The sequence below is a fragment of the Cyclopterus lumpus genome, chromosome 11, assembly GCF_009769545.1.
Source record: "Cyclopterus lumpus isolate fCycLum1 chromosome 11, fCycLum1.pri, whole genome shotgun sequence".
NCBI lineage: Eukaryota > Metazoa > Chordata > Actinopteri > Perciformes > Cyclopteridae > Cyclopterus > Cyclopterus lumpus.
The window spans coordinates 11,753,822-11,813,747 of NC_046976.1; the positions used below are offsets into that span (position 1 = coordinate 11,753,822).

The 59,926-nt window shown below is 42.8% G+C and overlaps 7 protein-coding genes across 12 annotated transcripts; 4 read left to right on the top strand and 3 right to left on the bottom strand.

Annotated features, from left to right (window-relative positions):
* Nucleotides 1–7,287: 7,287 nt before the first annotated feature.
* On the bottom strand, nt 7,288–15,076 carry smarcc1b (SWI/SNF related, matrix associated, actin dependent regulator of chromatin, subfamily c, member 1b). 2 transcript variants are annotated; one of them, XM_034544575.1, is made up of 28 exons: nt 14,820–15,076; nt 14,377–14,496; nt 13,851–13,936; nt 13,687–13,768; nt 13,479–13,571; nt 13,245–13,314; nt 13,086–13,155; nt 12,889–12,964; nt 12,420–12,545; nt 12,199–12,281; nt 11,997–12,103; nt 11,849–11,908; nt 11,680–11,708; nt 11,479–11,594; nt 11,280–11,351; nt 11,077–11,190; nt 10,634–10,787; nt 10,410–10,520; nt 10,187–10,246; nt 9,781–10,039; nt 9,609–9,680; nt 9,470–9,516; nt 9,263–9,371; nt 9,042–9,175; nt 8,336–8,470; nt 8,016–8,148; nt 7,750–7,851; nt 7,288–7,637 (listed from the first exon to the last, which is right to left on the bottom strand). In XM_034544575.1, exons 1-28 carry the CDS (start codon nt 14,994–14,996, stop codon nt 7,570–7,572), a joined length of 2,865 nt encoding a protein of 954 aa, XP_034400466.1. In that variant the 5' UTR covers nt 14,997–15,076; the 3' UTR covers nt 7,288–7,569. The 2 variants fall into 2 exon arrangements, with proteins under 2 accessions (XP_034400466.1, XP_034400467.1); XM_034544576.1 differs by lacking the exon at nt 14,820–15,076 and adding an exon at nt 14,693–14,789.
* aste1b (asteroid homolog 1b) lies at nt 14,853–19,163 on the top strand. 3 transcript variants are annotated; one of them, XM_034544578.1, is made up of 7 exons: nt 14,853–14,969; nt 15,544–15,794; nt 16,016–16,282; nt 16,396–17,372; nt 17,457–17,688; nt 17,781–17,961; nt 18,393–19,160. In XM_034544578.1, the coding sequence occupies exons 2-7, from the start codon at nt 15,557–15,559 to the stop codon at nt 18,706–18,708; spliced, it is 2,211 nt and encodes a 736-aa protein (XP_034400469.1). In that variant the 5' UTR covers nt 14,853–14,969; nt 15,544–15,556; the 3' UTR covers nt 18,709–19,160. The 3 variants fall into 3 exon arrangements, with proteins under 3 accessions (XP_034400469.1, XP_034400468.1, XP_034400470.1); XM_034544577.1 differs by lacking the exon at nt 14,853–14,969 and adding an exon at nt 15,276–15,320 and having other exon boundaries at nt 18,393–19,163; XM_034544579.1 differs by lacking the exon at nt 14,853–14,969 and having other exon boundaries at nt 15,543–15,794; nt 16,150–16,282; nt 18,393–18,758.
* A 144-nt stretch (nt 19,164–19,307) lies between these two features.
* klhl7 (kelch-like family member 7) lies at nt 19,308–24,361 on the bottom strand. Its single transcript, XM_034544581.1, has 12 exons — nt 23,836–24,361; nt 23,528–23,630; nt 23,170–23,263; nt 22,827–22,951; nt 22,382–22,557; nt 21,984–22,158; nt 21,405–21,547; nt 21,035–21,275; nt 20,671–20,872; nt 20,123–20,220; nt 19,842–20,025; nt 19,308–19,679 (listed from the first exon to the last, which is right to left on the bottom strand). The coding sequence occupies exons 1-12, from the start codon at nt 23,962–23,964 to the stop codon at nt 19,529–19,531; spliced, it is 1,821 nt and encodes a 606-aa protein (XP_034400472.1). The 5' UTR covers nt 23,965–24,361; the 3' UTR covers nt 19,308–19,528.
* Nucleotides 24,362–24,530: 169 nt separating this feature from the next.
* On the top strand, nt 24,531–26,493 carry si:ch73-345f18.3. Its single transcript, XM_034544582.1, has 4 exons — nt 24,531–24,729; nt 25,122–25,197; nt 25,344–25,565; nt 25,660–26,493. The coding sequence occupies exons 1-4, from the start codon at nt 24,676–24,678 to the stop codon at nt 26,046–26,048; spliced, it is 741 nt and encodes a 246-aa protein (XP_034400473.1). The 5' UTR covers nt 24,531–24,675; the 3' UTR covers nt 26,049–26,493.
* A 922-nt stretch (nt 26,494–27,415) lies between these two features.
* fam126a (family with sequence similarity 126 member A) lies at nt 27,416–45,453 on the top strand. 3 transcript variants are annotated; one of them, XM_034544806.1, is made up of 12 exons: nt 27,416–27,595; nt 33,743–33,824; nt 34,131–34,232; nt 34,560–34,739; nt 35,967–36,047; nt 36,140–36,255; nt 37,622–37,717; nt 38,213–38,329; nt 39,013–39,100; nt 40,453–40,615; nt 41,539–41,882; nt 43,313–45,453. In XM_034544806.1, the coding sequence occupies exons 2-11, from the start codon at nt 33,774–33,776 to the stop codon at nt 41,835–41,837; spliced, it is 1,293 nt and encodes a 430-aa protein (XP_034400697.1). In that variant the 5' UTR covers nt 27,416–27,595; nt 33,743–33,773; the 3' UTR covers nt 41,838–41,882; nt 43,313–45,453. The 3 variants fall into 3 exon arrangements, with proteins under 3 accessions (XP_034400697.1, XP_034400699.1, XP_034400698.1); XM_034544807.1 differs by lacking the exon at nt 27,416–27,595 and adding an exon at nt 30,287–30,412 and having other exon boundaries at nt 43,313–43,425; XM_034544808.1 differs by lacking the exon at nt 41,539–41,882.
* A 749-nt stretch (nt 45,454–46,202) lies between these two features.
* tomm7 (translocase of outer mitochondrial membrane 7 homolog (yeast)) lies at nt 46,203–49,056 on the top strand. The gene is made up of 3 exons (XM_034545545.1): nt 46,203–46,368; nt 47,614–47,662; nt 48,626–49,056. The coding sequence occupies exons 1-3, from the start codon at nt 46,266–46,268 to the stop codon at nt 48,639–48,641; spliced, it is 168 nt and encodes a 55-aa protein (XP_034401436.1). The 5' UTR covers nt 46,203–46,265; the 3' UTR covers nt 48,642–49,056.
* A 160-nt stretch (nt 49,057–49,216) lies between these two features.
* Nucleotides 49,217–51,109, bottom strand: LOC117739248 (interleukin-6-like). The gene is made up of 5 exons (XM_034545543.1): nt 50,984–51,109; nt 50,712–50,899; nt 50,447–50,545; nt 50,215–50,358; nt 49,217–49,988 (listed from the first exon to the last, which is right to left on the bottom strand). The coding sequence occupies exons 1-5, from the start codon at nt 51,075–51,077 to the stop codon at nt 49,728–49,730; spliced, it is 786 nt and encodes a 261-aa protein (XP_034401434.1). The 5' UTR covers nt 51,078–51,109; the 3' UTR covers nt 49,217–49,727.
* Nucleotides 51,110–59,926: the final 8,817 nt, after the last annotated feature.

Below are 59,926 nucleotides of genomic sequence, written 5' to 3' on the forward strand. Positions count from 1 at the left end.
AGCAGCCAGTTAGCTCAGATGTGCACAAAGCCTCAAAACTGGGAGAAACGGCTCGCCTGACCGTGTCAAAAAGTAATAAAACCCAGCAGCTCTAAAGGTGCTGGGTTTTATTACCAATTTCTGGATTGCACTAGAGGTGTAAGTGGATATTGTTACTTTTGGACAAAGCATGGTTCCCTGCCTTTATAAGGGAAAACATGACAAGAACGAAAGAAAGAAGTCCCTGCAGTTGACAGAATTTCACAAAGCCACTTCTTCACACTTTTCCACCAACCTGGTACATCTCTGCACAAACGGCCAAGCCGAACAAAATACTTGGCTGGACGACTTCTCTCCCACAGCCACCCAGAGATCACAGTCCAATGAGATCCCTGCTTTCAGGGTCTGGCACTCCATTCAGGGCTGATACTGAAACCATCTGAACGTGCCTCGAGTCACGAAGACTAGTAGTGGTGGCTGAGGAACCATGAGATTCACCTCACACACACACTCACACACACTGCAGTTGCCATGGTGAGATGTAAAGAGGTGCCATGTTGAAAGGAAGAGTGGAGAGAGGGAGTTGCAGTGGAAACAGAGAATCCAGTGTTTGTGCTCTCGCTCGCTCTTGTTTTTCAATCAATCAGCCAGCCAGGCAGTAAGTGTTATATGCCAACTCCATCTCTGGGAAAACCGAGGTGGAATGAACTCGAAGGGTTGAGAGTTTGTGAACGAGATGGACATGCTCAACCAGTTAAAACCGATTACAATTGATTCAAATTGAATTTAAAGGTTCAATTTGCCAATTTGTTCCCTGTTTAGACTTAGATGCTGCGTTCTGCGGCTGGCAGTCCTTCAGCAATTAATAAGAGCAAAAGGGAACATGAAGAGATTACAAGGGCAAGACGAGCATATTGAACGCACACTCCCCTTCTAAGCAATTTTCGTCTTCAAAATGGTGTGATGTGTGCCTTTGCAGTTCTTCGCCTCTGGCATCAAGCTGAGCATGTCACCGAGGTGACACGCTATACCTGAAGGCACTGTGATTGGCTAGAGTGCAGATTTCCATCAGCCTTTTCATCAAACCAGCAAGGCACAGTTGGAATTATGGATAGGTGTCCTGCACGCTGTTGTTGGATGGAGACACAACTAGTCCTATGTGACGATGCACATCCACACACTGCTCATACGACAACCACCATATTCATTCAGCACTTGGATTAAGGTCCCAGCTAATACACAAGGCACAACTACAACATGTAATCTAAATGATCACCAATTAATGATTGGTCAACCTGCAACATCCGCCCATTATATCCATGCCTATATTATATTATTATTATATATATTATTCTTCCTCACCTTCTCTATGTGTGTGTGAGTGAATAAAAAAGAGTTGGGGAGATGCTGATGATCTGATTTATTGTGACTTATCGTGAGCTTTCTGGGGCTGCAGGGCAGATGGACCTCACAGTATGAACCCACTCAGAGTCCCCGTGTCTGGTTGTTATCCATATTATGTGCCTATCGAGAACAATCTGTTTCTCTATGTTTTTGTGGATAGACTTATTCGTTTTACATAGAGCTAAAATGATTAGTTGATGAATTAATTCCCTGATTGAGAGCTGATTAATCTGCAACCATTGAACACATTTGCTGCTTTTCTTCATCCCCCTTGGGCTTTAAGAATTATGATGGGCATTTCCTCATATTTTATAAGCAAAACAATAAATTGAAACATCTATAAAATAACTGGCAACTTGAATTAAGTCTTTATATGAATTTAAGGCTATATGTTTCATTGTCTGTGTTGTGGTTTTCCTTTCTATGTTCTCTGTATATTCTGTTTAAGGGTCATGGAGAGAAAAACACATATTCTTCGGACACTTCACTCCAAAATTCAACCCAGATGGCAGGAAAAGTGAATATACTTTTAATGAAACACATATGTCGACATATGAAACACGTGGTTTCTGAGGTTTAAAGCATGACAGACAGGACGACTGGCGTATTTCTACCGGTCAATATGTCACAGTTTACGCCTGGTTACACATTGAGGGCGCGAGATGAGATGGGGTGGGGGGGGGGGGGGCGGTACAGTGGGAGCGCGTGCCCACGTGAACCCCGTCGACCCTCCGCGTGCACGAGCCACCCTGTTGCTGGGCAGCGGCAGTTAGCTATCCCTTTTTTCATTTCCCAGAATTGCCACTTTTCCATTATATTTTCTGCGCGTGAGGCGCGCGCGTATATGTGCCAGAAACAGCAGAGACTGCATGGTTGTGTCCGATTGTCCACACTGCCTGCCTCCGTGTCTCAAGGGATGGACAGTAAATGAGAAGGCGAAGGGGGGATAGATGTAGCGGTCCCGGTTGTCTCAGGCTCCCCCTGAATGTCTGGAGGAATTCAATCCCTTCAGCGCCGTGAATAGGCTCCTGTAGCCGGCCCGCGGTGCACCTAATCCCGCCTTTGTCTCAGCACGCACAGCTGCAGTCGGCTACTGAACTGGCTAATGTCTCTCTCTCTCTCTATCTCTCTCTCTCTCTCTCCCTCTCTCTGATCACCTACAGTCCTGTCGTTCTTCTTTATACAGATGTTCCTTTCTAGATTGCAGCCTAACATTTACAACAAGTCAGTTGCCTTTGTATCTAGTTCGTCCACAGGAGGGGGAGGTTTTCTTTTCTCCCTCAGACTCTGAATGGGCATCAGATTGAATGGATCATGGCCACAGCCTGTGGTTCAAGTGACATTAACTGCAGCAGCTCTTCCCATGACAGGAAATTGGGCATAAGATATCAAATCATATTGGATTTGGCGGCCCATAGGAATTAGTTGACAGTCTTTTGAATGCAATTGTAATGCAGCAAAAAAGCCCAAGCAGTGACATTATTATTAACAAACTAATTGATTAGCAATGAATTTTAAATAAGCAGTCAGTGTCCATACAGCATATCATTAAAAACCAGCGCATCAGCAGCGTGTTACTATCAATAGACTCAAAGACTTAGTGATGACACTAAAACAGATGATTTAATAGCGAGCCCATTAACCATCAATGCACACAATTTAAATGGATATTGCATTCCCATCCCGCATACGTGGACAGTTGTCATTTTTCATATCATATGCCAATGCAGGTGTGATTTGAATCACGCACGTGCGCGCTCGCTTGCACAAACGCACGGACAGGGTGGGACTCCGGTAGTGCAGTGGACTTACCGTGAGCAGACAGGGGGATGAGGACCATTGAGATGGTCAGTAGCACCTGCCAGGTGCCCAGACGACTGTCACCGCGCGCCATACTGTTGGCTATCTCGTTGACACACTGATGCAAACTGTGATCCCGTTCCTCGTTACCGGTCAGATTGGGGTTAACGATAATCCTCACAGCGGATCCTCCAAAGTTCAGATCTTGCTCGTTTTCGCCATTTCGCCGTTAACCTCCCTAATGGTTCCCTCACAGCAGCTGTGTGTGTGTGTGTGTGTGTGTGTGTGTTTGTGTGTGTGTGTGTGTGTGTGTGTGTGTGTGTGTGTGTGTGTGTGTGTGTGTGTGTGTGTGTGTGTGTGTGTGTGTGTGTGTGTGTGTGTGTCTCTCTAAACCGTTTAACAGCTTGGGTTCGGTTCCATTGTACTGTGCGGCTGCCCTCTCCTCCACACCTTTAGCGCGCGCGTGTCACTCTGCGCTTTGGTCCGTCGGCAGCACGCGAGGAGCTGTAGTAATAGTGCGCGCGACCGGCGGAGGATCTGCAGACGAGATTTTAATGAGCCGGGGTTGTCGCTGCTCGCCTGTCTGTGTGCGATCCGTTAAGCCGTTCCCTTCTGGCTGCAGAGGCGACGAGCGGCAACGCGCGGCGCGGCGCAGAACGGCGAGGCACGTCTTGCGCGCACAGTGCTTTTGCGTGTCAAAGTGCCAGCACATGCACACACACACACACACCCGAGTAAATGCAAGCAGTGTCCAGCCTCAGCCTTCTGTTGCTGATGTGGGGCTGAATGCGGGATTTCAGCGGCGTCTGTTGTCAACTGAAGTCAATATGCTCCATTTCCACCACCGCTAATGTGCGTGAACATGATGTCTCTCTTTCGCTGGGTGGTGGTTATAGCTTATGTGAGGGGGTTATTTGGGTGCATGTTGCCTTTGGTCAGAGGTGTGTGTGCGTGTGTGTGTGTGTGTGTGTGTGTGTGTGTGTGTGTGTGCGTGCACACATGGTAGATAATCCTCTTACTGTTCTATTGTGATATATGTTTCAGACAATAGCATCTGCTGCTGTATCATTCCCCGTCGCACACACTCTGACTTAAAAGTCCCCCCTTTTCACTTGCCCCCCTATAGTTTAATATGCTGATCATATTCTTCCTCTCCCCTATCCCACAAGACACCATGCACATCACTGTTCACACTGCCTTTGCACCACTTGATTTCACTCTAAATGCCATAATATAATTGGTTCCAAATACATTTATATAATCACTGCTATGTGACACTAATCCATTTTCCTATATCTCTATCTCTTGTACTGTTACAAACAGCTCACAAAACGGCCTGTGGGGGCCTGTCTACCCAGCCTCTTTCTGAATGGGATTATGTCAAATATATTATAGAAATAATTAAGACCAAATGCTGTTCATAGTGGGGGGGGGGGGAAACATGCAGTTTCCCTCATTACTTATAGAACCGAGAGTCCATTGATCTTAGCCCCTGCTGTCTGCGGCGTCCCGCTGTCCCTCATCAATTATCATCCAAAAGAACAACCCAATCTAAACAGAGCCAATATCTCAAATCCCAACTCTCAGCGATGGAAGACTGGGATTTTGTACAAGAAGGACCTGGGAGAGTGACAGTGGGAAAGATGGAGAAAGGGACACAGTTGCAGTCCTGCAACTGTGTGTGTGTGTGTGTGTGTGTGTGTGTGTGTGTGTGTGTGTGTGTGTGTGTGTGTGTGATGGGACTCAGGATGGACAGACATGGGTGAGTGTTGGAGAGAGAAAGAACTGGAGAGTGGTGGAGATGGAGAAACAGAAAAATGTTCACTGATGCACTGCCAAACAGAGCAGAATGAAATTGCTTCCGGCCCCCCCTACACACTCACACACACACACACACGCACACACACACACACACACACACACACGCTGTGATAAATACACAAGCACATAGATCCTATCTTTCAACTCTCATTGTCCGATATCAACTGAATTAATTCCAGTGTTTGTCTTTTTACAGGAAGGATAATACAGTGGGTGACGAATAGTAAGTGTTTTCTTGTGCAGGGGGAACAGATGGATCTCACTGAGAACCAGAATGGAAGAATAGCACAACTTACTCAACGCCAAGCTCTGTGCGTGCATGTTGTGGTCCGGCCACGTTGGTTGAACAGTGAGGGGTGCACAGGATGTCCAAATTCCCTCCGGTGCATTCCCTGTGTGTGTCAGAGAGTGTGTGTCTGTTCCAGCGTCCACTCTAGGGAGAAGAAGAAGCTGCTTATTAAACAATATGAATATATATGAATACAATAGTATACCCATGAAGCCTACATGGTTAACAAAGAGCAGGTAGTGTGTCTATTCAGAGCAGTCTGGAATCCCATCTCTTCAATACGCAGTACACTTTAACTTTCAATATATTTCTCTTTTTAGATGTCAACAAACACCTCTAAACTTACATTGACAAAGAAAAAGATCTTGGTTTCAAGGCAATATTTCAACCTTCTCTTAATTTCTCTTATAGCTGGACTAACAATTGGACCTTGAATCCTGTCCTTTTTTGAACTGCCATGACTTTAAATCAAAATCAGAAGCTTATTCTGTGTGACTCAGCATAAGATTCACATTGTGACATGATTAAAGGGAGGCGTAAGTCTGCTGGATAGATAGAGAATAAACTCAACGTGCTTTGAGAAAGGGAGCAGTACTGCTACTCGGTGATGACAACGCTGTGTTTAACAGCAATGTGCAATTTCCTCCAGCACTGGTGAAGGTATTAAACAACTGACACACCCTGTCATTTGTTGTGTAAATAGTGGGATACACACAAATATATTTTACAGACCAAGGATATGAAGCAGAGCACTGTCTGCTGTATGATTATGTTATGTGATGTGGTAGTTAATCCATATAAGGCATCACTAGAGCATTATAAGAACACTCTGTACTAAAATATATTAGGATGATTAAATAAAACACCAAGTGGGATTGAGTAGAAACGTTTTTATGTTTTATTTATTGTTCAAAATAGATTTACCAGTAAATTGTTGCAAGGAAACCGTTCAAGCAGTTGTGAATGTGACAATATTGTTACAAATCATGAACAGCAGCACTTTTAGTCCACATTGGCTAAAAGATGCCATTTCGAGGGAGAGGATTACTTTTCATCTAGAAAGAGTAAGAATTAAACTGAGAGAGTCATCATTGCTTATCAGTGTTATAAATTACATAATGCAAGCTTTGGGCATTGCACAATAAATATAACTTTAAATATCTCAAAATAACTATATTGATTGCACAGAACAAATATGTATACTATTTTCGTTAAGAAATAGTCTTCTCTCGTACGAGGGCATATTTTGAGCAATGATATCTTGTTTAGAAATGACTAAACCTGACTGAGCCAATTGCTAGCATTTGATTGAGTGATAAATATTGGGGCCAAAACAGAGCTTGAGGTGGTACTGTTCAGGGAGTCGGCAATAATAGAAACACTCATTTACTACTTTAATGTAGTCTAGTTTTACTAGTCAGTTGTGAATTATTATTATTATTTCCTATTGTCCAAAGGAACTAAGAAATACAAAGGTAAAAAAAAACAGTTAAGACGGTAAACTTAAATGAATGTAGGCAATATGTAACACCTGACTTATCACTTGCCTGCAGACTGGTAAGATCTTATAGGAGGGAAAATATTTTTGGACCCACAATGGCTGAAACAAACATCTTTTGTTGTTGTCATTCCCCAGAGAAAATATAGCTTTTACAATATCTTTTAATGAAAGCAGCAAATGTAATAATTCCATCTCATGAAGTTGTGAAAGTGACAATAACAATATGGTTGCTCTTCCTTGGAATACATACTGACCAGCTATATTCAGAGTTAGTCTGCATGTGAATAACCTGCTTAAACACTTTTTTTTAAACAATAGCTATTTTCATAGCCTATGAGATATCCCTAAAAATGTATTTTCCTTCAAATTAAATTATTCATGTTATAGGGATGTGCATTTTGTCCCCCCCAAAAAGGCAAGACCCTCAACGTGACTGTAAACAGATGCATATCCCCACAAGACAGGTAAAACACAAACAGACTCAGACACTCACTCAGTTTCATGTAAAACAACTTTAATGAGCCGAGTTCAATCTTCAGATTTCTCAACTCTGACGTCAGAGCACAAATATTTCACAGATATAAGACTGAGCCGTTACCAAATACACATTAACTGCATCTATGTGCTTGTGTGTCTATAAACATATGACTAGTACTGAAGAGTTACAAAGTTCAAATTCTTGACAGTTGTTTCTGATCATATACGTGTGTTTTCAGTTGAAGGAGGACTGGTGTGTATGTGTGTGTGCGTGTGTGCATCTTGTTTTCTGGTCAGTTCAGCTGTGAGTGGATGCTGGAGGACCCGGCTGAGCTGGTGCTATCCCATCAGGCTGCGAGGACGGGTCTGAGACAGTAACAGAAGACGATAGTGGCATCACACCGACTGAGTCTGATCATGCTTAAAAGTTGCACCAAAAAACCTTCTTGCCGCTATTGCAACAGTAAGTCATACTCACACATGCCATTGGGAGCTCCAGGGTGTCGAGGGGCCATCACCTGGGCGTTTCCTCCACCAGGCATCATCCGGTTGGGCATGGGCTGGCCAGGAGTAGGCAAGGCTAAAGTAGAAGGACAGAGCCCCAGATGTTAAGCGTTGAAACAAACAATAACTTAACGGATGAAAATAACAACCTGGATATATTTTATTGTGTCCTAAGAGGATTAGACTTTTTCAGAGCGGGTGTTTGACCTTTGGTCAGTGTGTGCATGTGTTTGGTCAGACCTGAATGCTGCATTGTGAATCCCGGCTGCCCCTGCTGCTCCCTCTGCTGGCGAACCTTAATCTCTGCCTGTTTCAGCTGTTCAGTGTGGAACGTCTGTCTCTCTGTCAGGAGCTGCTGCCGCTGTTGCTCTAGCTACATGACACACACACGCACACACACACACACACACACACGATACAGGCTGATTTCTAGACGTGTTTTGATGCTTCTGGATACAAAATACCAAATAGATGTGAAAAATGTGACAGAGCTTTAGACATTTTATTTTTTCGGAGTTTAAAATTGGTCTGGGCTACACCAGATATGCATGTTCACTCACAGCCTCTTTCTCACGGTCCATGATGGTCTCCAGCTCCTCAAAGTGCCTCAGTTTGATCTCCAGCTTCTTCATCTGGGTCTCCACCAGCAGAGCCACCAGGGACTTTACCTTCCTCTCTTCTACTGCTGCCAAGTGCTGCAAACACGAGGCAAAGATGGAGAAAGTTAGAAGAAATCTGACGCCGTAAATGAGTAAGGAATTAGGTGGTAAGTGAACGTGACCATTGGACGGTATGAACTGGAAAAAGTAGTGATTTAAAGATAAAATAAGGTAAACGCTGAGGAAGAAGAGAAAAGATAAGAGGTGAGAGTAGTTTAGAATAAATTGGTTGTGACCGAGCGAGACAAGGGAGGGATAGAGAAAATAAATTAAGGGACTGAATATAAAACTACCAAATTAATCATTAGCCACAAGGCTGTGGGAAGATTACTAATTTAACTCTAATATGGCTTTGTGTACAAAGACTGGGCAAGACTTACTGAACAAAAAATGTACTCAAACTTCTATTTGTTTGCCATTTATTTACATTTCGACTTAATTTGACATAATCCCAGTCTCCGATCTGTACTCAATTGTATCTGCAAAGCCAGGTCTTAAAGTGATCTCCAAAATGGTGCACGTCTTAGCTGAAGGATTGGAAACCATAGACAACCATTTCTTAATTTTAAGTCCCTGTGATTGGTCCATTTGGAAGGGAGGGCCTTACCTTGGCCTTTGTGGCAGCTGAGGCCAGAGCAGCTGCTGCTGCCATGGCGACTCTGCCCTCCACCAGATCTTGCTCCATCCCTCTTGCCTCATCCACATCTCCGCGACCTACACTCTCTTCATCATCTCCCCTTCCTGGATCGAAGAGAGAATGTCTTTAATATAGACAGACATGTGACATTTACACAAATACATATACAGACTGTACATTTCTTTGCATACCATCTCTCTCCTCTGCAAGTATATTTTCATCATTTTCCCTTTTAACTAGTTCTCCCTCTACTTTGGCCCGACTGGGTTCCACCGTGAGCCCATCGGCCATTAAAGAGACCTGAAACAGATCCAGATGCGCACACACACTCAAGGTAAGCCACATAAATCACCAGCAGACACAGTTAAACCCTCTCTGAGCTCTCATTGCCATTTCACCTGATTGGAGGCTGAGTTTGTTTCCATTATTTCTGCATCCATTGACTCTGAAAGGCAGCATAAGAGATGCATTGTAGACAGCATGAAGAAATAGATTTATTTGGATGATTATGTGCATATATAGGTATTACAATGTTACCTGTTTTGTCAGGCTGGTTGGACAGTTCAGAGATCTTATCCACCGACTCCTCCTGCACTTTGGAAAACTCCTCTGAAGACAAAAAATGTAAAATCACTTCTGTGTACCATCTCACAGCCATACCATAATGCAGACTACACTCAAATCAACACTCCTCCCTCTGTCTTCTCACCCAGTGCAGCCTTTGCTGCGGATGAAGCCACTCGTGGGTCCACCACGGATGCCAGGAAGGCTACAGTGCTCATGACGGGGTTTTCTGATTGACTGAAAGGCACAGGCTGGTACGCCAGTGGGCCAAGGGAGGCCGAGGAGTCTTCTAGATAAGGGTCTTCTATTGGCAGACGAAGGAAGTGGAGGATACACTCGTCCTGTGTTCTGGAGCCCACATGCTCGGATACTTTGTTCCAGTCGTCTCTGTAGACCTCTAAGGCCTGAAAGACACAAAGAGGAAAGACAGGAGCAGGCAAGTGTGAGAACGAGATGCAAATATTCAGGTAGATGATTGCCATGAATCAAAAATAGACAAATGAGTCATATGTAATGTAATCTATTTTAGAAAGGCAAAAATATTGTCTTACCTCTAATAGCAAAAGTGTCTCTTGCTCTGTCCATTCCCTTCCTGCATTTGCACCTTTAGTCTGAGGCAGAGATCATGAAAATAATTTTTTTAATAATTCTAATAACAGCTTTTTAGACACTTAATTACAGAAATAGTGAAATAAATAAATATGTCAACTACCAAATGTAAAATTAGATATGTGTATGAAACAAGATTGGGGTTTTGGAAGTTTTGTGTGAGACCTTAGGGTGTTTCTTGGTGTAGATGTCGGAGCGCAGACCAAAGTTCTGGCAATCTGAAGGCTTCTCTTTGCTCTTCTCCGGAAAATATAACATGTGCTGCGAGGCCGACACCTGCGAGAGTAAAAGTGGACGGCAGAATTTATCAAGAGGCATTTCAGATGATTCAAATGTGTGTTTCAGATACATCTGTGTAGAGCTGTTATCATGTGCTCTGTGTGTTTTACCTGCAGTGGTTTGTGTTGTAGGGGGGCCAGCCCGGACGGAGTATCAGCCAGTACATTGAAATGAGGGGTGGGTGGTGGTCCCATGGGGAGGGGCCTGCTTTCTGCATCCACCTGGTAGTTAATCAAACCCCACTGCTCCAAAAATGCATGAACCCTGGACACAAAGAATATTTATCTTCTTACTATACATTTTACTGTGTTGCAGCTGCCCCCACAAATGACAAAATGTAAATACCCCGACAGGTCAGCATGTGCTGCCATGCTGCAATTAAAAAAAGCTGCTTTTGAGACGCATTAAGTACACCACATAACACATTTTCCTGAACAACATTAACAGATTGTATTTGTTAACACATTTGTATTATAGTACACCCACATACCGCACTTCATTTAGCAGATGCAGCAGACAATGCATGGTAGCAAACACCCACACCAAGTGTTACCTCATGACAGCACAGACGTCTCCAGTGAGGTTGCGTCTGCAGGACGTTGAACTGAGGTATTCCTGGGGGTTGAGCCGGTATGTGTCGATCATGAAGTTACGGTATGCCAGGAAGCTGCAGTGCACAAGAAATACCACGTTTCTGATCAACTCAATCTCCTGAAAAGACTTGAAAGGTAAAGTCTGAATATCTGCAGGACTCACATTTCTGGTGATTTGGACTTATTCTTTCCATTGAAGAATTCAGGCAATGCCCGTTTCTCTATTGCATGAATGCTAAAATACATGGATAGAGAAGTTTTTAGGGGTTAGGTTTTAAATTGTGACGTACTGAAGAAAGCTAAGTTTGGAGTAATACTCAATGTCAAAACGTGTGTGTGCATCTGTGAGTGTATCCATTTACCTGTTGTAACTGAACCAAGATGTGTAGCTTGGTATGATGATATGATGGGTTTGTTCTGTGATGTTGTCCTCTCCCTCTGACAGGCGAGTAATATCCCCTCTCCCCTCGTCATCATCCTAGACACATACATACACAGAGAGTACATTAAATAACACTTTTCACTTTTAATCACTGCCCCCCCGCATTTAAAATCATATTTACCCTTCCTGGGAAATCATCCTCCTGTTCATCTGAAAAAAGAAAAAGTGAAAGAGCAAAAACTCAATGTACATTCCCAACTGTATTTCTTTATCTGTAATGATTTATACTGGAAGAAACATTTACACATGCTACATTTCTCCTTAAACATTAGCTTCAACACATAACCTACCCAGGTCAGCCATAGTCCCTCCTTTGACAGGAGTATTCTCACTGTCCTTCTTCAGGTTGACTATAAGAACATAATAAATAGTTTAGAGACAAATAGCTACTTTCCTGAATACTTTGATTTGACTAATTTCCTGGTCACAGCCTTTTACCATTCTTAGGTAGTACAACCTCCTCCATGTTAGGAACAGGGGTAGGGTCCTCCATGTCTTTGGTCAAGTCCTCTTCTGGCCCTTCCTCTTGTGGTCCGCGCCTTCTCCTGTGCAAACAGACAAAATGCAATGCTGACACTTCACCCTGAAACACCAAACCAAAAGTATACCATCCAGTTTGGTTGAAACACTTATTTATTACCCCTTCTTTCCTTTCTTTCTGACTTCAGAGGAGGGAGGAGAGGGGGAGCGTCTTCTCTTTTTGGAGGGGATGAATTTGGAGTCCTGTAACAGAGGGTAGAAATAGATAAAAGTAAGTCAAAGTTTAAGGGTTATTATCCGAAAATGAAAGTATCCTTGTTGCCTCAAATAACACCTTTTACTTTCTGATGCCTTCTAGACCACCTACAGCTTCGTACAAACCTGGTTGTCTCTGAGGTGAATGCGCTGGCGGAAAACGATTGGTACATTCCTCTCATCTATACAATAGTCTTCTTCATTCATCCACTCGTTGAAAACATCTGTGTCCAGAACCCAGCCAGCATGGACCTGGAGCACACACACAAAATTAATATTAATGTGGGGCATGCTTGTGTAGGTCATCAAGTGTCCAAAATGAACACATGCCAGATCAGATCTGAACCTGTGTCCCTGCTGACTACCATTCTTTCACAAACTGTGAGCAAACTGAAGAAAAACACTGCTCTGTATACTTACACCTAACAGGCTACCTATGCAGGCGAGCCAAATTGTTGTATTAACCTCAATGTAATCTCATTCGGAGCTTAAATATTGATGTATAGCTTGATATAGTAAATGCAGCAGGAATCCAGTGTGTAACTAAGTAGAGTGGTAAAGCATCAGGTTTCTGTAAGTGTGCTGTTGTACTAACCCGCCATGGCTTTTCTGAATGTGGTTTCTCTTCAACTTCACGTTCAACATCACTTGAGGACAGCCAACTGTCATAACTGTGGAGAAGTGACAATTGACACACTAGGTAAGTATTGTGTGTGTGTGTGCGTGTGTGTGTGTGTGTGTGTGTGTGTGTGTGTGTACATGTGTGTGTGTGTGTGTGTGCGCGTGCATCACCTGTCAGGGTGCATGCCCCAGTGTACCAAGACATGTTTGTCTTTCCGCATGACAGGACGCATCCAATCATCTGAAAACAGATGTGTATGAGAACATGTATTAAGTTAATTACGTACCAAGCATTTAAAAACACACTTAGATGCACAAACTGTAACTGACCTTCCTCTTTAGAAGTAAGTGAGGAGTAGATGTGGTGACTGGCGAGCGTTCGGTCAGCAGTGAGAGTACCCTGTGGAAGGACAAACCCTTAGCACTGGTATTGAACTATATTGTTCGAGCTACACTGAGTTTCATATTCTCGCTTCTCTCTCTCAGTATATGTCAATATGTATAAACATCACTATGTCCAACAGTATGTCTGCTCATCTTTAATTCTCTTCTGCAGCACTTTACCTGGTGTTTGGTGATAATATCCGTAAGTCTGCTAGCCAGCTCCTGATCCAGTGTAGAGTCCACATATACCACAGGCAGTGACATGCAGTTGTTCTGTAGATTCACAAATCACATGCAAGTAGTTCATCAGGTGTGGTTCCCTGGTAGGCCGATGCCTCTATGTGTATGTGTAAGTGTGTGTGTTTATTTACAAGTGTGTCTATGTCACCTGGATCAGGGCTCTTTCAATAGCACCAAACATCTCAACATTTCTTTCATTTCTTGATGGATTCTGCAAGTCAAACCTCCGCCTGTAGAAGGAAGGAAGGGAAGAGTGTTAACATGAAGGACACTACTGTGAAAAATTAAAAGCTTTAGGGGCACACAACTCACCAGCCTTGCTCTGCCTTAAACTTGTAGGCACTGCCAAGAATGTGGCAGAGTCCACCCCCTGGCCGCAGGTCGAGAAAGCACTGTGCCTGCAGAAAAACATGTAAATCAACAGTTTGGTTTATTGTTTATTACCCATCTTGTCAGATGTTCTGTCATCTTACTCTTTCCCCTCTCTATCGGAAGCCACCATTGAAAGACGCTTTGACATTTGTTTTATCCCTCCTCATTCTAATTATGTCCAGACTGAAAATCCATAAAATCCCATAAAGTACAACCTGTAATGAAATTGTGTTTTGCCTAGCTCCAGGAAACTAAGAAATATAAAAAATATGATTGCATGGATGCAGAATGATTGCAGTACTGTATTTAAATCGGCAGATAATTATACACGTCAGGGACCTCTACCCCTGTAAAAAAAACAAGCCTAAATCAACATAAATCATAGAAGTTGGAGGTTGGATATTGTAAATTCAGAACACTCGGCGTGATGTTTAACAATCATAAAGACAGTGAGAGACGGACTCACGGGTAGTTTGGTGAGAGCAGGACTGGTCGCTTGTCTGCCGAAGGCATCCTCCTGGAACTGGAGAAGCTGGAGTGTCACTCCGGCCAGAGCCTGACACGACGGAGCGTCCACCAGCACGTACTAAGGGACATACAGTGAGACATATGAAGAGAATGGTATTGCTTTAAGGCAACCTATAACCCACCGCATGCACCGCATGCTACCCAGTTTAACGTTAACTGTTGTGTTTGTAACGTTACTGGTTCACCTCTAGAATACTTTACACTTGTATTTATTTATTATTTTATTTGAATGCAGCACTCGTTAACTTGCTCACGTAAATCACGCTGGTCAGTGTAAACGTAACGTTATCCAGCATGAGACGTTTGTTTACAGTCTGAGCCATTGGACTTGCTAACAGGGGGCGGCTAGCTTGTTAGCTAGCTTCCTAACCAGCGAACCACCTTTTTGTAGTGCTTCCCGATCCACTGTCGCACCACCTCCAGCTGGGCTAAAGTATCCGGACTCTCCCAGAACCTAGCGGACGGGCTGCTGTCTTTTTTCCGATGTGCGGATGTTCCGGAGCTGGCGTGGCTTGTCCCGGGGATGCCGAGGTTTGTTCCTCCGGACATTGTGGCCATAATTAAACGAGATTAATCTCAAACAGGAGAACAAAACTGGCTAGCGCGCTCGCTAGCTTTTTGCATTCTCGCTTTCTCTCGCGAGACGCAACGTGATTGTCGCAATAAGGGTTTTCTCTGTTTTAGTGTAACTGTTTTTCATTTTCACGTGTTTTATTATTTAATTGTAAGCGGTTTTAATTCAATAGTGTTTTATTTAAAATGTCACGAGGTGTCTTTGTGTGGAATACATGTATTAACTACAAACCACGACTTTTATTTTGAAAAGTATCTTTACCAGGAAATACTTACGCAAGGCATGTAAACAGAAGTGAAGAAACATCGGTCAGCAGCCGCTTGTTTATATTTGACCACTCTAAGTCCAAGCTAGCTATTATACAATTGTTTGAAGACATACTTAAATTACGCTGTTAATGTTATTGCAGTAATTTCCGTTTAGTAATAACTTTCACAATGTGGCAGGAATTACAAAGCTGGCTGTCTCCTCTGCATTAGCTTTACTTTTTATAACTGCACTCATTCATCCTCACACTTCATATTTCCCCAGATCCTGAGATTCTATGGGTGTCCGCGGTCTGACCACCTTTGTGGAGGGGAACAGACACTTACTCCAAGAAGTGAAGTTCAGGGACAGTCGCCTGGTTATTGATGGCTGCAGTCTGTATTTCCGCCTCTACTTTAACCAAAGCTTGGACCAGCAGCATGGAGGGGACTATGACGCTTTCGCTTGCATGCTCACCAAGTTCTTGTCTGCGTTGGCGGCCTGTAACATCCAGCCATATGTGGTACTGGATGGAGGTAAGAAGGCCTTTGAATTGCAACGCCCTATCAAACTTTATTTTAGGAAACTCAACTTCTCACAATTTATGACGTTTGTATTTCTCTGCATGCATTATTACATGCGTATTTAAATGATAACATTTTGTCAGATGGATTAAACAAAAACAGTTTGCTCACATTTGTTACATATGGAGCAACACGTTCATTGTCTGTTCTATCTTTGTCTTTGTGGTTGAAAGGGATTGACCCAAGTGACAAGAAGTTTTCCACTCTGCGTCAACGTCTGCAGTCCAAGATAAAGGACGCAGACAGTCTCTCCCAAGGCCGCAATGGCTCTGTTCTCCCCATCCTCACAAGAGATGTTTTCATTCAGATCCTCATCCAGAGAGGAGTTCCACTGGTCCAGTGTCCAGCTGAGGCTGACTGGGAAATTGCATGTTTGGCTCGCCAGTGGAACTGCCCAGTTCTGACCAATGACAGTGACTTTTATATCTTTGACCTGCCAGGTATGGATAGCAACATAATTTATTTTACTTACCAAGGAGCCAAATCTGCCTTTTAAAGGAACTTGAGGCTGCGCTGTTGTTTTACATATTGTTTATGTGCTTTGTTTTCTTAGGTGGTTACCTGCCTCTCAGTTATTTCCAGTGGACCAACGTTAACGGTAAAGCCTCTCACCACTACATCTTGGCTCGTTGCTACACCACTGACGAGCTGTGTCGCTCGTTTGGCAGCATAAACAAGGAGTTGCTCCCCTTATGTGCCGTCCTGGCTGGTAATGATTATGGCACTCCAAAAGATGCTGACAAAATCATAGACCTGATTGGTGTGAGTGGAATAGGGAGAGGTGGTGGCAGAGGTAGAGCACCCATTTCCCGCATTGAGGGCTTCCTCCTCTGGCTGTCCTGTTTTAAATTTCCGGCGGACGTACTGGAGGAAGTGAGGATACTCATGGGGGAGGAAGGTGGAGGCGTTGGGGGCAAGAGAGGACAGAAAGGTGGGCTCAGTTCACAGCTACGGGAAGGTATGCAGGAGTACCACATCACCACTCCAAGCGCTCTAGCTTACTGGTTCTCTGAAGGTAAGGCAGCTCCTAGAGGGCAGACCTCTTGGCTGCCAGAGTGCCTGTCGCGGGCTGCAGCCCAGGGACTATTGGCTCCCTTGGTGGTAGATGCTCTGGTGATGCACAGGGTCCTGCTCTTTCCGCAGGTGGAGAACAGCAGGTTAGCCAGCAGCCATTGTAGTGCCAGCGCCATACGACAGGCTATATATAGAATATTATTGCAGAGAGGCCAGGATTTCCCAGCACAGGATATGAGGGCACAAGAAAACATCAGCCAGGGTATGAGAGGTGGTAGAGGGCGAAGGGGGCGTGGAGGAGGAGGTGTGGGTCAGGTTATTATTTTACCCACACAGCAGACTGGTAATTCAGGATTTAGCATTGAACAAGCAGGTGGTGCAGCTACAGTATCGGCCCAGGGCTACAGTGCCCCCATGTGTGTGGAGGAGTATGACCGCATGGATCTGAACTTGAAGAAAAACAATGTCGAGGCACATCCGCTCAGAACTCACCTACTTCTCGGTACAATGGACCAGGTATGACTACTAAAAGTTTAGTTTTAGGCAATTCATTATCCGATTTATTTACCTTTCCCAATGTTGTCCCATAATTTCACCCAGGCTCCTGTGGAAGTTCGTCTCGGTGTCATGTTAGAAGTCTTGGGATCGAAGGAGTCTGCGCTGGCTCCTGTTCCTCTCCACTTGAGGCTGGCTGTAGCAGTGACAGCCTTCTGGTTTCGAGAGGCCAAACCACCACCCTCACAGCCCCAGCTCAAGGCTTTGTTGCTGGGCATGGTTTACGGAGAGCTGTCCTGGACCACCCAGCCTGGAGCTACCCACTACCAACATACCGGTTAGTTGTGTTGTATCTTTTGTATTGCTCCACAAGGTCACAAACACTATGTATCTCAATAATGACGATGTTGCTGCTGGGTATCTTCCTAGACTGGGCTGCGGAGCACAATGTGCGGGCAGGGCTGGATTGTCAACGTGTGAAGCCAAGGGAGAGACGGGGCTTGGATGTTGGAGGGGCTCACAGTTTCAGCCAATGGCAAGCCTGCCTCTGGAGTGCACTGTGTCTCAATCAGCTATTGCTGCGGCCGCTGCCTGAACCCCACCTGTCATTGTAAGGCACAGGGCGAGATAATACAACTATGAGAACTACAGAAACAGAATTGTGTTGATACTGATTCAACTTTTGGTTATTTATTTCATTGTGTTTTATGTTCATATATACTTTTGTGTGTGTGTGTGTGTGTGTGTACATAGTTAAATGTTTATGCTTTCCTTTTGTTCTACTTTGTTGTCCTTGTTTTGTTTGCCTATCTCTGTGTATTTACATTGAGAACAAGTGAGTCAAATTCCTTGTTTGTGTATATGCATAAATGGCCACTAAAGCAGATTCTGAATCTAAAGTTCTCACAAATACCATGGTGACATCATCTAATTGCTGTTTTATTTTTCTAATCTAAAATGATCTGCAGATACCATGTTTAAGTGGAAAGAAAATGTTTTTTTAAATCTGTTTGCCTTCTTCTCCATCTCTGTGTGCCTCAGGTTGTACAGCGGTACCTTGGTGCATGGCCTCCTCAAGTATCTGAAAGGAGGCCGAGCTGCTGAATCCCTCCTCGTCGGGGGTTCCATGTCCGGACCACTCTACTCATTCCTGCTGGACACTGTGAGGAATTGCAGCTCTAAGACCCATCCTTCCTCTTCGGCAGCATGGAGGGGGAAGAGAGGCGGAAGCCGGGGAAGGAGAGGAAGAGGAAGAGGGGTAGGAGAAAGAGGAAGAGGGGGAAGAGGGCGGAGGGGGACTGAGGAGATAAACAATAGGTTTGCTCTCCTGATGAGCGAGGAAGAGTCTGACTATTGATGACGAGGCAGAGAAAAATAAAGTGTTTCGATATGAAGCAGTTGCGAGGGGCCAATGAGGAAGGACATTCCAGTGTTTTATCAAACACACTCAGGGAATGCTACGAATAGTAACTTCACAAGTGAAGAACAATACTTCTTAATGTTGACAACTGAGCTTCTGCTCTGGTTGCACTAATTTAAGCTTCATCAATACTATTTACCTGTTTATGAAAACTTCTCAGTTTTCCCGTGGTAAACTCTAGCCATATTTTAATGCATGTTTTCACCTGATATTTTTATTTAGTTAAGTCAACACAAACTTTTAACAGTAAATGTAGAGGTGTCTTATTTTATCATCTCTGTTGTCCTGGAAGTTGTATGGCAGCTTACATTATCTCAATGAGCCACTTATGAAATCGTCTTAAATCGCAGATGCCTTCTTACTTTCGTATAATAAAAGAAATATGAATCAAACTCTGACACATTTTCTTTCATCGCATTCGGCTAGTTTTTACTTGTAACCACATGAACCAGAACATGTTCATTCTTTATGGAGTCAGTATTCTCATTTAATATAAACACAACACAACCAAGTTTCAACTATTCATAAATGCTACACTCCGTAACAGTACTTTATTCTCAAGCGATAAAAACATTACAAAATACTTTAAACTAAGGACTGTACAAAGTTAAAGAACATGACCAGTTGTCAGCCTAAATGCACACGTGAATATTCACATTAGTAGAGGAACTGTCAGGCTTTGCTTACTGTAAATCGGCTCAAATCAGTAGCTGCCGCGACTGTCATCAAATGTCGCTACTTAACATACACTCTTGTCCTATGAGGTTGGGGCAGAGGCAGTGGCTGCAGCGTGTGACTGAGAGTCTATCAGGTCCATGTCTTCGTCTTCGTTGACTCCGCACGTGTCGACCACACAGATCAGGCAGCTTGTGACAGGAAATGCTCGCACCTTGCTGCAAGTCACCCACCTGAACACAGACGAAAACGGGTTGAGAGGCTGCATGCAATTCATTAGTTGTGAGATAATTAGATGAAGGGTTATTACAAGCTATTATTTAATTGAATAGATTCCCAGTGTGCCTATTTATTAAATTTGTTTTATTCTATTAATATTTCATTAATACACCGACCTGTCAGTTTCAATGTGGTACTCCAGGACGTGTCCGAGTCGCCCCACCCCTTGAAATCCCGCCAGCACATAGATGACCTCACTGACCGCTGCACACTTCACCGTTACACCTCGCCACGGCATCGCCGCAGCAGCATGCCACTCATTACTGGCAATGTCATAGTATTCTACAGAGTCAAGTCCACCTAGAGAAAACAAAACACCAGAAAACAATATTGCACTGATGCTACAATGTTGAATATTATTATTAGAGGACTCTTTTAGTAATAACATGTGTTGTACCCAGAGCTCCCTGCCCTCCAACAGCGTAGATTCTGCTGTTGACCACCACCAGCCCATGGTTCTTCCTGGCCTCTTTCATCCCAGACAACTCCCTCCATCTGAGGACAGAAAGGTGGACAGGGACAATGAGGGTATTGAGGGCAAGACAACAACAGCAGCAGTGCAAGGAGATTTACCACTTCAGTATGAATGGACATGTTATTTGTCATTTTCGGGTAAAAACTCCAGTTTTGACCTTTTATGTTGCTTTTTGTGAAGAAATTTGACCTCCTGGTCTGAAAAGCTTGAATGTCAATCTAAAATGAAGGCTATTTACCCTCTTTCCTGAGACATTTAGGCAATGCCAAACAACACTAATATGAATAATAGGCTGTAAATAAATAAGAATGTTCTTCACATTGTCCAAGTAATAAGGCAACAGTGTTCCCCATCATAATCCTTTTCATTATCTCATTCATAAACACTGTAAACAAACCAGTAACTAAAAGGAAATCCCCACATCATCATTTGGGTTGTACAGTTCTAAACTGTACGTTTGTGTGACTCACTTTTGAGTGTTGGGGTCGTAAACCTCACAGTTGTTGAGGACCCTGCCAGACACATTGTTTCCCACCGTGCCTCCACAGACGTATATGAGGTTGTTGGCCTCCACTGAGCCATGACTGCAGCGAGCCATCAGCATGCTGGTTTTCACCTGCCAAGACTCTGTTCTTGTGTCATAGCATTCGAAAAGGTCGAGGGCAGAGCTTCCTGCAGACACACAAGTACAAAACGCCACAATTAAATGCTTTCAGAAGGGGAATGTCTTTTCGCCCATGAAGGATCATCAACATCTACTGTCCCTGACCCTAACCCACTCAGACAACACACGAACATCCCCAACCCCCGAACCCCTTCCACCTCTGCGCTCACCCACTTCCGACCCCCCAGATGTGTAGATCTTCCCCATGGCAGGGCAGGCAGCAAGGCTATCACGAGGCGTGGGAGGACCCAGCTTGGAGTACCAGCTGTCCTTCAGTACATTGTAGCAGTCCATGCGCTTGATGGGGAAGAGCTGTGAGCCACCCAGGATGTAGACCACATTGTCCCAGAAGACGGCTGTGGCATCTCTGCGCTTCTCGAAGGGGCAGCGGATGTCTGTCCAGGCGGAGTCCTGCATAGAAAGCCAGATTTAAACTCTGGCTAATATATTCATTTTAATAGACTTTACAGAAGTTTCACACTTTAATATTAAATGAGAGTATATATATCTAGACAACATTTACTGACTTAAGCCCAGTACCTTGGGGTTGAAGTAGCGGCAGGACTGAGGCTGGGACCCTCCGAACAGAGCGATGCGGTAGTCGTGCTTCTTGCGTCGCGGTCGGCTGCTCTCACCAAGATCCTCCCGATCCTCCAGGGACAGCAGGTGGTAGCGCATCCCACCTGGTACAAAAGCACAGGCTGTTGGATTTGTGTTGTGTGTGCGTGCTCATGTCAACTCAGAAGACCTAAGCACTATGCCTTTGCATCAGTTTAAACTTGCTCCCGTGAATCTGAAACAACATAATGAGACGATGTACGTCACATTTATATACAAATAGAGACATAAATTCAGGGTTGGGGATTTCAAAACCTTGAATTTAAACCTCAATATAAAAATAAAGTTTTAATCTTTCACTACTATAATAGCATATGATGTGGGCAGTTTGGATCCAGAGTAATGTAATATTTTACACATAGCAGACAATGTCAACCGTTTCCCCCAATGTTTTGGTGTCCCTTCACATGATTACAACACATGACTGCGTGTGTTTACTACGTCCGTTTGTAAATTATGAGTTGTCGGTTGGTGTGCGCGTGCGTTTCTCCTCCTACTCACTGATGACCATCTTGAGACACTGTGGGTTGTCCTGAATGAGGGGCTCAGCCTGCACCGTCTTGGAGAGGAAGGTTTTGGAGACCAGAGGAAAGCGAACGCACCCCAACACCTCCACCATGTGGTGCTGTCTGTTACACACATCGTACTTCAGCCAGCGCACTGCTGCGTCATAAATCTGAACACAAACGCAACAACAAAACAGATGGTAGGTGTTTTTTTGTCCTGATGGGAGAAACACTTGGGAATCTAAGTATTTCATATCACTTGCACAGAATACTTCACCAATACTTTGTAAGGGCTTATTACAATAAAAACAGACATGTTTTTCTTTAGCATATACTTAAAATTATAGCATAAAAGAAATGAAACATATGGTCAATTAATGTGTTTGTGTGTACCTGGGCCTCGGCACGGACAGTGAGTTTGTCCTGGTGCAATAGGTGTGTGAGCTGTGAAACATTTAGTTGCAGGAACTCATCCAGTTTGTAGACTTCAGTGAAGTGCAGCTCGACGAAGTCCTCTGCTGCCGCCTTCAGCTCGGGACAGTCCATACAGTCTGCCAGGGAGGAAATACCTGCAGGATTACAGGACAAGGATTAGTCAATCTAACGAGTTACATGTTGTGACCCAAACCAAAAACCTAATATTTGACTAAACAAAAAAAGCTCTTAATTGTACATACAAGTACCAGCTAAACTTAGTTGGAAATGTTTGGCCTTCGGTAGTAGCAGTTTAATAATTGATGCTGGTAACTCAATAAATTAAGGACCAATAGGCTTTGCAGTGTTTGGGGTAAAAAGCAAATGATATATGACTTTACCTTGATTGTATTTGGGTTCTTACCAAGGCAGTTTGTTGCATCAATTTGTCCTTTGAGGAACTCCACACACATCTTCTTCACAGGCTCAATCTGGTACTGGTTGGCTGCATCCAGCAACGACTGGACGTTACTGCTGTTCACCGAAATCCTGACACACAGATACACGCACACATTCAAACACGCTTTATCATTAAAAGGTGTTTCTGATGAAATTTGGGTGAAAGTAAGTTAAAAGAGTTTGTGTCTATTCTGCTGTTAAGTTTAGCAGCTTTTGTAAGCAAGGACACCACAGTTCCATATTTCCTTTTTTTTTTAGGTGCACTGTATGCCTCAAAACGACGCTTTACTTTCAGCCAAGATTCTTACCGAGCTGTGTAGATAAATTCAATCAACAGCTCAATGATCTCAGGCTCGGCACTCCTGAGCTCCACCTCGTGAGACATCGACTCCATCATTCTGGCTGGAGGTGAGGAAAAAGATAGGTAGAGTTCATAGAAAATAGAAAAATATCATGATATTCCTCTTGTGCTCGGCAACAGTTTGTGAAGCACGTACTGGATAATGTATACTGTGACATCCAAAAAACCTAATGTTCTATATCAGAGATCCCACCACCCATATAGCAGCAGAGGCAATGTTTTCACTACTGTGGTCTACCTGGATTCAATGTACAAAATATTAAGCATGTCTGTCCTGTCAATGGTGCTTTTGTGTCCACACTTACTGGTGAACATGAGGCTGAAGAAGTGGCTGGCAGCAGCCAACACTACTCTGTGGGCAGGAAAGGTTTTCCCCTGAACCACCAGTGTAACATCACAGAGAGTACCCTGAAGAAAAACACACACAAGTATCAGGACATGGACACACACTTACAGGAAATGCCTCATCTCAAGCCCTGTTACCAACATACACGCTTGTCCTCTTTTGTATTTTCGCTTTCTCTCTCTCTCACACTCACTCACACACACACACACACACACACACACACACACACACACACACACACACACACACACACACACACGCACACACCTGTTTCCTCAGGTTGTTCATGACTCCCATGATGCTCGACAGCTGTCTGAACTCCTCTTTGATGGCACACTTCCTCTCGCTCTTCTTCTTGGTGCTTGCCACCTTCTCTGGAGAGGCCACCCCCGTCATATCAGCCTGATTAATGGAATCTGTTGGGTTCAATGTAAACACTTCCAGCACCTCTGCCAGATGTGTGCAGCTGCAGCCTCTTTGTTGTCGCTCAGCCACTGACAGTTTGCTTGCTAGTAGCAAGCAGCTTATTGTGATTTAATTAACTAAAATGCCGCCAGTTTTACGGCAGCTTCTCCTTGACAACTCGCTGGGAGAAAATACAAAATAAAATCATAAAATTAACTTTCTATAGTGATAAAACGGTTCAGCGTAGTGGATTTTGCAAGCTATTGTCTTTAGCTCCAGTTTTCCTCTTCTTCTACGGTCTTTCCTTTGGTTGAAGATACTCGCCTGCGCCCTCTACCGACAGATGCGATAAATATAAAATTAACCTGCGCGACCGCAGAACTGATTTATAAAACTGTTTGTAGATCTGTAGTGAATCGTTTTGGTATTTAAAAAAACGCTTGAGTTATTTGCATCTCGTTGAATAGCAACTTTTAGATTGTGTATAGTCACTGAAAGACAAATACACTGATACAGCTAATGGCAACAGCAGAGTTGTGTTTACCTCGCTGCGTTACATTCCACAGTAATCCAAAAAACATAACCAGGAAGAAACGTTTTTCAGAAGTCGCGTGACGTTGACGTCATGTTGAATGTGTCGACCACAGATGCATTGTCAGAAATAATTGACCTGAAAGTAAATTCAGGACGAGCTGCAGAAAAATGCTCCGTTTTCTCTGCTGTTGCTGCTTTTCGGAGGGAAATTCCGCCACCGAGGTATGTGTTTGTTGACTTTCATGTAAATGTTATTAATGCATTCTACTCAAGTTCTCACTTGTGAGATTACTGATGAAACCAGTTCTAAATTCATGTGTTTATGACATGAGAGCTCGTGTGTTTATGACATGACGGTTGTCACAGAAAAGTCCCTTTGACGGTTTACGTTTTGTCTCTCGAGACAAGAAAAGTCTAACTCACTATAATTGGGTTGTTCTGTCACAAACGCAAAATGCAGCGGTGAGAACCTTGAATTATAATACAAGTTAGGAAGTTTGTGACACACTTGAAATACATGTTTATGACACTGTTATTACTTGTGTCATGAGCCTTGTTAGTGCTTTGTGTCAAAGTGCCAATAGGAACAATAACAAACTGTTATTATTTTTCAGAGGCAGCCTCTCCTCCACCCCAGACCATCTGACCTGAATGGAGCTGGATCAGCCAGGCAGACCCAGCCAGCACACAGTACATACACTCTCACTGTTCATGTGTCTTTCTATCAGAACTCCACACTTCCAATGCATACAATTATGTATGAATTTGAACCGTATGTGTTATTTTATTTGTGTTCGGGTTTGTGCCTGTTGTGTGATATCTTCCCTCCTCCCCAGATGCACAGACAGAGAAGCGGATTGGCAGTCTGGTAATGAGGCGAATGTGTGTGCCAGAGTTAGACCAGAGGTTTTCTGACATGGCTGAGACCTTTAAAGAACAGCACGAGGGCTATGAGGTTATGGTCCGACATATCAGCAACCTGCGTCAGAGCTGCAGGTGTCCCCACAAAAATACTCTGTTTTTAGCTGAATGTGTGGTTACGATCAGAGATGAGCATGGTGAGAGCTCCTTGCAGGCAAAGTGATGGTTTCCTTACTTCAGATTCCAGTTTCCTTGGTTTGTCTGTTTCAATCTTCATCTCTCTCTCCACAGAGACCAGGTATAGGATCTCCCTTAAGATGAAGGGCTACGACTTTACCCTTAATGTGGTTCCTGTGGGTGAAGGTGAGGAGGAACCACTGCCTCCACACCTGCAATTGGCTCAGGATGAAATAAAGGGCATTTCTGAGAGTGCCAAAGCCACCATCTCAAAGTATACCGCACTTCAAGAGTTAACTGGCTGGCTGCTCCGTAACAAGGATCAAATGGCTGAGCAAGTGAAAGGTGCTGCAGTAAATTACCAGGAACAAGGAAGACTGAATGAGAACTTGGAGGAAAACCTGAAGGAAGTGAGGAGGGCGAAGGAGTTGTCGCAGGGATACAGACAACAGGCTAGGGAAGTCCTCACTGAGGCTGCACAGATAGCAGGGGCTTATTTGTAGTTTATGCAGATGTTAGATTCTCAATTTCAATCCACCAATACTTATACAGGAGTAATATCTTCACAGAGGTTATATACAATTATATGTAGACACAGAATTTCATACTGATAATATAAATGCTTATATATTGTTATAATGTTATGCTTTTGTCAGGATACTGAAATTTGTGTCTGGGAATGTGTAGCTGTCTGCTTCTTGGTTATAGATACGAGTCTTGGATCACAATACACCCATATGTCATTTAATAGTCTAATCAAAAAGTGGCTTGGCCTCGCAGGGCTCAGTCCTGTGAGACGGAATTATCCGTCTTCTTAATCGTTCAGCACCAATCAGAAGTTAGGATGATGCACACGAAATCTGTGTATGTAAAGGCCGGACTTCCTGGTTAGAGGGAGAGTTGTTCGGACTTCCCTGGCATTGCAATCTCAGCGCTTATACTTTGCTTGTGATCAAATAAATAAATCTACCAGAACGAGAGTTGCTGGCTGAATTCTTCCAAAGGCAGACACATGTGTCAAGTATACTCTCTGCTTTGCCAGCCATTGCAGCCTCTTGTATTATAATACCCTCAATTATGTCTTTGTTTAAAATGTTTTTAACATACAGCATATACTCACTTGCAAAGGCAGTATTTTCATGGATGGGTGTAATCTTACCAGTTAACAGTAGGGGGCATTGCAGACTTACTTGACTATTCTAGCAGTTGCCTTTATATTCATATTCCTCAGATTTACTATATTTCTCAGAGATTACACTACATTAATAAAGATTCCCTAAATTATAAAATCAGGTATCAAAAGAATTAATCTGTTACTATTTGGGAAAAATGTTATATCTGATTGACACGTTGCCACAAGAAATGATTGCTCTAATGTCTTAGTTTGGAAAAAAGACACAAAAAAACAAGTAAATTGACCACATTTAAATATTTTGTTTAACATTTAATAAAGGCAATCGATATTAATTATGTATTTTGGTGAATTTGATTCCTTGTTTGTGGGACACAATTGTAAAAAACAAATGGTAAATGATAATGTTCATAATTAAAATGTAAATATATATAATATACAATATGTACAAATCAAAGGCACTTACTGACTAATAACCATTCAACTGCAGTTTGTTTGCTGCTCTATAATCAATTATTCTTACAATGCAATCGTAAAACAACAGATTCATTACTTATTAATGTGGTTCTTTAAAAGCATCTCTGGTAATAACTGCTGTCAAAGAGCAGTGACTGACAGTGACAACCTACCTGGGTCGTGGAAATTATTAACAAAGAGTCCAACTTGATTGGATGCTGCGTTTGGGGGGCGTGGCAGTTAGATCACATACTGCTCACTCATTGGCTCAGACGCCTGCAACTCCGTGGAGCCTCGTCTAAGGTTGTCTGAGTGGAGAAAGTAATGAAGATGGAAGGAGCTGATGTTGATGAATTATTGAGGAGATTTATGGAGTAGCGAAGTGATAGCAGTTTACTCGTCTTGTCGGAACGATCGAGGACAGCGGCAGCAGGAAGCAGGAAGTTGACCGATAGCATGCCCGTAAGTAACGGCAACTTCCCCCATTTTACTTGGTGTCGCGCCTTAGCCGAGCTAGCTAACGAGCTAATCTGAAAGCAACCGTGGTGACAGCTCGAAGTCATTGAGCAAGTCGAGACATGGAGTGTGACGGCGGAGGGTTACTTTACATTCTCTGCCTGATGCTGGTGAACAAACACACTCGTCTGGCTGGGAAAGCTAACGTTTGACATTGAGCTAACGTTGCTCTGAGACAGAATGTCACGTTGTTATTTAGTTAAACGCAAGATGTTACCAGTTGTCATTGTGGAAACTAGTTAGCGGGCTAGCAGCGCTCGGGGAAAATAGTCACCACATGAATTTGCGAGACATTATGTAAAAAAAAAACAGCCAGGTTCCCAATGCTATCATAGTAGAGTAATTAACATTCGTCGTAGATGCAGACATGTACCTGACTTAATCACATTTCTTTACAGCTGGTGTGCGTGTGTTCGTGTGTGTGTGCGCGCGCGCGAATTGGATGAAGCAGACATATGTCCCTGGTCCATGATATTATGATTTTTATATGTGTGTCTTTGTGTTTACACCGGTTTGGAAGGTGCACAGCAACTACTGCAGACTTGTGATGATAGATAATGGAAGTGTACTAATAGATGTCATGTGATGCATCTTTCCTCTGTACCACCCAGCCAGTTAAGGGGTTTCCTGTATGATGGGGACCATTGTGAAGCTTTGCAGCAGAGCCCCAAGGCAAACCTGCCAGATGAAAAGAGTTCCTTGAGCACAGGCTGTCAAAAGTTGAAACATGTTTGTTTTACAATCTGTGTCCTTCACAAGAGCTGTGGTTATGGTGGCGTGCCAGATATTGTTTGAATAAGATACTGTGTGCGCCTTAATTCATAGGTTGTCCCTGCTTTCCACGTGTGTGTGTGTGTGTGTGTGTGTGTGTTCGTCTTTGCCCTTGTCATTAGGGAGAGGCTTGTTGTTTAGCTTGTTGTTTAGCAATAGACAAGTTTGTTGATTGTACCCTGTTAAAGTGGTGTCATTAGGATGTGAATGGGTGAGTGTGCATGCGTGAAAAGTGTGCGCAGGCTTGTTGATGTGTGGCATCCATGGCTGCTGGTGTACTAAGCCTCTTAATGCTTTTTGACAGTGAAGGCCTGCAGGTCATGAAGCAAGAAGATCGTACGGGTTCTGTTGTCATCAAGCATCACAGCTAGTCACCCATGCCTGTGGTTTCATGAAATATCCTGGTAATTTGAGAAATGAAAATTTAGCAATTCAAATGGAAGTGGATTTTTATAGCAAAAGTATATATTTGTAGTCAGGGGTCGACTGTAGCTCATGAGTATGAGTGGTTGTCCCCTAACCACAAGGTGCCCGGTTCGATCACCCCTCTCCCCCAGTTGCTCCCAGGGCGCTTCAATGCAGCCCACTGCTCCTTAATAACTAAGGATGTGTTAAATGCAGAGGAGAATTTCCCCACGGGGATAAATAAAAGTGTACATTTCTTCTTCTTTTTAAATGAAGCCTACATTACACTCATGAAAGAATCAGGCTAATTAGCTCAACCAAAAGTAGTATTTAAATGTGCTGAGCATTAATAGATTACCATAGTCTTATCCAATTGTTGCAAGAAAATCTAAGACAAATGAAGAGAAAAAGTAATTTAAAGAGACCATTAATATTGAAAAATCTGTGATGTTAATCATTGGTCTCTTCATGCTCACTTTCCACAAGACGACCAGGAGTTGAGGGGATAAAGATGCATCACTGGCTTAGAAGCAACCGAGAAAAGAGCATAGGCTGCTATAAGAGATTCCTCCTCGTCAGATCTCGGCATCTGTCTCCCTCAGCACCAAAAACCACACACAAACCACAGACTGTGTTGTTATGTCTACTTAGGTACCGGCCGTCCTCTGCTCTATGTGTGTGTGTGGGGAAAAGCAGAATCCCCACCCACCCCCCGGTTCCGTTTAAGCTATAAGCAACCTGCTATTGAAGAAGAACAGAGGGGAGAGCAAGGTGGGAGGCGATGATGCGCAAGCTAAGATAAAGTCCAAATAAAGATTAACGCAACAGACGGCATAAAACAGATGTGATAAGAACTAAAGAGGGATCTCAAAACAAAATGTTGCATACCTAGGAGTAAAACAATGTGTAATGGGCTCTTAACAAGTCTGAACACGCATTCAGGTGGAGCTGTGAGCTCGGCATGTGACCATGCCACCACCTTTACTTGGACTCCCCACAACGCCTCAGAATAGTTCACTTGTAGCTTTTGCTTCCATTCAAGTTAAAGCAAGCTCTGAGTCACTGGTCCAGCTTGTTATACAGTTGACAGCTGACCTAGTTTGTAGATTTTGGGGCGGAGTCATGTTGCTTTAGTTCCTGGTTCTGACACTGGTTAGTGCAGTTAAACCCATTTTTTGTGGATTTGGTGTACAAGAGTTGTGTCAGCTGAAGATACATTAGTTTAAGTTCATTTTTAGCGTATCTGATCTATTTTACTCTTCGCCTCCATGTAGCTTTAATTCATTGAGGATCATGTAGGTTTCATTGTCATTATCAGCCTAACTAGTAGTATCTGTGGCCTGCACCTTGTACCACAGGAAAAAGCAGCTGAGGCAGCTCTGTCACTCTCAAAACCACCCACTTTGCCTTTCTCTCTGCTTCTTTTCTTCCCTCTATTCAAAGAAGGTTCCAAAGCATAGGCCTATGTGTAATAGGAAATGAGGTAATCAGCAGGGAGTGGAGTGTGTGTGTGTGTGTGGGTGGGGTGTCCTCTTAATTCATTCTCACTTGGACTCGGTTCAGTTCTTCACCAGCTTTCCCAGACAGGTATGTTCTAACTTTACTACGGAGCACCGGAAGACGCTGTGTTTTAATTCTGACTGTTTTGTATGAGTTCACATTAGGTACTATGTGTATGGTGCGTTTGCCTCAGGTGATCTGTAACTTTGTCAGGACATGCAAGCACACTTACAACACAGATTAAGAATGTAAACTCAAAGGAGACCTGTGTGTGTTGGAAGGAGGAGTCCAAAATAAGCTCATTTAGACGCGAGCATGTGTGTGTGTGTGTTTTTTTAATGCGTGGGTGTAAATTCAGAGGGAACGAGCTGTCAACTTGAGTTGGCTCACAGGTTTTGTGCACATACACACTTGTGCAATGCTTGACACATTTTCACTGCTTGGCCAATAGTTGGCTGCATCAGGACTTTGCATTGGTGGAAAAGCTCAGTAAGTCACAGCAAGGCTACGAAACACGTGGGTGAGATCTGTTTTTGAGCCTGTTTGGATCGCAGAGAGGTGTCTTCCCTTATCTCCTGTGTAGCTCTGAGCCTGTGAGGATGCCTGGGGCAGCAACGATTGCAATCTAATGAACTCTCTTTTATTGATTCTACTGCCTCACTCCTTTTGAGTTATCAATCTGTTGGGTGGTCAAACATTGCTTTTATCTAGCATTCCCTTTACACATGCAACTCTACCACCCTATTAATGTATCCATTGATCTCATCCCCCTTCACTGCCTCTCTACTTGTTCATTACTTCATTGGCTTGAGTTTGTTGTCCTTAACACTGATTTATTCGTGCATGTTTGTGCTGGTCAGTGAGGTTGAGCTGCATACACCACCTGCTGCATCATTTGTTGTGTGCGCTCTTTGGCCTATTGATTTCTGTCATGATATTTTAGTGCACAATCACTTTAAGTCAGCCAGACCAAGACCAGCCTAATAACATAATTCCACTCTATAGTTTCCTCTTGGGGCAATTAGTTTGCTATTGTCCTCCAACAGTTGCTTATGCCGGTCTGCATTATGACTTTAGACCGTAGACACCTGAAATACAGTTTGTACCGCTGTACTTCCTTTGATGTGAATGTTTCAGAATAAATCATCATCATTTTCATGGGTGTATAATACACTGTATGGTGAGCCTGATAGATGGGTGTTTTTGTCATTGTTACAAATTTAAATATTAGTTTATTCATCAATGTATTGTTGCTTTATCTTTTGGATTCAAATTCAACAATTTGATGATCTTGTAATGTAATTGTGAAGGGTATATAAACTTGTTCATGTTTACATTGTCAAAATCAAATCAACATTTCAGAGTACACTGATTTACAACTACATCCTGTGACTAGTTTTGTACTTGAGCGTCCGCCCCTCTGCTGATGCTTTTGTGTCACTTTAGTTTCTTCTTCGCTTGCTGCTGAGGTAGGAGGTAAATATTTCACATCGGTAGGAGGCATGGCAAGCGGCGTCTGAGTTTAGTTGTCAAGTATCTTTTTCTGGATACAGATGACATACCATAGATGCCAGCGTGGACAGAGTTGACTGGTTAAAAGCGACTTTGTAGGAGGAACCCTTCCACTTAAAGGAATGACTCATCCCAACTCTAATCACAGCCTATTTCTTTATTCAGAGAGCCTGCCATTAAAACGCACATGCTGGCTTTAGATATTATTGCCGTCCTTGTAGTCTTCACCAGAACGGAACAACAGACCGCTGCAAAGGACAAATTTCTCTAAATGGAGGCCATTCTGCTATATAATCCTTTCCCATTGTATGAGCCACTGGCTCCCCTCCCCCTGTCATTTATGTCATTGGTACAGTCCAGAAATAGACACCTGGCTGCCATGGAGGGACCAAGGACCAGAATAATACAAAATAAAGCATTAGAGAGAGAGAGAGATGCGTTGGAGGATGAGAGGAAGAAGGGAAATTATGAAAATCAGATGTGAACGTATTTTTGTTTTATTTCGTGTGGCATGTTACTAGGCTTTTTGATAATCATGGTGATTGAAAATCAGGCCGATAATCTTTTCTCTGGTTTGAATTCACCTTGTGTGTGTGTGTGAGTGAGATCACTTATTACAGTGTAAGGTTCAATTATGCCACCTTTAGCTCAAATCTAAGCATGTATCTGCATGACACGTGTGCACATAGAAGGACTTCTTCCTCCCTCTTTTTTTTTCTCAGACTCTGTTACCAGACATACCAAACATGGACTTTGTTTCTGCATTCAACAGCCAATGTAGCCCCTTGTGCTGGCACTTCCAGAGCACAGGCACGACATAACTGCAGTGAAAACAGTCTGCTAGTGAAAAATAGATAATCCTTCAAAGACGCTGTTGGGAGGCCTCCTCCTCAGCAGAAAGCATGTGTCTTATAGTGACAGTCACTGTTCAGAGTTGGTCAAGGACCTAGAAAAGTACTTCAATTTGTGACTTATCTTGATTATCAATCACCCTCTCTTTTTATTTAATTTTTTATAATCCGTTCATGTTTTGATCTTTTGAAATGTCATAGTGAAAAATGGACAAACCAAATTCCAAATAACGGTATTCAGTTAACAATATGAAACAAGAGAAAAGCAGGAAATGGTTACAATCGAGAAGCTTTTTTTTGCATTTTCTCTTTGCGCGTCCTTCATCCGCTTTCTACCCTTCTTCTGATGCGTCTGCAGCACAGCAGCCGGTGAAACCAGCAGATGCTTTATTAAAACACACAGATGGCAGATTGAGAGCAAATGAAACTCTGTCCACAGAGTACGGAAGAGAAGATAATGTACCATTGGAGGTTCAATGGAAAAGAAGCTACATGCATACAAGTTGAGTGCTTTGAAGAGGAAGGAGAGAAGTTTAAGATGCAGTCTGTGTAACTTAGAGCAATGCATATCATTAAGGATTCATTAATTTAGTAAATGTTAGCTAAATCTTTTTCTGTCTGTCTCTGTTTAAAGACCCAGGAACTGCCTTTTCAACAAGCGTCTAAACACAATGAAGCCAACAGGCTTCTCTGTGTGGGTGGTTGTTCTATTCGAGAGCCTGAGTTGAGAATAGGTTCGGTACTTGCTACAGAGGTGTGTGTCTGGAGAGGAATGAGAGGGAAACAGAAGAGCAAGAGGGGCGGAGAGACGTATGCTTCTTTTGGAGTATTGAGTTGATGCCTGCAGCATGTATCACCATTCACCACTGCCGTGGCATTGTTTGCTGTTTGTAACACAATATTTTTATCCGGATACCAAATAAAAGAAGGCTGGCAAACATGGAAGAAGATCTGCGTGTGCGCGTGCAAACATGCTCGCAAATTCACTATACATTTGCTTTGTGTTTATAATTATACAGAGTGTCTGTTTATATAGTATTTTCTTCTCTTCCAGGTAGAGGTGACTCCACTGCAGATGAGGGAACATGTTGGCTATGGACCAAGGAATGGTGGAGGAATGGCTCTCAGAATTTAAGGTACTGCTTTACTGGAAAAAGAATGTAATAACCCCGATGTGCAGCTCTTTCTCTGCTGCTGCTTTATTATTGGCAAAATTTCTTCCACACATGTAAACAAATCCACTCTGAAGGACCTCGTTCTCTACTCAAACATGAGCACTCATCTTGCTTTAACATGATATCCGTGGACTTGATGTGAATCAAAAGTGTCAAACTTAAGTTTCGGGTATTCACTACTCATCTTGTCATGCTGCGTGTTTATTTTGAGAATATTGGCAAGTCAGTTAGTGTATTAAACTTCAGCTGTTTCTGTGTGTGTTTCAGACCCTCCCTGATAGTGCTGTGCCTACCTATGCTGCCTCACTAAAAGACAAAGGTGCCCTTGTCCCTGCACTCTACAAGGTCATCCGAGAGAACTACAGCGATGTACGGACATACACTTTAATATTTTAATTATCTTTTGTAAAATCCTGACTACACTTTTAGTATTGTGTCCTGTTTCAAGAGCCACCACTAAAATTTAACTATTAGATGTTTACGCACCCTTAAATATCTCAAGTTTGAATGCCCTATTGGATGGTTGTTGGTTCCAACCCACTGTACTATATATCCTTCTGTGCGTCATCCTCACATTACTTATTATACATCGATGCCAAATGTATTATGATTGGCAGTTTCTGTGTGCTGATTTTTGTAGACCTCTGTCAGAATGAAACCATGTGCCCATGTTTTTGCCCTTTCTGTCCTCTCCAGTTGCTAGAGCCAGTGTGCCACCAGTTATTTGAGTTTTACCGAAGCGGTGAGCCGCAGCTGCAACGTTTCACGCTACAGTTCCTGCCAGAGCTCCTGTGGAGCCTCCTGTCCGTCAGCGCAGCCAGAGACCCTCACACATCCGGTTGCATCGAGGCCCTGCTGTTGGGCATTTACAACCTGGTAGGGGAGAGGATTGTGTGTGTGTGTGTGTGTGTGTGTGTGTGTGTGTGTGTGTGTGTGTGTGTGTGTGTGTGTGTGTGTGTGTGTGTGTGTGTGTGTGTGTGTGTGTGTGTGTGTGTGTGTGTGTGTGTGTGTGTGTGTGTGTGTGTGTGTGTGTGTGTGTGTGTGTGTGTGTGTGTGTGTGTGTGTGTGTGTGTGTGTGTGTGTGTGTGTGTGTGTGTGTGTGTGTGTGTGTGTGTGTGTGTGTGTGTGTGTGTGTGTGTGTGTGTGTGTGTGTGTGTGTGTGTGTGTGTGTGTGTGTGTGTGTGTGTGTGTGTGTGTGTGTGTGTGTGTGTGTGTGTGTGCATTTTCAATGCCAAGTTCTTATGTCGCAGCTGTTATTTATTACCATTAAAGGAGAGCTTTTCTTGTTAATAACAATAACATTCCTGTGTGATAAGTACAAGGGAAGGAAAAACACCAAGAAAAGGTCCTGGATCCTAAGCAATGGGTGTAATCATGCAGTTCCAGAAGCAGGGGACACTCAACTCTGTTTATTGCCTTGTTAGACAGCTATGCATGCAGTGTGACAGTAAATATGGGTAAGAAATGGAGGAATTGAAACCCAGTGACTTTGGTAATACACATTATGGAATGGTTGCTCCTTGCAAATGCCCCTAAGGTTCACACAGAGATGTCAGCACTAGTAATTATTAAAGTGTGTTGAGTCCTATTTGTCATTCATTTTGGCTCTCAACGTTTTATCCATCAGCTAAGTGCAGTGTCCCCTAACTTCCTCTCTGAATAGCAGAATAAGTCAGCTGTCACTCAACTCACTGGCTGCTCCTATTAATCTATTTGACATTAAAATGCACACAGGGTGTGTGTGTGTGTGTGTGTGTGTAGGGGGGGCCGGAAGCAATTTCATTCTGCTCTGTTTGGCAGTGCATCAGTGAACATTTTTCTGTTTCTCCATCTCCACCACTCTCCAGTTCTTTCTCTCTCCAACACTCACCCATGTCTGTCCATCCTGAGTCCCATCACACACACACACACACACACACACACACACACACACTAGCAGACTGATTTGGGAAACGGAGACCCTGAGGTCCACACACAAACACTCACATATAACAGATGAATGTGCTTCAAGAGATAAGCACACACTCTTTCGAGGTTTAGGGCACACACAAAAAGAATGTCTGTTTTTCTCACCCACAGAAATATTGTCTTTCTCTTTCACAGGAAATAGTTGATAAAGATGGACAAAGTAAAGTATTATCTTTTACTGTCCCTTCCCTCTCCAAACCATCAGTATACCATGAGGTGAGAAACACACAGAAATCCACTCTGCTCTTTTAATTTTCTTTTGCATAAATGTTCAGTTTAAAACTTCCTCTTCTTCTCCCCACCTCCAGCCCTCAGCCATCGGCTCCATTGCCCTTACAGAGGGGGCTCTAGCCAATCACGGGCTGAGCAGGGTGGTGTACAGCGGACCACACCTCCAGAGAGAGACCTTTACAGCACAAAACAGGTATGAGGCTTGACGGGCGAACTTATTTTAAAGTCTGCTGAATGGATGTTGATGTGTCCGCAGGGTGGAGGTTGTGCACATTTTAAAATGGCTTTCCCGGTAGTAAGCTACCAGTCTGCCTGCTAAGAATTGGCAGCAAACGGAAAACCCAAAATAGAAACACAAATGAAGGAGGAAGGACAATCTGATAAAGAAGCACAGTGAAATCCAGTGGCCAAACCAGGCACTTTCTTCTTTTGTGAAGCCGAAGGCATTTTATTCATCAGCTTTCTTAAAAAGTGAAATGTATTATGATCTGTGACTACAATTCTATCATATTTTAGTGTAATTTGATAGAAATTTGTATTTGTTAATAATACATTTTGACCAACATACATTATCAGTCAGCACAGGTATTAATCAGGAAAAATACCTGTTCTGACATGCAAATGTATGATTTGCATAATTAGGTTATATACCGTACATAACCTTCTATAAATGGATCCATTATAAGATCACTTCCTGAATAGATTTAACAATTGGCAGATAGATTTATTTCGTAGTTTATCTTTTGAAATCACACTAAAATCCTATCTGCCAACATATATTCTTGTGGTTGGGAACCAACCTTTTCACACGATCTTTGTTTGATTTTTCCGCCCACATCAGGGTTTGATTGACAGCTTTGCCCCCAGCCCAAATGAACCGTACTAACCATGCAAACGGACCTGCGTTTGCTTTAAACAAACCATACTGGTTAGGTTCGAAAGCAGTCTTTGTCTGGCAGGCTCCTTAAATGTGGTAGTTTCAGTGGCTTGTCCTCAGAATTATGAAGTGACAGCGTTTAGCTGCTGCAAGAGCCAATTATTTTCTGCACTAGCTTCAGTGATGGCGCGTGGCAGTCGTCTTTGCTCAGGAGAACTGTTTCCTATATGGAAGAAAGAATTATGAGGCAGCTGTGAAAAATCTGATGAATTGCCTCAAAGTGATCTCACTCGATTCAGTGTCGGTTGAGAGTGAAGACCAGTCTGGAGTTTGACAATCTGGAGATGTGGACTTAGAAATAGTATCAGAACGGTAGCACCACACACCCACATCTCAGAACGGAGAGTAGCAGTTGAGTTAAGCTGTGGGTGATGTACTGTAGATGCCAGGGTTTTGACAAGGAATGCAACGAATAAAAAAAGATGAAATCTCTGATTCTGTGGAGTACTGTTTTTGTAATCTTTCAATCTCTTTGATTACGGTTTGTCTAACTACAGTATAGATGGAAGTGAAAACTGTGTCTGGGATTTTTCTGATCTGATAAGTTTCAAGTTTTGTTTTGTTTTGTCTGTCATGTTGTAATGTAGACGTGCTATATTAAGGGTATGTTTGTGTTTTTGAGATTTGACGTGCTGACCTTCCTGCTGCTGTGCTACAACGCTGCGCTCAGCTACATGACCGCCCCCTCCCTCCAGTCCCTCTGCCAGTTCAGCTCCAGGTAAAGAACACACACAGACACACACACACACACACAAAAATGAGCTATGCTTGTAGAAGAAGATACAACTAAAATGATTACACCCACCGATAAAGCTTCAGGGAACAACTCCAGCTGGGCCCGATACAGAATGTCATCCAGTGCTTTGGATCCCAGTTCAACCTCCCCATTGCACCTATACACAAAGACATTAATTAAAAATACACACAACACATGCAGATTTTGTCATGAGGACTTGAGGACACGCACACCAATTTGATGCTGTATAATGAGGATCATTGTGTCATTTCTTGATTGTGAATGTCTTTGAGGGGGCTACTTAAATATGGCTAAACTATTTTACCAGCACTTGCTTATCTGATCCTCTTGTAAACTTTGCCAGGAAGTAATTTGCCTTAATAGAGCTGCAGCCAAGTAGCTCAGTGGAGTGGTTCCCCTGATTTTAATCTTCCCTGTTCAAGTCCCCTTATTGTTTTTTCATTTGCTTTCCTCCAGGGTGTGTATATGCGGTTACCCGCGGCAACAGATGCGCCGCTACAAAGGCATTAGCACACGGCTGACGGTCACGTCAGAGTTCCTGGTTCAGCTCATCACAGGGATACACTACGCCTTGTGAGTGGACACACGTGCCTGCACAAACTACCAAACCAACACAGCACAGACTGATCAGCTTTATCTTTTCATGTCTTACATTTGAAGTGTTTTCTTAAAATTTGCTCCATGTGACTTATCTCTGACTTTATTTGATTTGTACCAATCATTTTATTATTTAGCTTTTTTTTATTAAAGAGGTTGGACTGTGACAATCAATGAGCATGCTCACTTTGCATTTTTTTTATGAACCAGTTTATGCTGCTGTGTTGCATTTCTCAAATGATCTTTTAGACAATATAACAAGAAACTGTAAACAAACAAAGTTATCCGTGCGTTCAGCTTTAGTCACCACAACACATTGAGAGACTTGAAAGATACACACACACACACACACACACACAATTTCCTTACTCAAAATATTTGCAAGAAAGTATTTTAAAGCCAGCAGTGTTTGTATCCATGTTTACAAACTTGCAGTCTTCCCTGTCTTTGCTGGTGCATTTTCTGCATCCCACCACCTATCATTCAATGGGATAGTGAGGCACCATTGGTAGGACTGTCTCAGCTGCAGGCTTGTGTCCTTGTGCACCAGATAAACAAAACACGGACCCAATAAGAAAAAAGATCCCTAGCGCTACTCCACAGGAAACCTTAAATCTGCATGTGTTGTGTATATTTTCAATTAATGTCTTTGTGTATAGGTGTAATGGGGAGGTTGAACTGGGATCCAAAGCACTGGATGACGTTCTGTATCGGGCCCAGCTGGAGTTGTTCCCTGAAGCTTTATTGGTGGGTGTAATCATTTTAGTGTGTGTGTGTGATGCACAGCACACTATGCTGCATTGTGTTGGTCTGTGTGTGTGTGTGTGTGTGTGTGTGTGTCAGAGACTGCAAGCAGAATGTAATCCCTGCAGATTATTTACATGCTTTTCACTCGGCTCAGTTAAGCTATAATCCTTGAGGCCCAGGGAGTAGAGGATTGAACCTAAGCCCACAGTATTACTACACAAGTTAAGGTGTGCTTCTCCACAACAATCAAAACACACAACCTTTGGATTCCCATTTGATAAGAATGCTGATGTTTTTTAAAATAAAAACATAAGCCATGAACACGCGCAGAGTGTGGAAACGTTCAGATATCAGCGTTCTGTCTCGTGGTTATTGGAGAGGTTTTTTTTTCTGCAGAGGAACACACCTGCTCTCGGCACAGCTTGTTGACGTGTCCTCATGAGACCAATGTGCTGCAGCCTCACAGACAAAAGACATGTTGTATTGTGATTATGAGTCTACCTCATGTTACGTACTCAACTGTTACATGATCATTAGTGCCACTTGAGAGTATCTAGCAACAGTAGAGGTCATTATAGAAAGACTTATGAAATAGTGTTTTATAGAGCAAGTACAAAGCCGTTCTGTTTCTCTCATATCACTAGTCTTTGTAACTCAGTCAGTTTGTACTAAGCGTTTAAGGTTATGCTTAAATCTGATAGAAATTGGATTATTGAGAGCAAAACGTGTCTTGGTGATATAAAAAAATGCTGCCCTTACACAGTTTGTGTATTGGGCCAGTGTCTTGACACTTCTTTTCAGTACTTGAGCTTCAATTTGCAGTTGCGTAAATAGTTACAAATGAAATATAACCATTTTGTTACAGTAATTCATCAATGCTTAAAATCTGACCAATAAGATCTTTGAAAAAATCTAATTGGTAATAACCCAAAACAAATTGATAAAGCCGATAAAGCTTTCTTCCCATATTTTACACACACTATACAACAATCCTGAGACACATTAATGCCAGTTATGAAGGGAAATCCAAGCATGTGCAGTGAGTTGGTTTGCAGTGATTGTCCGTGTTTTTAGAAACAATGAGCCATAAAAAATGTACAGCATCATTTCATTGTGTATTCTACTTCAGGAAACGGTTACCTCTACACTTAAAGAAGAAGACATCTTCTGATGTTTGTTTATAAAATACTAGCTATCATATCAACACAACTCTGTCGTCAGTAATCGTTGTGGTGTCGTCACCGTAGCACAACAGGAGACCAAGTCACAGAATGAAACATGTTGCTTCTCCTTCTGGGAAACTCTCTGAAGGAGTAATATTTGTGGGTATGTTTGCTTCTCCTTGTCCTCAGGTTGGTAATGCCATCAAGTCGTCACTGCACGGCGCTGCACTGAAGAACAACAACAAGGAGGGTGCACGGAGTATCCAGGTGGAGATCACGCCCACCTCCTCCAGGATCTCCCGAAATGCTGTCACCTCCCTCTCTATCAGGGGACACCGCTGGAAGAGACACGGTGAGACTGAAAAGCTAATTGAGTTGTAGAGTGAGAAGAGCTCTCACACATAATCTTCACAGTTTATAATCACATTTTTACGGGGTAATAAAAATGGAATTGTTTGACTGAAGAACAAATCCACACCAAAGGAGAGAGCGCGATGTTAAGATCTCAGTTTTATTCACTCACCATACCATTTCACGTCCTTCAGTCACTGTGTACTTTAGTATTGTTGTTATCATTCATCCTTTTGAGCATCTCCTCATTCAAAACCATGAAAAAAAAATAGGAAACCAGAGAGCAAATAGTGTATTTATACTATAACACAGATCAGCTGTTCACTGTTGTTTTAAATAAGTTATTTTTTGTTTTCAGCTCCGTTTCAAAGAAATCTAATTGTATTTAGTAGGTCGTAGAACAAATGAGAAAGCAGCTCTCTCTTAATTCTAAACCGGAGAGTACAGATAAGGCAGGTACATTACAGCCTTCAGCTACTTTAATTAGCAGGTTTCATCTTCATCGATCATGTTATGGATCCTGCTAATTGGTGCCTGTATCCGAGCTGCTTGTTTATGCTTAAAGCTTTTGTTATGAGCAGATGATGGAAGTAAAAGTATGTACTATTAATGTGTGTTTAGAGGGCTGAGTGAGAGTCTGTATGCAATTTTATTCCATTTAATTATTGTGTTCATATTCATCTCCATATTGCATGTACTTTGACCATGTGTTATGTTCTGATCACTATGATTTTTGTCTCTTTATTTTTCTGCCATTACATTGATTACCTCTGTTTGTCTTGTGTTACTGTGGTCGTGTGCACACGGCCGGCTTTTTGTTGTTCATGTATGTGTGCATGGTACATGTCTTTCTGTCCATCTATGTGTGTTGTATTGTTACGTATTGTCCTGCGACCCCCTCCTCGTGCTCCCCTCCCACACCAGAATCCCAGGAGGTGAGTGTAGACAGTGATGCTGCAGTGGGGGGCGTGGCCGTCCCCGAGATCAGTGTGACAGGTGTGAGCGGCGAGCGAATGCCCAATGGAGATTCCCTGCGGCCGCGCCCTGACGGCCGTGCTCAGCCCGACTGCGACCCGTTGGGCGGCGCCTCCGAGGTCAGCATGGATCCCCGTGGTCATGATTCCGGCACGCGGGGTCAGGAGGTCAGGAGGCAGAAGTCTGTGAGGCGAATGGTGGAGAATGAGGGTTCTGGGTCGGCCTCCACAGGGAGGAGCCAGTACTAAGGTCCAGCCCCTCCTTCCCACTGCCCCGCTCTCGGGGTAACCTAGGTAACGGTGTGTGTGGGGGCGTGGTCTGAAAAGCTGCATGATGACTTCCCTTTTTACCTTTTGCGCTGGGCTCCACCATCCTCTCTTTGCCTAATTGCACTATTCCTCTCATCTGTCAATCCGACATCACTCATTCATTTACTCTCTCCTTTGTGGCTAAAGCTTCCTCACGAAGATCTCCTGCTGAGATTCTTATGTCTAATTATTTGTATATATCTAACTGAATAACAGATTAATAACCCAATCAAATAATAATAATGGAATGCGCTTTTGCTGAATCGCACAAGATAAAGTACCGTTTTTATGTTGAGCAAATGAAGTGGATTCTATTGAAAGCAGCTAAACATAATTAAACCATTTTAAAGGAGCAGTGTGGAGCATTTAGAAGGATATACTGGCAGAAATGGAATATAAGTGTTTTCTTTGGTTTTCTAATCACAAAACAGAGTGAATCATGACTTCATTAGCTTAGTATGCACTGCTCATATTTACTAAAGCTTGAGGTCAGGTCACTGATAACAAAAAAGCCTTGAATCATATTGCCCAGATATTATCTGTTGGCTGTGCCAGTATCAGGAGATTGTACGAGTACAATGTTGTTTAGGGGTCTAACTCGTAAAGAGCAGGAAGCTTGTGTGTCTCTTGTAGCGCACCTTGGTACGCCTCGACACATTACTCCTGGGTTGCACCTGGAACAGATGACTTCCTTCTGAGTGCTAGCTAGTAGCTGAGGAAAGATATGCAGGTCTTGAGTTATTTGAAGCAAAAGCTGAACAAAATGTTAAATCTTGACTTGAATCTGACACCTGAACAGTTTACAGCAGGCTAAATCTGACCATGGAAGACTTTAACAGGACCTGCCTATCTGTCTGATTACCAGCTGTTTACAGGTGTTCTGTTGGCCACTCACACAGGTCTGCCTTGAAGAAAGCAGGACAGATGTTTATATATATTATGAGTAGATGTCTTTAGAGTTAGTGATAACCGGCATTCAGGGTTTACATATGTGTGGCTTTCTGTTTACTCCCTGTGTGGACTTTCCTAGGTATATGCTCTTAGACTGTGTCCTCCTGCCTTTGGGGCAAAACATGCACTCCTCAATAAACCTCTCCCTGTTGTCGCACAGCACTGCTGGTTAAACTAACCCGAGTTCTGGGCTGAAATACTGAACTTGCATTGGCAAGGTGTCCCTGTTGTGAATGCGCCACCTGCTGGACAGGGAAAGAGCCCGTCTGTCATGCAGCCCTACATATTTTGCCCCATATGCAAAACATTTAATACATTGTATATTGTTTTTAAACCTTGTTAATCCTAATGATTTGATTGGCTCACATGGGCTGGATGACAGAATAGGTGGTTATGTTTTCATCGGCATGCTCCTCTTTTTCATTTCAGTGCTTGTTTTTTCTCCCTCTGCCTGTCTGTCACAGACGCAGTGGATCTGGGTTCCCCGGATGAGCTGATGGATATTTCTGAGGTGGATGAAGGGGTGTGGCCAAGCGGGATGGGGCCGGACATTACCACACCCACCATCACAATTAGCAACAGTGTTACCACGTTGAACCTGGGGGCCAAGGCCATGAAGAAGTGTCGGCTCGGCGGGCGCACCAGCAAGGACAAGGAAGCAGGCCTTCTAACAATGGGCCGGGCCGCCAGCGAAAACGCGGACCTCTCTGTCAAGCGACTGACGCTCACTTCCAGCCAATCGGTGCCCAAGGCAGGAGCTCTCACCAACCTGACACGCACGGCCAGCGCCGTCTTCTCACGTTCCTTCGAACAGGTGGCCAGCAGCAACGCCCCTCCCTCCAGCAATCACACCGCCTCTGAAGTTGGCCGCTATTCATGCGGCCTGCAGGAGGATGGACTGGGGTACTTGAGTCCGGCGCCAAATCACAAGCAACGCTCTCCAAGCATCAGCGTGCACCTTGGCTCTGACCTTTGAACCCTGCGTGACTCCTGACAACCTAAACCCTCGCCTCTGATCCTGTGACCCTGTACCTGTGACCTGGAACTCCAAGCCATGCCAACTGCAGCAGATCAGAAACAATGAACAAACACTCCTGCTGGTTCTCTCCTCGCTCCATCCTAACGTCTGATTCTCTGTGCTGTAAAGCTGCCCTGCTCCTCTCCCCCAGCAGAGTCTCCTCTGGGCATGATGGAGGCCGGATGTCAGGAATGTCACTTCCAGCTTCACTGACTTAATAGTGCACGGCTGCTGTGAAGTCATGCCAGCAAAAAAATGTTTAAAAAAATGCACTCCATCGCAGAGCAACCTGTCTGTAAATGGGTGCACTTGGAACTTATTACTAAAAAAACTGTGTGGAAAAGTTTTTGGAAAGTATTTTAATCGGCATTTGTTGCCCTGCATGGCTTTTCCATACGTCCATCCTGACCTTGCCCAGGTTTGTCAGAGGGCAGATGCTTGAGTGTGTTGACTGGATGTGTGTATGTCCAATTGTTTTTTAGAGTAAAGGCTGCTGATTGATACAATGAACAAGGTATGGTTCTCAAAGTTGAAACTACTTAAAATAATGGATCCCTTCCCATAGCAGTACAAATCTCAGTGTTTTTTTTTCCATTCACACTCCTTCGTTTTTTCAACAGTTACAGTTTTGCTCCAGAGAATCTGCATTCTTCCTCAACACGTCAGAAAAATGACCACTTAATAATCAACCAGTATGTTAAGAATTCATTATGTTTACAATCGCACAGTATTGTGATTGTGATGGAGAAGCAATATATGTGTCCTTCCCTCTCGCTCCTTTAGCACCTTCCTGAATTGCTGTTCTATGGCAAAAATAAAACGTCAAACTTCTGACAAATGATGAAGATGATTTTGACTTTGGGGATAATGGGTGTAAATGATTTGTTGTTGTATTGAATTTTGCACTTGAAAGAGCACAGAAGTTGTGTTTCAACTTTGGTATTTTCTTATGATGAACAAGAGAGGTCTGACTCAACTGTTCCCGTGAGAGATGTGATGTGTTGCTCCCTGCGTGCTTTTGACCACCCAGACATGAAGTCCACCTCCTTGTACACAGGTGAAATAAGGTGATAGTTCTGACTAAAGATGTAAAATGTCGACCAAAACTGTAACTGATCCTATTCCTGTGTGTTTGTGTGTGGGGGTGGGGGGAGGGCAACAACAACAACAACACTGCATCTTTCCTCTTTTCTGATCCACCCACCACCCCAGCTGTTTGTAGTACTTTGGTGATGTGTTTCCTTTGTCCCACCATTATCATCACGTCATAATACATGGTGATATTCTCTTGTACCAAAAAGGGAATTAAACTCCACACATTCTCTTACATTTGGTTTCCTAAATGAAGCTGCCACACCCTCAAACAAAAGTGTGTTCTGTTGTCGGTGTCCTAGAGCTGTCGAGTGTCTGTAGCTTGGTGGGACCATAACAATCATCGTGTTTCTGTATGTGGGTTTACAGAATGTGAATGGGTAAGCTCATGTTGTACATCATACTGTTGTACTAAAGTTGATTTGAATTGGCCTTTCTATGTCTGAAGATAACTCATTGCTACAACTTCTCGGAATAAAGTGTTTCTATATTTCACTTGTGTTACATTATATTTGCTGGAAAGCATCATCATACATGACAACATTTCAGAATCCACTTCAAAACATAAAATTCCACATACTTGTTGTGTATATTCATTATGCAGGCAACTAGGTGCTGTTTAATAGTATACTTGAAATAACGTTAGATTTCAAATTCATTTATTTGCATACATTTTAAGTTTTTAGATATAAAAATAACTCTTAGGATCTTGTTTACAATAGTTGTTTACATTTGTGACGATTCAAAATTAAACATAACCAACTGTGTGTTGTTTGCGCTGAGCTAGTTTGGAAGCCCATTTCCTAATTTTTGTCTTACAGTGGCGGAAATGGGCTTCCTTAGTTATGACTATTTTGTGTCATAGGTTGTATGTGCTTTGTGCATTCTTGAAATTAAATAACTAACCTTAAACCATGGTCTCACAATAATAACAACGACATTTTTTACGAATATGGCCTAATATAATTTCCCTCAGACAGGTGAGTGTTGTGAATGCACACTGTCCTGTCAAACCAGCCGATGTGTCCAAGTTACTTTAACTTTTGTTTCTTTATTTTTATGAATAAGATCGGTTATCGGGAAATATTTTGGGTCACTTTGGCTGAACAATTAAGTAAAACAGTTTAGCACAACGCGATATGAACTGAACATTTTAAAATCCGATAATCTGAAGCAGACGCGCAGTTCCATGTTCGTTCACAAGATGGCGACCTACGACAGAAGGACGACGTTAGTTACCAGACAGACGTCACTTCCTCCTTCTTGTCCTTGGTGGTTACAGCGTCTTCGCCGTTCAGGATAAACACATGGCTAAACTGAGCAAAGAAACCAAACAGAGGCTGCAGCAGCTGTTCCAATGCGGCCAGTTTGTCATCCGATGGGGTTTTATACCCACCGTGTTGTACCTCGGTCAGTATCCGGACAGGAGACGGTGGAGGACGGCTGAGGGGACCGGCGTCTCTGACGTTAGCCAGTTAGCTTAGCGTTAGCACATTAGCTAACTGGTAGTTAGCGTTAGCTTATTTTAGATTGTAATGGCACCATTTATAGAAACAAAATAAAGAGATGAGAAGACAAGAAGGCTCTGAAACCCATTTTAGTTGTATTTATATTAAACGAATTGGTTGTATAGTCTTTATGTAACGGTATCATTGGTTAAGGCTTCCACGTAGATAGGGTTAGTATACTTTAAACTGGAGAAGTAGTATAACGTTACATCTAGTTAAAGTATGTACAGGCATGATGGTGTATATATTACCTGTGTGATTATTAAGATATCAGGCTTTCAGAAAGAATACTAGCATGATAGAGAGGTTTTGAATTATATTCTCTCTGATAGATGAGGACTGCGAGTTTATTGGACTCTCAAAAGGAACAGCTTTAAAATAAGACATGTGTGAGGACATGTATATTGGTGTCTTATGTCACCACCTGGTTTGGCTATTTAGAGTAGAGACAGGGAAGTTTAGGCGTTTGCATGTGTGCCCTTACAGCTGGTGGAGTTGCCCTTTGTGAGTGAATGTTCTCTGACTTCAGTTTATTGGAAATACCAATGCTGATGTCACACTTTCACCCATCTCGCCTTTCCCCCCTTTCTTTAAACCTCTTTTTTTTTCATGCATTTCTTTCTCGCAACACATTTACTACTTACGGCTTTGAAGGTTTGAATTAATCCCTTTGATTCAGTCAGCCTCTTTTCTGGGAAATGTGAATCATTTTCTTTCCTGACATTGTGAATGATTAAATGATAACGCTCTCGTCTTTTTCTCAAGAATCGGTTGCATCATTGTTTATTTTGTCCATGACCCTTGAGTGAAACCAGAGTAAAAATATTACAGGAATGAGTACGTTTTTTTTTCTGTGTGTATTACAACTTTACAGAAATGTAATCACATAGGCCCCTTCACCCTATTCCACTATATTGAAATATTCAAGACCTCGTGGTTGTCAGTGGAATTGCAGTCATGAATTGTAATTTGCTGAGCCGTACTACATCAATTAGTTACCAGTTGCTATATAATACTAGATGATTGCAGCTAGTTGTAATAACATCTTTTGGAGGAAATATGTGTTTACTGTCACACATTTTAATAGCTCTTCTTTTGAAATGTAAACCAATATGCTTAAAATCTTCGTTTTGCTTTTCATTTAAAGGTTTCAAACGAGGAGCAGATCCAGGAATGCCTGAGCCCACAGTATTGAGGTAAATACAGTTTGTTTTGATATTTATGCTTGATGCTAAAGGGAGTTCTCACAGCTTTGCACCCAAGGGATGTATTGCCTTTAGTGGTGGAATAGTTGGGCTAACTGTTAACTAGGTGTACACATTAATTCATCAATAGGCACCAAATTGAAATCTGTATTTGGGATCTTGTGGAAACTCACAACAATTAAAAACCTAATAATTTAATTTAACTTCATGGTTCTCAATAATTTGCTGCATATTTAAGTTTTGCTGTTTTTTTGTCTGTTATCTACTCAACAGAAATATGTATAGCGTAACACCAAGTGCGTCATAAGATGTGAAAAAGCCTCCTGCATCTTTAAAGTTTCTCTTCCTACTATAGTGTACGTCAGGTTTTTCAGCGCATCTCTTTGATTTATTGAGCCTTATATCTTTAAATAGCTCCATATTGAAGGAATTGCACAGTTAACTTGTAATAAACAAAGAACTGCTACTTTCCCTCTTTACTGGAAAACCTTCCTAATAATTAGAGCTGTAACGGTTTGTGTATTGGCACCGTCATTGAAATGTTCCTTACTTTTACAAAGTTGGCAAATGTTACCTTTAGACCACAGCAAGAGGATTTTGTTTGTCTTAGGCGATTCCATTATTGTCTTAAGTGTTTTCTTCTCACTGTACTGAACTACGAACCAACCGCGGCGTTTGTGTACCTTTACACTCCTCATGATAATGATGGCAATTAGTTTAATGATCTTCCTAACCAGCTCGGTCGCCTGTAAATCCTGCACATTCATTTATCGACGAGTTTGCTATTTTTATCTTTAGTAAGTGAGCTAAATAAGGCGAATGTAATGAGTTTTATAGTTAGTTACTTGGAAAGAAATTCCTGATGATACATTTTTCAGTGATGACACATTAGCACTTGGGTGAACTGTGGAATTTTAGGAGTCTAGTTGAACTTTTTATTTCTCTTTTCTGTAGTTTGCTTTGGGGCTAAAGAACGTCTCCACACAGCCGGCCCCCTCCCCTCACCAAGGCCATGTGACCCACCTGTCATTGGAAATCCAGGACATAATTTCTTTACTTCCCTCTCCATAAATCTCATACTGTCCAATATCAGAGAAGTAATGAATACATGTTACGTGTGGCCATGCTGTTTATGTCCACACATGCAGATGTAGAGATGTATTGAGAGTGTCTGCTACATGGACGGAAGATATTTGGATCAAAAAGCTGGAATCAAGACTTCATTCCTGAAAATATGTGGTGGTGACTGCATTATCTGTCGGTGTTTTGTTGGGAATGCGTGTCCGATGTTTGGATACACCATTCATTCCATGTTTTCCTTTTTTTTTTAATTTGTAATTTAAGACATTCTGAGAATAAATCCACAAAGAAATAAGTCATGTCGATCACTGCATTGGTTGTATTTTTTTTTTTGCGGTTTGACAGCATATTTCCCAGCCTCCTACGAAAACCAACAGATTAAATATATGATGGTTTGTGGAAAAATACATAGAAATGTGTTGCAACCCTGCAATGTGTGACGTGTTGGAATGAAGAAACATGTGATTTAATAGATACATTTTTATTTCTGCATGAGTATAAAATATTGAGTACAAAATATTAATTCCAATCACTTGTTGGTCATGTGCGTTCAAAACACAGCTCAAAACACTATAATTAATTCAACTGCAAATTTAATGTAGATACAAAATTATACTGTAAACAGTAAATTATTGTTGTAATGTGTACTTCTCAAAAACAAAGTATTATAAAAAGTAATGTAGTCTTAACAATGCTCCTCAAGTAATAACAAATAAAAACACTAGTACAAATTGCACTTAGTGCAAGAACCGCCCAATCATGGACTTTACTATGATTAATAAATAACTTTTCACCAAGTATAAATAGGTTAAATAAGTTGCACAATAGTGGCCAACTCAGGCCCTGAGTCCTCTGAGATTTACACAATCATAGATTGCCAATAAACGGACAGCCATCATTCCCCTCTTAAAATAAAACACTTCAGAGTGAGAACAGCAGCAGTGTCAACACCACCCAATTTCCACAAGGTAGTGCTTTATAAATGTTTTTGAATGATCTCGTCTTTAAACTTTTGGTTATAGAAACTGATAGGTGCCAAAAGTCTGTCTGCCATTCTTGCCTTGGTATTCTCCCTTTTAGTAATTGCTCTTTTGCTATCGACGAGGAAGTGGTGGAGCTGGCGTAGGATGCTGTGTGCAGTCATCTTTCTCTGGAAGGCGTCGAGGTGATCGAGGCCCCCCAGCAGCTGCGCCTCCTGGCTGCTGGTCAGTGCTGTGACCTGTTCCGGGTTCCTCATCTGTGGGGCAGAAGGGAAAGTTGGATAACATGAACAAGCAGTGTTGTATCATAATAATAACCTGAGGATGTAATCCAATTTCTTACGAGGTAATTAACATCAAGTCGTGATCTAAACTGTAAATTGCTGATGCACTTTTATTTGAGTGTTGCTACTTGTACTTGATCAAAGGATCTCAATCTCATTAACACCGCTACAAATGCACGAGCATCCATCTCAGACCCACCTTGTCTTTGCTCAGGTTGATCAGGAGGTCGCTGTAGTATTTGACCACGGAGCAGATCAAGTTGCCGGGGTACTCCTTCTCCACATGCTTGAGAAGAACTGTGTAAATACGCAGGCCGTGGGCCAATCTGTGGAGACAAGCCTCCTGAAGGAGAGAGGAAGAAGATTACCGTCAGTGCTTACCCAGTTTCTTATATCAGTGTAACAGGGACAAGGAAGGAGGAGACGCATACCTTGCTGAAGTTGGAGAGAGGGCAGCCTGCTGGAAGGGAGGATACTTTGTAGTTCTCCAGAAAATGATATTTCAACTCATGTTGGAATTCATCTTCAAACTGAGTGGTAACGAATAAATCAGTTGGTCAGTTGTGCCTGTTTACTTTACACATGCTCAGAAAGTGTGAATATTAAGTATCGATAAGGACATCCTCGTATAAGAAACAGTAAACATCTTTTTTTAAACTCAGTTCAGTGACGTTTCCTGGAAGATAAACCGCTTACCTCCTTCTGGTGGCGTTTGGTTGCGCCAAGGACCGCGTGCCAGACGGGTGAGACGCTCAGTAGGTTAGAGGGCCCCGCCTGCTCCTCACCTGAGGGCTCACCTGCCGGCATGTCGGTGGGCGTGTCTTCGACCGGAGCTCCGGAAGCGTGCAGCAGCAGAGCGGCCAGCGTCACCGCAGAGAGCAGGTCTGTGCGGAGAGGAAACACGTGAATGAATGAAAAGAGGAAGACCTGCGGGAGACGTGCGCACCGCAGGCTGAAACGGCGCTTACTGAGTTGAGAGGGCATGTTGAGCTGCTGGGAGGCGCTTGTTGAGCTTCCACTGGTGATGCTGAGGGCCAGGAGAGGTTGCGTTGGCTGTGCCATGAGCTGTCATTTTATATTCTTCAGACCGGAGGGACTTCCCAACACCTCCCTGCAACAGGCACACACTCAATGGCTTGCGTCAGCCATCCGGTCCGGCATCCGTCTGTGGTTGATGGTGTTTTTATGTAGTTGGCACATGTTTATTATCACAATGATAATTAAAGGATAAACTGCTCCAGGCAAGTTATTATTTCAATAATTGGAAATAATAGAACACGTTAATCGCACAACACACACACACACAGTCGATATAATTCTGGGTGGAAAGGTCCAATGACGGTAAAAATCCACCTATAACCATATTTGCATTGCAGGATAGATTAAATAAATACCCGGTGACTGGAAGTCAAATATTTGGTGAATTATTTATTTAAATATAATGATCCTGGCTTCAACTTTTAGGAGTATTGACATAAAACAAAATAGCAATATATATAAGATGTTCATCAGATAAGATGATCAATATCTGCCACACTGGGCCATCAAATAGTTAATATTATGATTCTGGTAATGAATCTACGGAATAAAGACCACAATTACATGTTTTGTCTCATGAAATCCGTGATTTTCTTGTTGTTTCTTCACAGTAATGCTCATGTTCCTTTTCCAATATTAGTCAAGACTTCCCATTAGTACGTTTGATGAGGTCGTGCTTTAAAAAGACATCCTGCTCACACAGCCTGTAAGATCATATTACTGTGAATATGACAACAATGATTCAATGATCAGAAAAGTGATAAAATACGGAACTTTATAGTGCTCAGTTAAAAGCAATGATTGAACTTGCCGACAAATACAAATCAATTTCACTCGAGTTGTTCCTTGAGTTCTTGTGAATTAAAATGTAATATCACACTTACCTTCCACATGGTGACACCCAGGCAGTTACGCATTTGTGTTATCAAAATATATTTGATAATAATAGGTCATATGAAAATGATGAACATATATACTAATGAGCCCCTAATGAGGCCGTACACTCGTAATATTGTTTTCATCTTCTCTATATTGTTTGACCCCGTGCATGGAAATGTTGGTCCAACATGCAGAAACTTGATTGCTGCCTGAATCTCGACTACAATAAAATAATTCTGCATGACTACAGTATGTAGTCGGACACTCCACACACACACACACACACACACACACACACACACACACACACACACACACACACACACACACACACACACACACACACACACAGCTGTAAAGAAATATGATCAAGTCTGGTACGTCTGCATCTATGACAAATGTTAAATAATCTGCTATGACTTTTGAGGTGGTTTTGATAAGATTTAATATCTAACATGGGCCAATACTGTACCATGTTCCACAATGCACTATACTTCCTGTGTTTTCTTGTCTCCCTCCCTCCTTTTCCTGGAATGCTCCACTGCTGTGATAATTGACGTAAATCCTAAAATGTTTTTTTATTTTCACTAACTTCGGCCCAATTGTAGTCTTGTAGAAATGGCTCAGACTTGTAATAGCTCACAATGGTTTGGGTTCCTGTACATGTTTATGCATTTGATAAGCTTTTTCTTCAAGTTTAATGCTTTATGTTTATGGTTTGACAATTAATCACACACATTGTTTTCTTGTAATTCCTTGAAAGAGAAAAAAAAGGAAGAGGTGTGTGCCAAAGACGTCATCGGACTAACCAGTATGCATTTACTTTTTTCTTAAACACAACACAAGAAAATTCAACTTCCTCCAGACTTTGAGTTATGTTTTTGCAACTTTATTTCTTTCTTCACATTCTCCTTTCAAATACAATAATGACTTGCTAACTACTTTGCTTCTAGTGCTTTAAGGCTGTGTGCAATGCGTTGAAATCTGAATATTTCATTTGTTATAATTCCCCCAGCTACTATTTTTGATTGTGACTTCCCCTCTATCTATTAAGATGACTCAAACTGGTGAACTCCCAAATTTGGTTTCACAAAAAGCAGCACCCTGCACACTTGTTGATGCTGTATCTGCTCTGTGAGGATGTAAGGATGGTGCAAGAGCGGGGTTGTGTCTACTTTTGATTTAAGGAGTGTTACTTTCAGTGAGACTTTAGAATAGCTCAGCGGTTTCAATGTCTGAGGTTATTAAGTGCCGGTCTCCGTCCTGTAGAGCTCAAGACACACTTTCAGTTTGCTATGTGGACATCCAAAGTTTTGATTAATACAGCCATTCTGTTTCTGAACCTTTACTGCATTGAGGTGCATTCATGAATTACATTTATTCATGATTATTGTGCTCGGTTGTTGTTTGGGAAGAAAGTATGATGAGCTCGAAGCGACATCTCATTTCTGCTTTTTTGTTTGTGAAATAATAATAATAATAATAATGCATTTAATTTATATAGCGCTTTTCATAATACTCAAAGACACTTCACATAATTAAAACATGCTAAAAGCTAAAAATAAATAAATAAGAATAGCTAAAATACAGGTAAAACAAATAAAACAAATAAATAGGGACTTTGAGTCGCTCGGACCCTGATAAGAAAACAAAAACAAAAAAACAAACAATTACACATTAAAAGCAGATCTGAACAGGTGGGTTTTGATTTGCGATTTGAATGAGGAAAGATCAGTGCAGTCTCGGATGAGTTTGGGGAGAGAGTTCCAGAGGGAGGGGGCAGATATGGAGAAGGCTCTGTCACCCCACGTCCGGTGCTTGGTCCTATGTGGGATGGACAGGAGATTGGCATCAGAGGAGCGGAGCCGACGAGATGGAGTGTGGTGGTGGAGCAGGTCGGTGAGGTAGAAGGGGCCTGATTATGGAGGGCTTTGTGAGTGAGGAGAAGGATTTTGTAATGGATCCGTTGTGGGACGGGGAGCCAGTGAAGGCTCTGGAGAACAGGGGTGATGTGATCACGGGAACGGGAGTGGGTGAGCAGGCGAGCAGCAGAGTTCTGGATGTATTGGAGTTTGTTTAGGATTTTGGAAGATGTGCCATAAAGAATACTATTGCAATAGTCAATTCTGGAGGTGATGAAGGCGTGGATTAAAGTTTCAGCAGCAGATGAGGAAAGTGATGGGTGGAGACGGGCAATGTTTTTTAGGTGGAAGAAGGAGGTTCTGGTGATTTGTTTGATGTGATGTTCAAATGAGAGGTTGCTGTCAAACATGACTCCGAGGTTGCGGATGTGAGGGGAGGGAGACAGAGTGGAGTTGTCAATGGTGAGGCAGAAGTTGTGATTGGTTTTGGTGAGAGATTTGGGGCCGATGATGATCATATCCGATTTATCACAGTTGAGTTTGAGGAAGTTGGTTTGCATCCATGATTTAATGTCAGTGAGGCAGTTGGTCAGAGTGGAGTGAGTAGTAGTGGTAATGGTTTTTGTGGAGATGTAGAGCTGGACATCATCAGCGTAGCAGTGGAAGAGGAGACCGTGATGACGTATGATGTTTCCAAGAGGGAGCAGGTAGAGGATGAACAGAAGAGGACCAAGCACCGAACCCTGGGGGACGCCCTGAGACAGAGGAGCAGTGGAGGAGCAGTGGAGGAGGTGCAGTTGTTGATGCTGATAAATTGTTGTCTGTTTGTTAGATATGATTTGAGCCAGGAGAGAGCAGTTCCGGTGATGTTGAGGGACGATTCGAGGCGGGAGAGAAGGATGTTGTGGTTGATGGTGTCGAAGGCTGCAGTGAGATCCAGGAGAAGGAGAATGTTGAGGTGGCCAGAGTCTGAGGAGAGGAGGAGGTCATTGGTGACTTTGAGAAGGGCTGTTTCGGTGCTGTGCTGTGAGCGGAAACCAGATTGAAATGGCTCGAACAGATCGTTGGAAATGAGGTGGGTTTTGAGTTGTGCAGCGACGACGCGTTCCAGTATTTTTGACAGGAAGGGAAGATTTGAGATGGGCCGGAAATTGCTCATGGTCTCAGGGTCGAGTCCAGGTTTTTTGAGGATGGGGGTGACAGCAGCCAGTTTAAGTGTGTCGGGGACTGAGGCGGAGTTGAGGGAGGAGTTGATTATTGCTATGATGAGTGGAGCAATGGCTGGGAGACATTCCTTGGTGAGAGTAGATGGTATGGGATCCAGAATACAGGTGGAGCTTCTCATTCCTGTTGTGAATGAAGAGAGCTCCAAAGGGGACACAGGGGAGAACTGAGAAAGGGGCTGAGGGGTGAATATGGGGAGAGGGGGTGGAGAAATGGAAAGTGCGGGTGAGGTCTTCAGGTTGCTGTAAATTATATCAATTTTTGTATTGAAAAATGAAAGGAAAGAGTTGCACTTGTCGACTGTAAAGGATTTGGAGGTGTCGTCCCTGGGTTTGAGAAGCTTGTTTATTGTTGAGAAGAGAGCCTTGTATTCATTGTCCATATGCAAACTCTATCAACCACAGACAAACCAGGCTCTTCTATTGTAAATGAACTTAATACACCCATAAAATAAAACATTTAGTCTTTCGGAAAATGTAAACACAATAAAGCAACTTGGTACCTATTGTAAATTCTCCCTGCATGGCAAAGGGATTTTTCTCAAAGAATGGTGCTCTAACAAAACACATAAAGAAAATATCTGCTATTTTTATGACAATTCAAGCCAAGAATGTCACAAATCATGACTGTTTTTAAATAAAACATATTGAAACACAGCGGTACAGAAGATGAGTTTCAAAGTTCACAAAGAAATCCACAAACCATCTCAGCTTAAGATCCAATTAGTAGTTGTCTTGAACTTTAGATCTTATCACATGCTGTTTATCAGCAAGTGGCATTCTGCAGTCGTGTAAACATTTGAAACTCAACAAGCCCTCAACATATCTTAAAAAAGGCCAATCTCGGTGATGAAGATTATGTGAAATGATCGAAAGCTCCGGAAAAACTTCTAAACAGACCTTGAAGTGAGATTGTTTTGTCAGATGTACAATATGAATCCAAGGTTGATGATTGGGGTCTTTATGTGTCATAGACATATCAATTAAAATAGTATATCCATATATGGGACATATATATATCCCATATGTGTGTGTTTTGTTTTGATATCTTAGCAATTATCACAAGATATTGTCACCAGCTAGAGACCACACAGACCTGAAATAGTCAAATCATCTCAAGTGAACTGCCAGGGAACTCTTTCAATCTAACATCTCCACATTAAAGAGAACATCCAAGAAAAATATTAGCAAAGAACTCCCTACACAGTATTGTGAACTCTGCAAAAATGTGCAAAAAACTGTTTTCACTTTGTCATTATGGGTTGTTGTGTGTAGAATGTTGAGGAAAATAATGAATTTAATCCATTTTGGAATAAGGCTGTAACTGGAGAAGGCTTTCGACCGGGTCCCTCGGGGGTTTTTGTGGGGGGTGCTGCGGGAGTATGGGGTGCCGGACCCGTTGGCACGGGCCATCCGGTCTCTGTACGCCTGCAGTAGGAGCTGTGTTTGTCTCCTCGGTAGTAAGTCAGACACGTTCCCGGTGGGTGTTGGCCTCCGCCAGGGCTGACCTTTACGGACAGGATATCTAGGCGCAGCCATGGGGCGGAGAGGATCCGATTCGGGAGTCTCGGGATCGCCTCTCTGCTGTTTGCGGATGATGTGGTCCTGTTTGCCTCCTCGGACCGTGACCTCCAGCATTCACTGGGGCGTTTTGCAGCCGAGTGCGAAGCGGCAGGGATGAGAGTTAGCACCTCCAAATCTGAGGCCATGGTGCTCTGCCGGAAACCGGCGGATTGCTCCCTCCAGGTGGGGGCAAACTGCCTACCCCAAGCGAAGGAGTTCAAGTATCTCGGGGTCTTGTTCACGAGTGAGGGTAAGGTGGAGCGGGAGATCGACAGGCGGATCGGTGCGGCTGCAGCAGTAAAACAGGCGCTGTACCGGTCCGTCTTGGTGAAGAGGGAGCTGAGCCGGAAGGCAAAGCTCTCCATTTACTATGGTCACGAACTCTGGGTCGTGACCGAAAGAACGAGATCTCGGATACAAGCGGCCGAAATGAGCTTCCTCCGTAGGGTGGCCGGGCTCAGCCTTAGAGATAGGGTAAGGAGCTCGGACATCAGGGGGGAGCTTGGAGTCGAGTCGCTGCTCCTTCGTGTCGAAAGGAGTCAGCTGAGGTGGTTCGGGCATCTAGTCAGGATGCCTCCTGGACGCCTCCCATTAGAGGTTTTCCGGGCACGTCCAACTGGTAGGAGGCCCCGGGGAAGACCGAGGACACGCTGGAGGGATTATATCTCCCGGCTGGCCTTGGAACGCCTCGGGATCCCCCAGAATGAGCTGGAAAGTGTTGCGGGTGAGAGAGAGGCCTGCTGAACCTGCTGCCACCGCGACCCGACCCCGGATAAGCAGCTGATAATGGATGGATGGATGGATAACAAAATGTGGAAAAAGTGAAGCGCTGTGAATACTTTACGGATGGATTGTATATATACAACCCTATCTTAATAACATCCTGAAACAGGAAAGATGAGTCAGATTCATTTTTGTTCTTTCATTATTAATGAAACTCAAATTCAGGGAATTCGGCTCATAGTTTTGTCCTCACGATTCTATTAGAAGTTCATCTTGCATTCATGTGTTGCATCCATATCCAGTTTGGTACTGCAGTATCCCCTTTGTGTGCTACTATATGCAGTGTCACAAATGTCTCATGCATTATAGGAGTGTCATGGTATATGTACCAAAAACACAGTATTTCATTAAATCTCTGTGACATAATACAGTACACATTCTATATGTATATAGAACAGTGGGTTTGGTAGTATGAAGACAGAAACCATTCATAATAACAATAAGATGGGAGGTTCTATTATGGTTAATGTAGCGACTCAGACAAAACATGAGAAATCATTTCATCACACTGAAATTCCGATATGACCATGAAGATGTTTTGTGCATTAATTTGCAACATTGCCTCCAATTAACAAATACAAATGTTGCCTCGATGTTCCCATTAAATCCAATGCAACCCAAGCTCCTATGCTGGAATAATATTTAATTAGTTTTTCCTCATCAAATTTGCAAATATGAAATTACCAAAACAATTGATATGCAGTCAACCTTTGGTTGACTTTAGGTTCATTGGTCTGGGGCCCGAGGGTTGTTACCCCCGTTGCCTGGTTAGTATTAACATTGGCGAATACAATTGGCTAGATATAGAAATTATATAATATCGGTTCAGTTGATGGACTAAATAATTAAACATAAATGACCAAAGCAGCAAGTTGGCCTTTTCATCAATAGAAATATTACTTACATTTATCATTTTCTGAATAATTAATGCCTTTTGAATCCCAAATTGTTTCCCATAGGAGCAAAACAGTACTTTTTTGTATCCTGTGCTCAGAGTGCTCTCTTCTACCTTTTCAGATAAAAGACTCCTGAGTGCATTATGTGAGCACTGGCTTTTCTTTAAGCTCTGTCCTCCCACCTTCCCCTTCTCTAGTGCACTTTAGTGTCTGAACTCAAAATAAAACGTGTTCAATGTTGGTGCCGCCAGGTCACATTCCTTTGAAATCCCTCTGAAAAGGTTGAAATAAAGTCAGACATTGAACTGCAGTTCACCGAGCACACCGCTAGATGGCAACCACGCAGCATCTGTGACGAGAGGAGACCGAGAGGACTGTTCTGTGCTCTCTACACGCACACGCAATAATATATGACCCTCACTTTGAACATAAATTGCTTGAAGGCCTCTATGGACATGAAAGTGTGTGTTTGGACTTGAGTTTGACTGTATGAAATACATGAGTATGAATTACTGTGGGATATGTAAAGTATGTATCATCTAATGGCTTTTTAATCGTCTCAGCAGGAATGGATCAGTATCACCATGAAGTCCATTAAAAGTTTCTAATATTTCTGGAAGCAAAACGTTTTCTCATTCTCATATGTTGCCCACCAGTGCAGTATATCCAGATTGAGTTAAACAAGACTGACTGTGTTCACACCATAAGCCTTGGTGCTCAATTCTGATTTCTTGCTCAGATGTTTGTTTGGCTGTTCACATTATTTTCTAAATGTGACCAATATCAGAGTGGAGTGTGAACTGGTCACGGTCCTGAACTGAACCGCATTCACAAAAGACAACTTAGATGTCACCGGGCCGGCAGCACATGAAGGCCACTGAAGTCAGCGTCTGTGGTTTCATATAAGTTGATGTGCAGTGGAAGATAACGAGGATTAGGATGACAAGAAACGATTATAATTACTTATTGTAGAGCAATGGCTGCTACTTCTGTTCGGAGTTGGATGTGACATGATGCAGAGTTGGAGCCAGGAGTGGTGGGAACGTGATGTGAATGGTTTCACTCCACAGAATTGTGACGAATGTGGATCTGGAGTTGTGTAAACTCCGATATGACCGTTTAGACTGAGGTTATATTGCAACAAAAACCCAGACCTATATCTGATTTAGGACCCCATATGAATGTGGCCCAAGAGTCCGTGCTGTTCACACTGTGGGCCTGCAGTGTGACCGTCCCCTACCTGCAACCACACTATTGGCTCTGTGAGACTGTGGCACGGTGGGGGGGGGGGGGCTTTGAGCTAAACGTTGATGTGCTAATAAGCTCACAATGACGGTACTAACTTGATCATGTTTAGAGGGTCTAATGCTGGAAATGTTCACCATCTTAGTTTAGTGCGGTAGCATGATAACATTAGCTAATTAGAAATAAACACAAAGTACAGCTGAGGGGGATGGAAATGCCATTCGTTTTGTCATAAACCCACATATTGGAAAAATTAAAATTTTGACCGGACGATGCTCCGGATGAAAAGTTAGGGGATCACCAAAGTCATCAGATGAGGTCCATTAATGGGTGCACACAATTGCATCGAACCATCCAAAACTTGCTGACCTATTTCAATCTGAATCAAAGTGGTGGACTGACCGGCGAGCTAGCATGGCATA

Bases quoted from the DNA above. Each gene is read 5' to 3' on its own strand.
- smarcc1b (XM_034544575.1), bottom strand. From the start codon at position 14,996: ATGGCCACAATGTCCGGAGGAACAAACCTCGGCATCCCCGGGACAAGC. The intron at 11,909-11,996 runs GTAAAAGGCTGT...ATGTTCTTATAG, and splicing joins GGTTGTACTACCTAAGAATG to TCAACCTGAAGAAGGACAGT. The intron at 10,040-10,186 runs GTAAGACAATAT...TGTGTCTTTCAG, and splicing joins AGACACTTTTGCTATTAGAG to GCCTTAGAGGTCTACAGAGA.
- si:ch73-345f18.3 (XM_034544582.1), top strand. From the start codon at position 24,676: ATGCTCCGTTTTCTCTGCTGTTGCTGCTTTTCGGAGGGAAATTCCGCC. The intron at 24,730-25,121 runs GTATGTGTTTGT...ATTATTTTTCAG, and splicing joins AGGGAAATTCCGCCACCGAG to AGGCAGCCTCTCCTCCACCC. The intron at 25,198-25,343 runs GTACATACACTC...CCTCCTCCCCAG, and splicing joins GCAGACCCAGCCAGCACACA to ATGCACAGACAGAGAAGCGG.
- LOC117739248 (XM_034545543.1), bottom strand. From the start codon at position 51,077: ATGGCACAGCCAACGCAACCTCTCCTGGCCCTCAGCATCACCAGTGGA. The intron at 50,900-50,983 runs GTAAGCGCCGTT...CTCTCCGCACAG, and splicing joins CAACATGCCCTCTCAACTCA to ACCTGCTCTCTGCGGTGACG. The intron at 50,359-50,446 runs GTATGCGTCTCC...TCTCTCCTTCAG, and splicing joins CTCTCTCCAACTTCAGCAAG to GAGGCTTGTCTCCACAGATT.
- fam126a (XM_034544808.1), top strand. From the start codon at position 33,774: ATGTTGGCTATGGACCAAGGAATGGTGGAGGAATGGCTCTCAGAATTT. The intron at 34,740-35,966 runs GTAGGGGAGAGG...TCTCTTTCACAG, and splicing joins TGTTGGGCATTTACAACCTG to GAAATAGTTGATAAAGATGG. The intron at 36,048-36,139 runs GTGAGAAACACA...CCCCACCTCCAG, and splicing joins AACCATCAGTATACCATGAG to CCCTCAGCCATCGGCTCCAT.
- aste1b (XM_034544578.1), top strand. From the start codon at position 15,557: ATGGGTGTCCGCGGTCTGACCACCTTTGTGGAGGGGAACAGACACTTA. The intron at 17,373-17,456 runs GTATGACTACTA...AATTTCACCCAG, and splicing joins TTCTCGGTACAATGGACCAG to GCTCCTGTGGAAGTTCGTCT. The intron at 17,689-17,780 runs GTTAGTTGTGTT...GTATCTTCCTAG, and splicing joins TACCCACTACCAACATACCG to ACTGGGCTGCGGAGCACAAT.
- tomm7 (XM_034545545.1), top strand. From the start codon at position 46,266: ATGGCTAAACTGAGCAAAGAAACCAAACAGAGGCTGCAGCAGCTGTTC. The intron at 46,369-47,613 runs GTCAGTATCCGG...TTTCATTTAAAG, and splicing joins ACCCACCGTGTTGTACCTCG to GTTTCAAACGAGGAGCAGAT.
- klhl7 (XM_034544581.1), bottom strand. From the start codon at position 23,964: ATGACGGGGGTGGCCTCTCCAGAGAAGGTGGCAAGCACCAAGAAGAAG. The intron at 23,631-23,835 runs GTGTGTGCGTGT...GTTTTTCTTCAG, and splicing joins TGAACAACCTGAGGAAACAG to GGTACTCTCTGTGATGTTAC. The intron at 22,558-22,826 runs GTAAGAACCCAA...GTAATCCTGCAG, and splicing joins TGATGCAACAAACTGCCTTG to GTATTTCCTCCCTGGCAGAC.